This window comes from Bidens hawaiensis, unplaced genomic scaffold (assembly GCF_021521415.1).
Source record: "Bidens hawaiensis isolate Kalapana, Puna unplaced genomic scaffold, B.hawaiensis_p1.1 tig00013985_1, whole genome shotgun sequence".
In the NCBI taxonomy this organism is placed as follows: domain Eukaryota; kingdom Viridiplantae; phylum Streptophyta; class Magnoliopsida; order Asterales; family Asteraceae; genus Bidens; species Bidens hawaiensis.
This window is the reverse complement of record NW_027492198.1, coordinates 550,276-622,364: the sequence shown is the minus strand read 5'-3', so window position 1 is coordinate 622,364 and position 72,089 is coordinate 550,276. Positions and strand designations below refer to the sequence as shown.

Below are 72,089 nucleotides of genomic sequence, written 5' to 3'. Positions count from 1 at the left end.
GTCATTTACGTATTACTCGTGTAAACACTCGTATCGTATACGTAGGGGATTCCTCACCCTCGTGTTACGAGATACTCTTGTGTAGATCCGGATGGGAACCTACAAATAATAATAAATAAATAAATACAATTACAAACTAAATACAATTACTAAAATACCCGTTGCACACTTACAAGAGATGAGGGTTTCTAGGGCGTCTTTCGTTTCCCATGTCAGTTTGATCGGTAAGCTTGGCTAGAAAAGCACAAGCAATTCGGTATCGAAACTCTCTGTTAGGTATCAAATAATATTATGAGCTTATTGTAATTCTATCATAGTATACATTGTCTTTTGTTGGTTGCAAAAATCGTTAGGCGGACCCTAGACGGCTGACTAGGAGTTAGGAGTACTCGGTCTAAGTCCGTGAGTACTTGGCCTTAGTCGAAGATTACTTGGGGATGGCTCACCGAGAACTTGTCCTAGGCGGGAATTACTCCGGGATTACTCGTTAAGTACTCGGCGCCTAGGCGCGAATATTACAACCATGCGGCGAATTGGATTGTAGTTAACTCCTTCTCTTATGTGATTCTTCTTCTACAACTCTTTAGCTTGATTACCATTTTGTACCGTAACATTTCCCGAAGGATTTAGATTTCACGAAGCCGAATTAGTTACTTTGCCAAATGTTTGTGTGAGTGATGGAAACAATGAACGATTAGGTTTGTTGAAGAAAAGTGACTTGGGTATACCGCCACCATTGAATCGAATCAAATCGGTACCAACCAATAAGATGGATTTTCTTGATTGGCATATCCAATTCATGTAAATCGGGTTAGCAAGTTATGTCCTAAGCGCCTGACAGTTCACAACTGTGTGTGTGTGCATGCATATGGGTGGGTTAAAGTAAAAAATTTATAGTTTTCTAAGAATAATAAGAATAGATCTAGGTCCTTAAATCTAGGATTCGGTAATTGACATTAATATTTTCCAAAATACTAAATAGTTTCTTAACTAACCCACCTATACATAGTTTTGAGCCCACATAGTTTACTAACTTCAAAAATCATGCCCTTTTTGCCATTCTTAATAAACTATTTATTTTTAGAATAAAGTATCAAAATCGTCTATGAGGTTTCTTCAATTCTTCGATTTTCGTCCAGTATTTTTTTGTACTGCAATTCGACTATCGAGGTTTTCAATATCTTGCAGGATTCATCCAAATAACTAACCCCATCAAATAATTTTGTTAAGTATTTTTAAAAAGACCTAGATGCCCTTTTTAATCAAATCACTTTTTTAACATATCATTGTTTAAAAAAAATTAAATTCTTACAAAACCTAAAAAGAAAAACAAATATAATTTATCACCCCACCCACATAACCTACCCTTTCTCAGTCTCAGACCACAGTCACACGCATTCTCCGGCCACCGGAAAACCACCACCCACCCTGCCCTTTCCTCTCGCCCTGTCACCGGAAGTAGTCATCAGTCTTAATACATTGCTCATCCGTGGTCGGGGCTTACCAGAATCACTATTTGAAACAATTTTTTTTGACAAAATTAGGAACCCTAAGGTCCGATAGCATAGGGCTATACCGCAAAACACTTTTAGACTTACGGACACTTTGATTTTGAAGCCTTCATGGCCTTTACGGCACCAAACGTGGCTCCATTCCTGGTATTAGGGTGTTATGCCTAAAATGAGGCGGCCAGAACTCATATCCGGTTGACCAGAAGTGTTAGAAATCTTGTATAATAAAATCAGAAAGAAGAACAAAATTAAGAACGAAACAGTGAACCGGGCTTGTGTTTAACACAATTCCCTTAAACAGACTCGCGGTCTGTTCCCAGGGTATTACGGTTCGAAGCAGAAGCGTAGCACTGCCGGACTCGATCACTTGCCTGAAACGAAACCGTAAATAATATTGCTGCAGCAAAGAGGAAGAAGATGAAGTGTGTATGTTGGTGTGTCTAAATCTGAAGACTGGTCATGCTTTTTATAACCAAAGAATCATAATCAAACCTGATAATGACTATTAAATTGAAATAATATTAATTTAATGGTCATTAGTGCAGATTATAAAACAGAATATAATAATCATTATCATAATGATTATTAATAACATGGACCAATCAGTTTCAATCCTTTTTGAATTTCAAATTTCAAAGCGAATTCAAAAAATTGTCTCACGCGAGCCAGGGTTTTTAGAGTTTCATTCGTGTCGGCGGGACGTGCGGACAAGCATGAGTTCGATGAATTTCTAGTCCGGAAACCCAAATTTGCGCCCACCCCCCACCCCGCGCGCGCGTAGTACTTGTGGTAAAACATGTCATAAAGATTCAAATGAGTGGTAAAGGCTCTACCTTATATACCACTCCTTATTTTGTTCCTAATCCCATGTGAGACAACCTTTTACCACTTCCTTATTAAGACTTCATTCGCACACTTTTACTTAAAACTTCCAACAATCCCCCACATGAATGTAGGTCGAAACAACATTATTCCGATTAGATTTCAGCAGTTGAATCTTGCATACAATAGGTAGGTCTTATCCTTTGAACCTTTGCTTATGAAGCATACTTAGCCCACTGGCTCTGAGTAGACAGTGATGTCTTTGAACTCGTCTGTCATTTGTGTAGACGACAATACACTTTATACAAGACACTCCCTGACAAAGTCAAGTCCTCATAGTTATGTTCGTTATAGTCATGAACATGCGCCTGGTTGTGCAAAAGCTATTAATTATTGTGCCCAACAACACCCTTCGAAGCGACCCCACTTCTCTCTCACATAGGTGATTCACCATGTATGACTACCTTGGTCGAATCATTAAAAGCCATATGGTTAGCCTCACACTTGTCACTTTAGGAATGGACTACGAAGGTTACCTAGCTATGTAGTAAACTTGCTTATTAATTGTAGAGTTATCCCCCCTCCCCCCAGTGACCGCACGAATTAATACAATTAGGTTTTCCTATTAAACTTAATTCTTGGGTTCTCCATTATGTTGAGTTAGGTTTCCTTCATATGAACTTTAATTTTTCAAGGGCTTCAATCCCATTCCCATGGACAACTTCTGAACTAACTCTCTACTTAGGCCTTTTGTTAGTAGATCCACAATATTATCCTTTGACTTCAAGTAGTCAACAGTGATAATTCTAGTAGATATTAGTTGTCATACCATATTATGTCTACGTCTAATTTGTCTATTCTTAACATTATACATTGTGCTATGAGCTTCGCCAATTGCCGATTGGCTATCACAATGTATACAGATGGCCGATGCCGGCTTAGGCCATCTTGGTATATCCTTAACAAATAGACGTAACCATTCTTCCTCTTCGCCCACTTTATCTTGGGCGATGAATTCTGATTCCATTGTGGATCTAGCTATAACCGTTTGTTTTGACGATTTCCATGATATAGCAGCACCACCAAGTGTGAATACATACCTACTTGTTGCTCTGGAATCATTCGTGTCAGATATCCAATTTGCATCACAGTGTCCTTCGACAACTGCGGGATATCTATTATAATGTAACACGTATTCCCTAGTGTATCTTAGGTACCGAAGCAACCGAATCACACAATTACAATGACTTGAACTTGGGTTGCTTGTGTATCTACTTAGCTTGCTCACAGCATATGCTAAGTCGGGTCTAGTGCAACTCATAAGATACATCAAGCTGCCAATAATTCTTGAGTATTCCAACTTGTTAACGGGTTCACCTCTATTCTTAGCTAGATGTTAACTTGTGTCAATGAGAGTTCTAGCTACATTAGAGTAATTCACATTAAAATTTTCAAGAATTTTTCTCACGTAGTGGGATTGACTTAAACCAAGTCCATTTTGGGTTCGTGTGATTTTAACTCCCAGAATCACATCCGCAAAACCCATGTCCTTCATGTCAAATCTTGCCTTTAGCATGTTCTTTGTGGACTTTATGATTTTTTCATCACTTCCAGCAATGAGCTATCATCTACGCATAGACATAAAATGACATATCCATCGGATGTGCCCTTAACGTATACACATTTGTCACATTCGTTGATTTTGAACCCAGCATCAAGCATGACATGATCAAAATGTTGGTGCCATTGTTTAGGAGCTTGTTTCAATCCATTCAAGGATTTCACAAGTTTACACACTTTCGTTTCTTGCCCAACGGCTATGAAGCCTTCAGGTTGTTCCATGTAAATCTCTTCCTCCAGATTTCCATTATAGAAAGCTGTTTTTACATCAATTTGGTGAACTTCCAAGTTTCTAATGGCGGCAATGGCAAGCACCAAACTGATAGAGGTTATTCGCGTAACTGGCGAATACGTATGAAAGTAATCTAAGCCTTCTCGTTGTTTATATCCTTTGATCACCAACCTTGCCTTATACTTATCGATGGTGCCACAGGTTTCATCTTCTTCTTGAAGATCCATCGATATCCTAGTGGTTTACACCCTTGAGGAAGATCCACTAGTTCCCATGTATGATTTTGTAAGATAGAGTCTATCTCACATTTGATGGCCTCCCTCCACTGAGGTCCTTCTGCGGAATTCACCGCTTGTTGGTACGTTTGAGGTTCCTCTTCTACCATGTAGGTAAGGAAATCAGGGCCGAAGGATTATTCAGTCCTTTACCGTTTACTATTTCTGATTTCAACCTCCTCTGTCTCAGATTGTTCCCGAGGTTCATCTCTAGTACCCTCATTGAATACTTTCCTCAGCCGGTCTAGAATAGCTCGGTTTTCCTTTATCCAAACATGGGAACATATGTTCAATCCATGATGCATCCTTTGATTCTATTATGGTGCCATTGTTTATTCCAGGGTTCTTGGAATCATGCACAAGAAATCGAAATGCACCACCAAGAGGGGTATATCCTCTAAATACACAATCCATGGTTTTGGGTCCTATTAGTAGGCGTTTTGGTGGAGTCACCACTACCTTGGCTAGGCACCCACACTCGCAAATAATTATATGATGGTTTATTTCCCATCCATAATTCATATGGTGTTAGATCTTTATTCTTATTGGGTATCATGTTCAAGACATAATTCGCCGATAAGATTGCTTCCCCTCACATGTCCGGGCTTACCCCAGAACTTATCATCATGGCATTCATCATTTCTTTTAAGGTTTGGTTTTTACGTTCCGCTATGCCTTTTGATTGAGGGTTGTAAGGAGGCGTGAGTTCATGTATGATTCCATATCTTTCACACAAATCAACAAAAGGTGAAACGTATTCACCTCCTCGGTCAATCCTTACTCTTTTGATTTTCCGATTTAGTTGATTCTCAACTTTGGCTTAAAATAAATAAACTTATCAATAGGCTCGTCCTTACTCTTAAGTAAGTAAACATAGAAATACCTTGTACTATCATCAATGAACGTGATGAAGTACTTGTTTTCACCATGAGTAGGAATTGCTTTTAGATTACACACATCAGTGTGAATCATCTCGAGGGGTTCGGTGAATCGTTCAATCTTTTTGAATGACAATCTTGTTTGTTTTGCTTCGACACAAGTTTCACATTTATTATTTGAGTCGATATCGAATGTTGGTATATAATTAAGTTTAATCAAACGTCGAATGGAATTAAAATTAAGATGACCTAGTCTACTATGCCAAACATTAGAAGACTCAAGCGTATAAGCAGAACTAGTAGCGTTTTCATTCATTTCATTAAACACGGTTACATTCAACTTGAACATACCATTGAGGGCATAGCCCTAGCAACATACAAACCATTTTTGGTCAACACAACCTTATCAGACTCAATCACCATTTTGAAGCCAAACTTGTTCAACTGCCACCCTGACACAATATTCTTACGAATTTTGGGAACATAAAACACATTTGACAAAGTGAGTTCCTTTTCCGAAGTCATCTTCAAAAACACATTCCCCTCACCCTTAACTTCGGCTGTAGCGGAGTTTCCCAATAAAAACCTTTTCTCCGTTAGTCACCTCCTTGAAGGTGCTAAAGAGACTTTTGTCAAAGCACACATGACGGGTAGCCCCCGTATCGACCCACCAATCTTTGTTATTTTTGCCCAACCAAGTTAACTTCGGTGACCAAAATCGAGAGGTCCGTGACCACAGCAACAAGGTTCTCAACCTCACGAACCAAGTTCACTTGTCGAACATTTTCTTTCTTTGGAAGCTTGCATTCATTGGCCATATGGCCTTGCTTTCCACAATTATAACAAGTTCCTTTGAACTTCTTTTTCTTCCCAACTCCCCTCTTAGGACCAAGGTTGAAGCTTTTCCCATGATTTTTCTTTCCACCGTTTTTATTACCCTTTGAAGATTGGCCATGTTCAACAACATTGGACTTTGTTGTTCCGGACTGTCAATTCTTTTTAGTGAAAATTTTTTATCTTCTTCAATATAAAAACGAACAACAAGATCTTCAATGGGCATCTCCTTTCGCTTATGCTTGAGATAATTTTTGAAATCGACCCAACTTGGTGGTAGCTTTTCAATAACACAAGCAACTTGGAATGTCTCGCTAAGTGACATTCCTTCCGCATGAATATCATGAAGAATAACTTGCTAATCTTGGACTTTACTCATAACTATTTATGAGTCTATCATTTTAAAGTCCAAGAACTTAGCCACCAAGAATTTTTTAGTACCGGCATCTTCCGTTTCGTATTTTCGGTCCAAAGACTCCCATAATTCTTTGGCAGTCTTGGCCTTACAATACATGTTATAGAGTGCATCCACCATGCCATTCAAGACATAATTCCGGCACAAGATATCCGAATGATTCCAAGCCTGAACCGCGCTCAATAATTGTGCATCAACTTGGGGAACGGTTTCAGTCAAGAACCTTGTGAGGTTCAAAGTGGTCAAATAAAAGAACATCTATTGTTGCCACTGTTTGAAATTCACACAGTTAAATTTTTCCGGTTTCTCAGCATGAGACGTGATAGCATTCGGCAACCGAGCAACCAAAATACAAGCAACCGGTTTCTCAGAAGAAGATGAAGAAGATGAAGTGTATATGTTGGTGTGTCTAGGGTTTTTATAACCATAGAATCATAATCAAACCTGATAATGACTATTAAATTGAAATAATATTAATTTAAAGGTCATTAGTGCCGATTACTAACCTTTTTGAATTTCAATTTTCAAAACGAATTCAGAAAATTGTCTCACGCAAGCCTAGGTTTTGGGAGTTGCATTCGTGTCCTCGGGGCGTGTGGGCACGCACGAGTTCGATTAATTTCTAGTCCAGAAACCCAAATTTGCACCCCCCCCTTCGCGCACGTAAGACTTGTGGTAAAACATGTCATAAAGATTCAAATGAGTGGTAAAGGCTCTACCTCATATACCACTCCTTATTTTGTTCCCAATTCGATGTGGGACAACCTTTTACCACTTCCTTTTTAAGACTTCATTCACACACTTTTACTTAAAACTTCCAATAAGAAGTCCAAATAACCTTTGGATCAGGAGGGATGTGAGGAGTTGATGGGATTAAAAGTAGGTGGGATGTCACCACCAATTTTTGGATTCATAGCAAGAAGATAGAGTGGCTTTAGAGTTGTGTGTCGCCATGTGTGATCGGTACCAGATTTGATGGAAGTAGAGGACGGTGGCTGTTGGTGGCGATTGTTGTGATCGGTGAACGACAAGGGGTTGGGGGAAAAGAGTTAAAAAGTTATTTAAATAATAAATAAAGTGAAAAAGATAATTTTACTCGTGATTTAACTATTAAAATTAACAGAGTTAACAATTCGGACATAATTTGCAAGAAAGGGTAAACTTCGATGACCAAGATGCGAAAAAAAACTTTCTGGACGATAGTTGCATTATTAAACAAACTTCAAGGACAATTTTAACAGTTTACTTTTATTTATTTTTATTTGAACCCTCCCCGATATATAAAATGTCAGTTTGGCAATTATTGCCCATTTGTACTATAAAACATCATGTACATGTTATGTGTCAATTTTAACATCCAGGACCCCTAATCTGGACGAAATACAGGATAGTATCCTGAATACTAATAACATCTAACCAATAATTTTTCTTTTATTTTGACTTGCCTTCATTGGCGACCATATGGACTAATTCTATACTAAAGACTCGGTAAACAACTACGGAAAAACACATGAAGTATAGCTCTAATTGCTATGTGTGACACTAGATAATTTCAGGTTACCACCGTTAACGCAAACTCCAATATTCCATACATACATTCATTCATGCATTTCAATTAACGCAAACTCTTTTTTTTCTTTGTTAACGAGCCATATTCATCCTAGCCTTCGTGAATAATACTCCATAAATCTTGTGATTGAAGTTGTACCTTCATCTTTACGCTCCAATAATATTCTTACCATTTAGTATCGGTAATTGAAATTGCAATACATTGTTATATGATGCCATTATTATTATTTCCTTTTTTGTTGAACTCTTATCACTCTTTCTGATTAAAATTCTAAAGCATAAATAGAGCAGATCAAACACAGTTTCCTTATTGGATTTGAGCCTACACAGGTTGTTGTTGAATCCACAAAGGTTTCGTGTTCTTTCTTGATTGCAGTAAGATCCACAAAGATTTCTTACTCAAACCCACAAATGTATTATTTTTGTTTTAATCAAACCAACACAGGTCCGTATCAAATCCACACGGGTTTCGCCCGCTATTATTTACACAACTGTTTGAAAAGGTCATATGTGTGTGTGTGACACACACACACATATATATATATATATGTTGAATTGATGATCTTTCTAGCAATTTCTCCTCAAGACATTTCATTGATCCTAATTACTGTTGGGAATCTATCTACTATAATAAAAGAATACACATTTTTGCCACTTGTCAATTTCACATCACTTACTCCTCACCTTTTTAGACCAATTTTCAAATGTGATTCATGTTTTGGATCCCGTCTAGGTCCTTACCAGCTTCAAGTACTCAACAATGGACTTTCGTATCTATATAGTGTTAAAACCGGTTTGCTTTCATTCAACACAATCTAACCCCTCCCCAACTACAAACCCTAGGACGCCTCTTCTATCAAATTGTAGATGATGATAATGGATAATGAACAGATGAACATGGACAACTGATAGACCTCACGACCGTTGATTTTGTTTCCAGGATTCACGAATTAAAGGTAATAATTGATATAATTTATTGTTTTATGAATAGACGAGATCATAAGGTTTAACCGAAAGTGATAATCATATCATTTTTTTTGGTTCCATATTAATACCTATATGGTTTAAAAGTGGAATATCGAAATACTAATTTTTTTCCTTTGATTAATGTTTACGAATATTACTAAGATTTAATAGAATTGTATTTTTAGTGTTTCTTGTTACCACAATATTGTACATACATGATAGGGTGGGTCTCTTTATTACTTAAATATGTATATGAATTATCATCTCTAGCAGCAATACCAACATCCTTTTTGGATGATGTCAAAGAAGTGTTTTTTGCTTAGGATAAATGTAAATGAAGAACAAATTCAACATAAAGCTAAAGCTGATTAGAAGGGGGCTGGCTCCTTGACTTCTAGAATAATTCACTGGCTATGCTCCTTTATATATGCTATAAAGGTTGGATTTTTGATTGTTTTGTTTCTTATGTATGATAAACATATTGTTTTTAGTACATGAGATTGTTGATTATAATCACTTAATAATATAATTCAACTTAATTGTTTCTTTTAGTTTGTTTATAACGTGGCGATATGCAATTTGTTGACATACGTTTTCAAAAGTAGGGTTATTTTAATTGTTCAATGATTTGCTTTGTAACATGGATTTCGGTGTTAATTTAGTAAATTCAAGTATTCAACTATAAAAAATGAACACGAATAAGTATTTTATTTATGTATAACTATATGTTTTTAATTTGTTTTTTGTTGAATTAGTTACATTAGATAACCTTCACCTAAGTCCATTGGTTCAAAATGAAACTGAATTAGTGTTCAACCCACTATGCATTTGTATGTTAGCAAAATGGACAAAATGATAAGGTCCTGCTTGATTTGTGGTACATGGAATTACTGATTTACAGAAAAATGTACTTGCATCGGAAAAATTTGTATATATCTCATATTGAAGAAATGAAAAATGTTGTACATTTGCGTAAAGAAAGTGCTAATGGAAGTTTAGAGGATATGTCAGCAAATGCTTCTAATGCTTACTGTGCTAAAAAAAAGTAAGTTCAAATTAATAATTATTAGCTATTTGCTGAATAAGCTGCAAAGAGGATATTATAAATTTGATGAACCACTCTACAAACTCAACAAAGGGAGGAAATTGATGGGTTGTTATGTGAGCTCATGGCTACATTAAAGAAGAATTATGGAGAAAAAGTCCTCATTCAGGTCCTTTAACTTGTTTATTGAAAATTTTGGATTAATTTAATTGTTAAGTTTGTCTAAAACTTGTAGGTCTGATGGGCTAAAAACAGTCAATTAAATATTAACTAAATTAAACAAGTAATAAAAACTAGACATAAGACTCAACTAAACAAAACACCGGCAAGTGAACCGATTAATTGTACTAAAGCTAAGTAAGTCCGGAATATCGAATCCACAGGACTCTATAAATTACGTAAATTAACTAATTAGACTCGACTTACGACATGACTATTTATTATTAATGTTTTAAGGGGGCTTTTAAACTAATATTAAACTAAGAAAATAAATAAACAAGTAAACTAAGAAACAAGCAATTAAACACAAGATCGAAACCAATAAGAGAAGGAATCTACCTAGGTAGGAATCCCATGCATCAACAATCATCAAGCAATAGACAATTAACATGATATGGAAACTGATTTCTAAACATATTCATCTAACAAACCCTAAAGGACCCTTGACCGAATCAAACGAAATCCCAAAGAATAATTATTAGGTTATTAAGCAATCAGTTATATTGATTTCCTTAAAGTTATCAAATAGGGTTAATTAATAGTATCTAAAGCAAGCAATCTCACGAAAAACTAAACCCTAGATAACTTGATAAGCTAAACACGACATCATGAACAAGGATCAACACAATAAGCAAGAATATTTTCACTAATCTATCCTAGCATGCGATTGACCAAGACACATGAACAACTCCTCACCTTACAGCTATTGGATTTTAGCAAAACATTTAAAATCATAATCAACGATTAACAAGCTTCAATGATCTAATAGGCCTACTCAACTATAATAATCAAAACACCAAGTAATTGATTAAACATGAACCCTAATATCTAAAGAACACAATCAATAGAAAACAAGATCCATGTGAAGCAATAATTAATAATCAACCAAGATAATAAACATTCATATGCATCATGAAAACAAAATCAAGTCTTTTACTATTAATAAAACGAAACCATAATCAAAACAATAGGCCAAAGCAAGAATCAAATCAACACATGTTCATCAAACCTAGGTAGACATGAAGTCTAGCCTAGAATCATTATTAAAAACAACTAGAACAAAAAGCAAAGAGTAAAATCATGGAAGATGATGAACAAGAACAATGAAAAAGAACGAAAGAACCCGTCTTAATCGACCCTTGAACACCCGTATGAAAGCTTGATGATCCTCTTTGATTCCTAGCTTCAAAACTCCTCCAAACCCTTGGTTTTTGTTGGTGCATAGATGTCAGTAGTTCATATGTCTAATGTCTGTAATCGAGTCTGTAATATTGTTTATGTATTTGTTTGTTGGTGCATAGATGTCAGTAGTTCATATGTCTAATGTCTGTAATCGAGTCTGTAATATTGTTTATGTATTTGTTTGTTTAAAGCGAAGTTGTTGACAAGTTCACTTAGGCGAACTTGTTAACCAAGCGAAGTTGTTGACAAGTTCGCTTAGGCGAACTTGTTGAACAAGCGAAGTTATGGACAACTTCGCCTGTGGCGAAGTTGTCGTGTATTTATATAGATTACGGATTACTGTTTACGTAGAGTTAGAAGTTCAAGTTACGTGTAATTCAGTGAGTCAAGTGACGTGAGGTCGAGAGTCTGTAAGTATCACGTGTTGAGTTATTAATATAACGTGTGTTTGTTCGTATCGTATTCGTGTGTTCGTGTGATTGTGTTCTACGTCCGTAACGATCTACACAGGGATTCCGCACCTGTGTATATCGGGATATCTCGTGTGATCCGTCCAGGGAACCTACAATTGGTATCAGAGCTTTTGCTCGATTGTGTGGTTCGGGATATTCACGTGGGTGTAGAATTCGTTCCATTTCGACTATTTTCGGGACGAGTTTTTGGTGTTTTTGCTCATTCTAGCCTCCTACCAGTGTGTTCAAGCCTTTAAACCGTCAAAAACGTCGTTAAAATCCGATTTTCAGATCTGCAGAAAGTTTAAGTTCGTCAGGCGAAGTTGCTGTTCATCAGGCGAAGTTGCCGTCAGGATACATAGGGTTTCGGCGAAGATATAAGGAGAAGCGAAGTTATTTACAACTTCGCCTACCTCCTCAACTTCGCCTAGCTCAGCGAAGTTCTCATCAAGTTTGCCTACTTTCTAAGTTCGCTTACCCTAAGCGAAGTTATTCTCAACTTCGCCCAGTCACGCGAATTTAAGAAAGATACAGCGAAGTTATTACTTAAGCGAAGTTATCCTTAACTTCGCCTACAGTACTGTTCAGAGGAAATTTTTTAACTTCGCCTTTTCAGAATTTTTCGGGTTTCTTAGTCTTCAAGAAAGATGTCGTCGATCAACATTTCGGAACTTGTAAAGATGGAAGTTGAAGCTGGGTCAGCTACAAAGGCCCCAAGGTTGCTGAAGGGAACCGACTTTGTCGCGTGGAAGGATCGGTTCATACAATACGTTAAGTACCAGGATGTGAAAATGTGGGTATGCATCCAAGATGGATATATTCCACCAGTCATGGAGTATGAGGGTCGAGACCAAATCAAGAAATACAGTAAAATGGAAGAGGAGGAGAAAAAGATGTATGAAGCCGAAAGCAAGGCTCATGCTGCAATCACAATGGCTCTTCCACAGGAGATCCTCCATACGTTCAGAAAGTATACATCAGCTAGAGAGCTTTGGGAAGCTCTTGAGAACAGATTTGAAGGGAATGTAGGTATTCGGGCTTCAAAGATAAAGTTGCTCAAAACTCAATTTTCAGTCTTTAAGTACTTGAAGAACGAATCTCTTGATGATATTATCACTCGATATTATCATCTAATGACTGAATTGAGTAACTACTCCATTTCCTACCGAGAAGAAGAGATTGTGGAAAAGCTTCTCGATGCCCTCCCACCAAAATGGGAGATGTATACTGTACTGATGAGGGAAGACAAAGACTTCCCTACTTATGATCTTGAAACCACTGTCAACAAGCTCAGAACTTTTGAGCTTAATATGGTAAGAAAAGAAACATCTATGGATCAGGTTCAAGATCCAGGCATGTACGGTGCTAAAGTAAACTCCAATTCAAGTTCAAAGACTGATTCTGCCGCCTACTACTCGAAGAGCGAGTCGGGTGCCAAGTCTTCACAGGAGGGGCATGTGTCAGTAAACTCAAATGGGGATGTTTGCTTTGTTGCGGGTGGATCAAGTGGTACTCAACAGACAACAAGCAAGAGTAGTGGATCTTCAAGTTCCTCAAGCAATAATTACTCTAAGATGCCAATGAGCGTCAAATCTGCTGAAGAGCAGTTTGGCCTCTATGCTTCGTTTATTGCTTCAAATGAAAACTATATTCAAGGAAAAGTTGTTGATCCAGCGATGCTGGATGAAGACTATGACCAGATCGATGCTGATGACCTGGAGGAAATGGATTTACAATGGCAGATGGCCATGATAGTGAGGAGAGTGAAGAAGTTTATGAGAAAGACGGGGAGAAAGTTTGTTGGTGGCAGGCCAGGGTTCGACAAGTCTAAGGTGAGGTGCTATAACTGTCAACAAAACGGGCACTTTGCCAAAGAGTGCAGAAACGAGCGAGTTGAACGTGGTCATGGCCGGCCTGCACAGCACACTGGGAATAATAAGGAAATCAATGCCATGATGTCCAGAGAAGCAGGTGAATACAACTGGAACCTGCATTCGAATGAAACTAATGAGCAGGCAAATATGGCTAAGGTTGAGAATGAAGAACGTGAGAAGATTACCGGAGAAGAGAAAGCTACTGGTAAGGAAAAAGCTTTCATGACAGATAACAAGGATCAACTCTCCGAGGTAAGTTCTAAATCTATTTGTACTAAATGTGAGAATTTGTCTGAGCAACTTGCTACCATAACTGATCAGTATGTTCGTTTAGATGCTGAATTTAAAACTCTTAAAGAAGATCATCACTTTATGAAAGCAAGAGAAAACAGTTATAAAGTTAAAATAAAAGCGTGTGAAAAAGATGTTAAAAGCTTAAAAACAAAACTTGCTGAAAAAATTGAAGTAATTGATCTAAGTTATGAGGTTTTAGAAGAAAAGACTAAACTGATTGCTGAACGAGAAAAGCAGATTGTTGACCACCAGGTGAAAGTGGTGGAACTGAACCGAAAACTTGAGCAGTTCCGAAATTCCTCAGCTATTCTTGATCACCTTGTTAGTGATCAAGGTACCTCTACAAAGAGGGGAGGAATTGGTTATCACGAGGTTCCACCACCTTATAACCACAATTACACTTTCAACCCTAGTGTTCAGAAATCTGTTGATTTTGAAGTTCCTCAGACAGTTCCAATCAAGGTTACGAGTAAAGAACCAAGTGTTAGTAGTGGCGAAACGAGTTCGCCTGTTTCAAGTGTGAAAATTTCTGTTACGAGTCCAGTCTCATCAGATTCGGATAAGTTGTCCGAATAGGGTAAGACAAAAGAGAAGATAGTGTTACCCACTGGTGGAGAAAAAGATAAAACTTATAAAAAGAGTACTCCACTCAACCCGTACGTCCCACCTTATGTGAGACGAACGGCCGGTAACACAGCCTCGACATCCAATACAACCTTTGAAAAGAAAAAGGAACATAGGTGTTGTTTTAGATGTAATAAGGTAGGACATCTTGTTGCAGATTGTCCTCTGACGCCGAAATTCAGAGGTGTGAGGCCTATTAAAACTGAGCATAAGCCTAATGGTAATTTTAATACTGCTAAAAATGAAAACCCTTCAAAGTTTTGAAATGTAACTAATTCAGGTTTTCACAGAAACAAACCTCAGTTTAACAATGCTAATAACCAAACCTCAAGATATAATACTTTCAATATACATAGGTTTTGAAGGCCTCACACTCAATTTCCAAGGAGATTTCCTAATAGGACTGACAGGAATTATCCAAATGCTAACTTTGGAAAGCAGAAGTACGGGATGTATAGATCCAAGACCAATTGGTCTTGGGTCCCTAGATTCTAATCCTTTGCTTTATTGTGCAGGAACAGTTGAACAGGGCTGCCCACAGTCTTTGGATTGTAGATAGCGGCTGTTCCCGGCACATGACGGGTAACAAATACTTGTTGCACGACTTAAAACCTGTTCAAGGAGCGAGAGTTAGTTTTGCAGGTGAAAGTGGAGGTAGAATTACTGGAAAAGGAACGGTGTCCAATGGGAAAATGACTCTTGAGAATGTGAACTTTGTAGAAGAGTTGAAGCACAATCTGCTGAGTGTGTCGCAGATTTGTGATAAGGAGTACACTGTTCATTTCACGAAGAATGAGGCGATCGTGTTGAAGCCTGGTTTTCAGATACCAGACGAGTGGATAGTGATGAAAGCTCCACGTGATACAAATACTTATGTGATGGATATGAGGTCTACTGAAATGGCCACGGATGAATCATGTTTAATGACGAAAGCAAGCGAATCGGAATCTGAACTGTGGCACAGGAGAATGGGGCACATTCATCTTCGGAAGATGAACCACATTGTCAGGAATGGACTTGTGATGGGTGTTCCCTTGAAAAGTTTTAACTTTGAAGACAAATGTATAGCATGCAAGAAGGGAAAGCAACACAAGAAATCCCATCTCACCAAGAAGGTCAACTCTATTGCCAGTACTCTAGAACTGCTTCACATGGACCTCTTCGGTCCCGTGAATACAAAAAGTCTAGGAGGTACTTCTTACTGCTTGGTGATCACTGATGACTACTCGCGATATTCGTGGGTATATTTTCTGAAATCGAAAGATGAGACGGCTCAAATGGTGAAGAATTTGATTACCAAAGTTGAGAACGTCATGGGTAAAACAGTTAAGTTCATCAGGAGTGACAATGGAACGGAGTTTAAGAATTTTGAGATGGAGATCTTCTGTCTTCAGAAAGGAATTGAACACCAATACAGCGCTCCGTATACTCCACAACAGAATGGAGTGGCTGAAAGGAAGAACCGAACTTTAATTGAAGGAGCCAGAACTATGCTGGCAGATTCGAAGCTTCCTGTGATGTTCTGGGCTGAAGCAGTTGCTACAGCCTGCTATGTTCTGAATAGAGTGTTAACTGTTAAGAGACTTGGTAAAACATGTTACGAGCTTATGCATGGAAGGAAGCCCAACTTGAGTGGTCTTGAACCATTCGGGTCCCCTTGTTCGATCTTGATGACAAACTCTAAATTTGGAGAAGTAGCCGATGAAGGAATCTTAGTCGGTTATGTTGTTGGTACTCCCAACAGACGTGTCTTCAATACTTCAACCTGCAAGGTGGAGGTGGTGTGTAACACCGACATCACAAGTTACCAACCGCCAAAACCTAGCAATGGACCTGCTGAGCTTTTCGACTATGTTAAGCTTTTTAAGTCGTTTAACATACCGGATTTGGAAATTTCTGAAGAAGAAGAAAGAGCTGCGACGAAGATGATACTTGATGAGGAAGAAAATCTATTGCAAAGACAGCTGATTGATAAATGTCAACCTTCCTCATCAAACACTATCGGTACCCCTGCTGCCTCTGCTGAAGAAGAATTTATCAATCCTTTTCACTCTCAGCATGGAACAACCATTGATGAGATCTCTTCTAATTTGGAAGATAATTTGCATGTTGGTTCTGTTCCGACCACCAGAATTCATAAAGATCACCCTTTGGAGAATGTGATTGGTGATGTGTCCTCAGGTGTACAAACGAGAAGTAGCTTGAATGAACACACCTGTGTTTATACAAGCATTAAGGAGACAGGAATAATCAATGAATGCCTGTATACCTGCTTTATAAGCCAGATTGAACCGAAGAATTATAAAATGGCTTTAAAGGACAGCTCGTGGGTCGAAGCCATGCAAGAAGAGTTGGCTCAGTTCAAGAAAATGGAAGTTAGGGTTTAGGCGAAGTTATCCGTAACTTCGCCTGGAGCTTAAGTTCGCTTGAGGCGAAGTTATCCGTAACTTCGCCTGAAGCTTAAGTTCGCCTGAGGCGATGTTGTGATGAGGCGAAGTTAACATTAACTTCGCCTAGATCATTTTTAATTAATATTAATTAGACGAACTTAAAGCTGAAGCGAAGTTGTTCTCAACTTCGCCTCAACTTTAACTTCGCCTATACAGAGTTTATCACAACTTCGCTCATGGTAACCAGCGAACTTGTGTTATTCATTAACATTTATCTAACTTGGTTAGTTTGTTGCAGATATGGCTGCGGTAGCTGGTGCTGGAGGTGCAGGAGGAGACGATGGTGATAACCAACGTCAATTTTTCCCGGGTCACAATATGTACATCACCCTTGACCCGGAGGCGAGTGGTGTGGACGATTACCGAGAGATAATAACTTTCCTCCTACGCTCGAGGATTTTTCATGCCATCACAAACACTCTGCCGATATCATTACCAAATATCGAAGACTTTTGGCAGACGGTCGAATACGACTGTCGTGTTGAGCCCCCGGTCATGCGAGCGACTATGAACAATCAACAAGTTCAGTTCAATTCTGAACAGATACGGGTGGCATTACGATTTGGAGAAGAGACGAGGGACGACCCAACTGAGTTCGTGGCTCCGTTTCGTGATGGAGCGTTTCTCCGAATGGGCTATTCTGGTCCATTAGGCGATACACAGAGACGGAAGGGTTTTCTGCTTGATCAGTGGCGCTTCCTTATGCACGTCATGATAGTTTGCATGTCAGGAAGGAAGGCGGGCACGGACGGTATGGGTGCGACCATGCAGTCTGCAATGACTGCACTGACTTACAATAAACGCTACAGTTTCAGTCAGATGGTCTTTTACGAGATAGACAGACAGAGGAGGGCGATGTCTCGGGAGCGGTTCATTATGTATCCACGTTTTATCCAGATGATATTGAACCATGTGGCTCCGAATCTACGTCAGAGACGCCCGATAAGATACGTGGAATCTGTGAGCAAACGTATCTTTGCTCAATGCCGCACTTCGACTGCGAGGAGCAACCCTGAACGTCGTCCCAGGCATACTCCACTGTTTGGGTTTTTAATCAACCCAGAGTATGTTCCTGCTGGTGGGGACGTGTTCAGAGATCCTCAACCGCAACAGGCAAGAGCAACTCAAGCTGCACCTGCTGTGCCTGTTGTGTCGGCTGCAGAGGATATAGATCTTGAAGCTGTTTTTGGAGGTCAAGGTTATTTTGATATGGATCAAGTTGAAGAGGTGCAGGTCTCTGCTGCACAGGGTTCAGCTGTAAGTGTTACTAGAGCAGCTACGTCGATGGCTGACTCATATTTGGATGAGATCATGGATGAGGGGAGACGGTTGATGGTGTCTCGAGAGAGAACGTTTGGAAAGAGAAAGAGAACGGAGGATGATGATGAGTCAGAAGAGGAAGAAGATATACATAAGCTGATAAGAAGATCAAGACGGGAAAGGACAGGTGCTGGCATGGGAGCTGGAGAGACTTCAAGGATGGTACGTTTTGCTCCGGCCGCACTGTCTGGTATGTCTATCGTTCCTACTTCTGTACAGGTTACAGGTATAAGCGCTGCGGACGTTCCCGTGGTGGCTACATCATCTGCTGGCATTCCATCCATCACTGCTATCCAGACGTCGACTCCGGAGATCGTGTCTCTACCACCTCCAACGCTTACTCAGTCGGTGGTAGCTGCACGATTTGTAGAGTCAACGGTCGTTACTGCTGCAGGGTTATCAAGTATGGTACCACCTGCGGTTACGCCTGCTTCTGATGTCTCGCCTTCGCCTATGTCAGACTCAGAGAGAATAGCTTCACTAGAGCGGATCGTGGCAGAGCAATCGAAGACTATTCAACGCCTAGTGGAAGCAAATCAACTACAGTCATCCCTCCTGGTTGAGCATGGGAAAATTATAGATGCCTTGAAGGAGTTCTTGGCATCTCAGGGGGAGATGAGCTGTAAGGGCGACGAGCTCAGGACGAAAAGAAGAAATGACCGGGACGATGATCCCAATGCATCGAAAGATGCAGGTGGTGAGCTGCCAAGAACTTCTCAAGCTCTTGGTACTTCCACAGCTGAGGGGGAGTCTGTCGACGCGGCTGGTGGTGATGATGTGGTGTTGGTTGAGGATGACGTGATTGATGCGTTGAAGGAACTTGACGATGATATGTTCAACGATGATGTGTTGTTTGATGAAGATGTGCTGCCGAGTGATGTGATTGAGAAGATCGGTGAGCAGATTGAGATTGAGAGTGAGATTGAGGAAGGAGAGATAGTAGTAGAAGACGTTGAACACGAGATCCCTGATGTTGAGAAAGCCGACATGGGTACTGAGATGGATGAGACTGAGTGGGAGGAGCAGCCTAGGTGGAAGGAAGGCTGTGCTCATTGGTTTATTAAGACCAAGAAGCCTGCTGTTCCAGCCATGTTCAAGAAGAGTTATAACATCAAAGGCTATGCTGAGTCGAAGAAGGGAATTATCTGTTGGATATATGATGAACAGATAAAGTTGTTTGTGGTGAAGCGTTATGATGGTATTCAATACTTCAAAAGAACCCTGAGATCTCTCAATACGTTGCCGGAATGTGAGGTGAAGGATTTGGCCAGGTTGGGTCTGATAAATAGAAGTGACGACAACATGGCAAGAGTGATTGGGAAGATCGTGTGGAAAGAAAGCATAAAAGAGAAGAAGTTTGAATTATTAAAGCCACAGAAGGGAAAGCTCGTGGAGGATACAGAAAGGGGAATGAGAGCAGATGGCAAGCCATGGATGGTGATGAAGTACAAACCGATCCGATGCATCAAGGAGGTCCCAATGAAGACTATGCCTCAAGATGTGTTGAAGAATCTAAAATGGTGGTACGTTGATTGCCAGACTGCTGAAGCCGTGATGGAAGACGAAGATGAACAAGAAGTGATGAGGGTATATGATCCGATGCATCTTGTTAACTTATCGAAAGCTGATCTGCAAGTGTTGAATGAAAAGAAGATATTCTATATTCCTGCTTGGAAGGATGAAGCAAGGAAATATCAGCGAGTAGTCACGGTATGTGTTAGAGAAGGAGTGCACGCGTAAAGATACAGGATTACGAGACAAGAGCTGAAAGATCAAGATATGAAGCTACTGCCAAGGGGGAGTCTGTTGGTGCATAGATGTCAGTAGTTCATATGTCTAATGTCTGTAATCGAGTCTGTAATATTGTTTATGTGTTTGTTTGTTTAAAGGGAAGTTGTTGACAAGTTCGCTTAGGCGAACTTGTTAACCAAGCGAAGTTGTTGACAAGTTCGCTTAGGCGAACTTGTTGAACAAGCGAAGTTATGGACAACTTCGCCTGAGGCGAAGTTGTCGTGTATTTATATAGATTACGGATTACTGTTTACGTAGAGTTAGAAGTTCAAGTTACGTGTAATTCAGTGAGTCAAGTGACGTGAGGTTGAGAGTCTGTAAGTATCACGTGTTGAGTTATTAATATAACGTGTGTTTGTTCGTATCGTATTCGTGAGTTCGTGTGATTGTGTTCTACGTCCGTAACGATCTACACAGGGATTCCGCACCTGTTTATATCGGGATATCTCGTGTGATCCGTCCAGGGAACCTACAGTTTTCTTCTCAAAATCGGCTGCCCAAAGTTGTTATGTTCGGCTAGGTCTATAACAAGGTATATATAATGTGAGCTGGGCCTTGTTTGCAAAATATGGCTGATCAGTGGCCCTAGGCGCCGCGCGACCGGGCCTGGCCACCCCCGTCGCGCGGCGCGGCGCGCTTTAGGAGTGGATTCCGAATTTTTGTTGTTAATTGTTACTTAATCTGGTTAAATATCTTTCTTGAACTCCAAGTAACGTTTAGAACCTTCTAGGCCTTCTTTTCCTTGACTTTCAAACCACCATCAACATGCAAACAAATCAAAACACTGAGTGGAATAATCTTGTAATCAATATGGAGCAAAAACGAACTTAACCTTCACATGAAATGATAGAAAGAATTAGATTTAACATTCAAGAAACCGAACGATATAAAACACGATAAACATATAATACTTAACTCAAAAACTTAAATTAATAAAAGATAAACGAAACACGAATCAAACCAAACTCAAAACATTAAAGAAACACAACTTTACACGGGATTTGAGATGTATAAATACATGTATATCAAATATCCCCAGACTTACTCTTTTTTCGTCCCTGAAAAGGTCTGATGCAGCTGGATCAGAATCAGAAAATTACAGTCTAACAAACATATAGGTTAATTTTTTAAAGCTCAGAAAACGCAAAAACCGCGATCACTGATATTGTTGTCTATTTAAACCCATGCCTTAATCTTTACCGGGACAAATAAGATCTGACAATAATAGTACTCAGTGGTTTACAAAATTAAGACCCGCTTATTTTCAGCTTTTACCGGACCAGACCACCCCAACTTAACTTAAACCTCAAAATTAGCAGATTTAAAACTTTTGTTGCTCTATTTTTTCATGAATAGTTAAGACGATCAAGGGTATTGTTTATCTACCTAAGCTTAAGCATCAAAGTCTACCAAGCATCCATTAGATATGATTAAGGTTCAATTATATTATAGCTAGAGTTCCCCACAACATGACTACCCCCGTTATCAAGCAATACACCGAACCATTGCCATAAGTGAGTATGCAAAATTTCATATGTAGGGCTTACATGTGGCGTGTCCCTTGTGGTCCGTTTCTTAATGGTAATGAGACGCGAGCAAGGGGACCCCACATGGCTAACAACGTGGATGATCAAGTCTGTAATGCATTTGTACTTTTGTACTTTTTGTGATCATGTTTAAAGACTTATGAGGCAGAAAACTACGGGTTTGCTCTTTTTTTAGCTTTATTTTAAATATTCACAACCCCATTTGGAATTGTGAATACCTAGATGAATAGTCGGCATACAGACCCATGGTCTCCGGACCCGGGGCATCCCATCAATACAAGATTTAAGGTTACAAAACCATACGTCAATGATGTGTAAAACACTAAAACTAAGTAGTTTAAGATTTATATCACATGCTACACGGCATACTCTAACGTTAAACCTACCCAAGCATCATATGATAACGTATTAAAAATTCTTATACTTTATAATATTTCCACTTTTCATGCCAAGAATTGAGGCATGAGTATGGCTGACCTTTCATTACTTATTTTCTACGGACAAAACACTTTACCCACAAGAGATTTCCGACCCATTTTAAAAAATTGCCCTTTCATTTTCAAGGCTGAGCCTACCGACACATCCTGAGTTAAGTGCGCTTTCTTTTATTTATCTCATATTATTAGTAGTTTGAAAAACCAATTTCCGATAAGCATCATCATCTCCCACTTTAATGCAAAAAACTAACTTCAAGGGACATTTTTAAACATTTTTCAATTTTTTTAAATTTTTTTTTATTTTTCTTAATTTAAAGCAAAATTAAACTTCGAGTCAAATATCCTAAACTACGACTCAAATATCCTATCCCCACACTTAAATTATGCATTGTCCTCAATGCAAAGATAAGGACGACTTAAAATAAAAATAAAATTAAAAATAAAGTCGGACTACAAAAAACTAAAAACCTAAAAATAAAAAAACAAAAGCAGAATAAAAAGTTAATAAGCTAGATAAAGGAAAAGACTTAGCTGGTAATATGCGAATGAAACATGATGCTAAAGTCTTCTTTCCATGAATGCCCTCCCACTACGAACGTGCTCAGCAAATGGTAACTCCTTCTCTCATGAACGTAAGTGGCCAAACAAAACAAACATATCTAAAAATGTATCTTATTATAATGATAGATATTATGCATTCAAAGTGTTTCAATCAACCGACATATATATAAAACATGAATAATCAGCAGAAAATAATAATAAAACATAAAGTATACGGCTCAGCTGCTCCATCCCCACACTTGTCTTTTTCATTAAATTATTCCTTGGGAATCGTCTCTCTAGCTCATACAATCTTCAAACTCGCAAAACTCAAAAACATAAAACAAAGTGGAACTAAAAAAAAACTACGTTAGTGACTCAAAGGAAAAGAAAATAAAAATAAAAATAAAATAAAATATACAAACTCTACACTTGAGTTTTCACTCAAGAACCCATGTTATGCGAATCATGTGGCGGACCGAGTGGAGCTTCCTCCACCTCGGTAGAAATCCAATGCCCTCAAAGATTTCGAATCACGAACCGACCATTCGTCAACCTTTGTCTTCTTCTTTCTAACTCCACGAACCTTGTCTATTTTCCGCTTTCGACCACCAATATCTCTGACACACCTTACCATTTCTCGAGAACTAGAAATCTCTCGCCCCATTTTGACACTAAAACTCACTGAACGGGAATCGTCAAGACTAGCATCCATGCCTGAAATAAAAGATTATATCGAGTAAACTGGATGACATGGATCGATAAGATCGTCTTGACCACTCGGATGTCTCATGGACTTAACCAAATAAGTGGCACTATCATCACCGGCTCTAAGAGTTATCTTGCCTTCAAACACATCGATGATTGCCCTAGCAGTACGTAAAAATGGACGACCCAAAATGATAGGAACTCTTTCGTGGGCCTCCATATCCAAAACAACAAAATCAGCGGGAAAAACCAAATTATCTACCTTAACGAGTAAATTCTCCACGACACCCCTCGGATACTTAACGGAACGATCGGCTAAAGACAAAGTCATACGAGTAGGGGTAGGCTCTCCTAGGCCCAACTTTTCATACAAAGAATATGGCATGAGGTTTATACTAGCTCCAAGATCGGCCAATGCTTGACACGTCGTATCACTTCCGAAAAGGCATGGAATGGTAAAAACACCAGGGTCGGGTAATTTTTCCGGTACTTTATTAAGAACCACCGCCGAACACTCTCCATTCAGCGGAACAGTCGACAACTCCTCCAACTTATCCTTTCATTTAAGAAGGTCTTTCAAAAGTTTGGCGTACTTAGGCATATGCTGGAGGACTTCGACGAACGGGAGGTTGACATTTAATTGGCTAAATATATTGAGAAAATGCCCGAAAGCTTTCGTATACTGTTGACGTTTTAGACGGGCGGGATACGGGACATGGGCAGGGTTAATGATGTGTGGTGTTGGTCGGGCTCCAACCGGCTTCTTCTCAACCTGTGGCTTATTAATTGGTGTTTTACTTTGTGACTTACCCGGAGCCTCTATCTTTTCCTCCTCATTTACCAATTCATCGTTCTCATTTTTCCCAATTTCTCTACTAACTACCTCCGGACCAAAAACCCTACCACTACGAGTGGAGATGGCTTTCAATTGAGCAGCCGGATTAGTTTGAGGAATACCCGAAAACTGACCTGGGGGCCTTTCTTCTAAACGACGAGCAATATCACCAACAGTTCTTTGAATATCGAGAATAGACGATTGTTGATTCTTGAAAAGCAAATCGTGTTCGGCAAACTTTTTCTGTGTAACTTGATCTCTCTCCAGGATTTGCTTCATCATCTCTTCCAAACGACCAATTCCACCGTTCGAATCCTGCACATTATTTTGAACAATAGTACAATCGGCATTATTATTATTAAAATACTGACCTTGTCCTGGAGCATAAGAATTTTGAAAGTCGGGTGGTGCGCCTGACGGACACCAATTAGCATAATTCTGATTCGGGTTCTTGTAGGTGTTCCAACTCTGATTATTGTTGTTGTAATTGTTGGGAAACCTATTCTGACCAGCAACAAAATCGACCTGTTGATACATCACCGGGCACTCCAACGTACCATGTCCACCTCTACAAAACTCACACCTATCCACCTTGGCCTTCAGCTCCTTCACCTCTCGGGTTAACGATTCCAAAGCAGCAGCCACACTAGTACCCAGATTAACCTGGTGTACACCTCGAGCGGATGAGGATGTACTGCTAACGGGAGTGGAATTCCCACGATATTGTATTGAGAAAAGCTCTCAAACATCTCGTTACATTTGGTGACATTCTTCCTTGACAGTAAACTTCCTCCCGCGGCACGTCGAACCGAACTTGGGTTTCGTAGTTCAACCCATTATAAAATTTTTCCACGAGAGCCCATGGTGTGAGACCATTCTGTGAGCAACGAGCTAGCATGTTCTGAAAACTCTCCCAAGCATGACAATATTGCTCCCCCGGTTCCATGTGAAAGGAGTGAATTTGATCACGAAGAATAGCCGCTTTAGCCGGTGGGAAGTATCTTTTGATAAAAGCTGAACGCAATGCTTCCCAAGTCGTGAACGTGCCAGGGGCTGAGTATCAAGCCAAGTAGCTGCTTTACCTGCAAGTGAAAACGGAAACATATGTAAGAAAATAGCATCTTCGGTAGCACCTTGTAAATTAAAAGTTTTGAGAATGCGGTAAAGTCGGTTAATGTGAGCCGGTTCATCCTCGTCATCCCGCCCTGTGAACTGATTAGTTTGAACAATATTGTTCATGACGTATGACGGAATCTGCCATGAGTTGGGATTGTCGATCTGGGGAACAACGATGCATGACTGGTTTCCGGTTAAGCCATCGAAGGCTTGAGCAGCAATTGTTCTATCGTAGGCCATTTGAACTTCTGGTTGGCTCCTCGGACTTTCTGGTGGTGAACTGGGTGGTGATGATTTCGATGTAGAAGTAGCTTCTGATGGTGGTTTCTCTGCTGACGAACTAGCCTCGGACTTCAACGGAGAAAATTGAAGATCCGCCAGTGGTGGTCCTTGCGAACGAAGATGTGGCATAAACCTGAAAAAAACGCAAAAGACCAAGTGAGTAGACTAGAATACTTGAAAAAAATAAATAAAATTAAACTAAAACTAAATTAGACTTCTACGACTCAAACAAAAATAAAACAAATAGCACGTATGTAGTAATTAAGTCCAATTAAAGCTAATAACGCAATCGCCAAAAGTCCCCGTCAACGGCGCAAAAAACTTGATGTGCTGAAAACAGTCAATTAAATATTAATTGAATTAATCTAGTAATAAAAACTAGACATAAGACTCAACTAAACAAAACACCGGCAAGTGAACCGATCAAATGCACTAAAGTTAAGTAAGTCCGGAATATCGAACCCACATGACTATAGATTACGTAAATTAACTAATTAGACTCGACTTACGACACGACTATTTATTATTAATGTTTTATGGGGGTTTTTAAACTAATATTAAACTAAGAAAATAAATAAACAAGTAAACTAAGAAACAAGCAATCAAACACAAGATCGAAACCAATAAGAGAAGGAATCTACCTAGGTAAGAATCCCATGCATCAAAAATCATCAAGCAATGGACAATTAACATGATATGGAAACTGATTTCTAAACATATTCATCTAACAAACCCTAAAGGACCCTTGACCGAATCAAACGAAATCCCAAAGAATAATTATTAGGTTATTAAGCAATCAGTTATATTGATTTCCTTACAGTTATCAAATAGGGTTAATTAATAGTATCTAAAGCAAGCAATCTCACAAAAAACTAAACCCTAGATAACTTGATAAGCTAAACACGACATCATGAACAAGGATCAACACAATAAGCAAGAATATTGTCACTAATCTATCCTAGCATGCGATTGACCAAGACACATGAACAACTCCTCACCTTACAGCTATTGGAATTTAGCAAAACATTAAAAATAATAATCAACGATTAACAAGCTTCAATGATCTAATAGGCCTATTCAACCATAATAATCAAAACACCAAGTAATTGATTAAACATGAACCCTAATATCTAAAGAACACAATCAATAGATAACAAGATCCATGTGAAGCAATAATTAATAATCAACCAAGATAATAAACATTCATATGCATCATGAAAACAAAATCAAGTCTTTTACTATTAATAAAACGAAACCATAATCAAAACAATAGTCCAAAGCAAGAATCAAATCAACACATGTTCATCAAACTTAGGTAGACATGAAGTCTAGCCTAGAATCATTATTAAAAACAACTAGAACAAAAAGCAAAGAGTAAAATCATGGAAGATGATGAACAAGAACAATGAAAAAGAACGAAAGAACCCGTCTTATTCGACCCTTGAACACCCGTATGAAATCTTGATGATCCTCTTTGATTCCTAGCTTCAAAACTCCTCCAAACCCTTGGTTTTCTTCTCAAAATCGGCTGCCCAAAGTTGTTATATTCGGCTAGGTCTATAACAATGTATATATAATGTGAGTTGGGCCTTGTTTGCAAAATATGGCTGATCAGTGGCCCAAGGCGCCGCGCGACCGGGCTTGGCCACCCCTGTCGCGCGGCGCGACGCGCTTCTGGAGTGGATTCCGGATTTTTGTTGTTAATTCTTACTTAATCTGGTTAAATATCTTACTTGAACTCCAAGTAACATTTAGAACCTTCTAGACCTTCTTTTCCTTGACTTTCAAACCACCATCAACATGCAAACAAATCAAAACACTAAGTGGAATAATCATGTAATCAATAACGAGCAAAACAAACTTAAACTTCACATGAAATGATAGAAATAATTAGATTTAACATTCAAGACACCGAACGATATAAAACACGATAAACATATAATACTTAACTCAAAAACCTAAATTAATAAAAGATAAACGAAACACGAATCAAACCGAACTCAAAACATTAAGAAACACAACTTTACACGGGATTCGAGATGTATAAATACATGTATATCAAGGTCTGACCAATGAACTATATCTTGCTAGCAGGTAGCTGACTGTTTATGGTGTTATTTTTATTGGTTTTCACTTTCAATTGTTTCAAGGCTGCAATTAGATGCAAACCAGAACGACTTATCGACCCTAGAATTCATATATGGGTTCAGTCACGAATTCAAATTAGCAGTTAAAGAATGAATCTAAATTGAATCTTTGTCATAGATGGTAACTAGGCCTATCAGTTTTGTCATATACAAAGTAGCCACTTGTACGGCAGTCCAATGCCAAAGCTTTTAGTAAATGATCTACCAATGAGTGTGGGAAGAATCAAGAGTAGTTAAAGGTACACTGAGGAAGGATTTACAGGCAAGGGAGAAACATACATTTTAAATTATCAAACCAAACAAATAATCACAGATTTAGTGAAGGTAGAGCATTGTCCCTATTTTGAACAAAACCTGAACCTTAATGACCATGATCATGGCACTGATGCAGCTTCAAGTAACAAAATTTTTAATTTGAATGGACTTAGTTGGTGATTAATCATTAAAGATGTTGTAATGCATTTTCAGAACATTTTATATTGTGAGTGTGAAAATAGTTGGAGATACATGTGATATTTCAATTGATGAATCATGAAGATTTGGTTTTAAAGAAACAATAGTTGTTGTCATATCTAATCATAGCTCCTTCGTTTCTGCGATTTATGAGCTACAATTCAAACAAAAAAAGTCGATGCATTTCATATGCAATAAAAAAAGTCGATGCATTGCATATGTGCACTACCATGAGTTTTTTTAATTATTTTTATATTTTTTTCTGGTGAAGGATAACAAAATATAAGAAGGATGAAAGAAAAAAGAATTTAATAATAGTGTTTTTTAATAAAATTAAAAATATTTTCTTTATCAGTTCGTGCTCTCTCTAAGAAGAAGCTCTATCTTGATCCCCCCCCCCCCCCTCTCTCTCTATATATACACACACACACACACAAAATGCAAAGATTGCTTATCATACATTAGTATGAGACAACTTATGTCCTTGATTTAAAAAAAAGCGGTAACACAATTGTAATTTACCTAAAAAAGTACAGGCGTACATATATCGTCACTCCATCACATACAATCGACTGAAATATACAGCAAAGAACACGGTTTGGAAGCTTCTTCATAGCATGTACTCGTCTCTTCAGTTTTCCACATCAATTTGCATGTCAGACATCTGAGATTGTTAATTCTAAAGGAGACCTAATTGATTGATTGGACTAATTGAAGCTTGTAAATTGGACTAATCGATTAATTGAAGATAACGAATATTAATTGAAGATAACGAATATTACTGAAGATTCAGTTTTGATTCAGAATTCAAATTATATCATCTATAAATTTGAAAGTTGTAAATTGGACTAATCGATTAATTGAAGATAACGAATATTAATTGAAGATAACGAATATTACTGAAGATTCAATTTTGATTCAGAATTCAAATTATATCATCTATAAATTTGAAAGTAATATTTGATATGTAACCAAAACTGAATTGTTACAGATTGAGCATCTAAGCGTATTTCAGTTGAAAATTAATTGTGAGCATAATTCAAAACATCAAGCCAGAAAATTCATATGCTCTGTTTTTACACTTTAGTAAATTCTAAACCAACTACAAGAAGTTTGAATGATTTAATTTAACGAACTATAAATAAAGTTCGATGCAAAATTTGGGCATTATCAACTAACACAAATTTAGTCATGATATGAATAATACATTTGTGATCGTGATTCGAAAGCAGGGTCTCCGATTCCATTTGTTACTCTATTAATTGGTTAATTCAATATTAATCTAGAACCCCCATATGCCATATGTCATTTGAGTGTAACGGGTTTCATATTTAGAACATATTTTAATTCAAAGCCATATCCCATGCGCCATTTTTTTAGTGTAATTGGTTTTACATTCAATATGCCATATTAGCACAGAGCGTAATCTCATTTGCAGGTTTAAAAGAATAGTAGTCATTTAATTGAATACACTCGATTTATATTACGCTCAAAACTAATGAGTTGAGCGTAATGGGATTAGATACTTTGGTTATGAAACATATACTTGGATATGATGGCAGCAATAGCTTTTGAAAAGTAAATTACAATCAGTTAAATTTGCAGATTATCAAAACATGAAGCTAATTAAAATGCGCTCAAACTGAATTCCGATTACGCTCAAAAGATAAAGCATGATTATTGGATCTAGTTACGCTTAAATCAAAAACTCAAATCCAATTGTAGGTTAACGCATAAAATCGGTTACTTTGATATGAAAATGGAATACAGAGCATACTTTAGCAGTTTTAAAGAGCGCCTAAATTAATAAACGTATTTTTTTTATTAAATCATGTGCTGAGTTTGGATCAATCTAATTTCTCCCAAGTTTCTTTCGATCACGCTAATACATACGTATAGCTTCTTGTCTTGCAACTAGAGCATATACTTCGTTGTAGTCAATGCCTTCACGTTGATTAAAAGCCCTGGACTACCAGTCTTGCCTTGTTATGAACGATAACCCCACGATACCTTTTTGCACTTAAATACCCATTTTGCTTGTCAATCAGATCCCAAACACCAAGACGAACAAATTGTTGCAGTTCATCTTGCACTTCTTCTACCCAAAATGGTTCTTGAAGTGCCATAGACACACTTGGTGTGTGACACTCGTCATTTTCGATTTAACTAGTATTTGTTTTTGCATTGGAAACCCGATCTGTTTTGATCTTTCGGATTCGTCGTTATTAATAAGATATTGGGTTTTATGTTCATTTATGTTATACAAATGTCGGATCAAGAAAACATATTTTTTGGTACGTTAAAACACCTTTTTTTTCTAAAAACGAGTTAAAACAAACTTAAGGGACTAAGATTGTCAAATAACAAAAGCATGTAACTCTTAAAAGAAACATTATGGCCAACTCTTCTACCAATGCATCCCATTTGGGTTTGCTCATTCACCACAAAATCTCCCCAATCTAGATCTAAGTATTCTTTCTTCAAACTCTTGATATTTTGACTTCTCAAAGTCAAACAAATACTAATCTTGGTTTCTAACTAACTCTTGTTAATTAAAGCTTGTTATTATAGCTTGTTTAAAACATACTCCCCTTGTTTCCTTGGCTTTCCCTTCTCCGACCATGTCGGTTTAGGTGTATTGCTAGGCAAGGCTTCATGGAGGACTATTATAGTCCTTGTTAAGACTTTAATTTATGCTTTAAATTATGCAAGCTTATTAATGTTGTTTAGTTTCTAATACTTTAGTTTCCAAATCATTATAACGAGTTCTATGGTATTGGGTATGTGGCAACCATCCTCGGTTTCATTCCAAGTCAAGGACCGAACCAAAACCGAACTCTTGTTTAACATGTTGTATGTAAGACTTGAATATTATTATTTCTAAGTTTATTTTAATAAGTTCTATGTTATTGGGTATGTGGTAACCAACCTCAGTCTTACTCCGAGTCAATGACCGAACCAAAACCGAACTCTTGTTTAAATACTTTAATTTTAACATGTTATATGTAAGACTTGAGTATTATCATTTATAAGTTACTTTAATAAAGTTCTATGGTATTTGGTATGTGGTAACCATCCTCGGACTTATTCCGAGTCAAGGACTGAACCAAGACCGAACTAAACTGAGTTCACCCGCTTAAGACACACTAGTGTGTTTTGGGCCACCGAATCTAATATTTTTCTTCTAAACTATACTATAAACTAATTTTAATTTGTTTTCTCAAAATATGTGGTATGTTGGATCCAACTTGATCTTACAAAAAGTTTGGACCGACAAAACCAAACACCCGCTTCACGGGCGTTAAGGTTCTTCTTAATAGAACTACACACTTGGTTAAGCCTCTTTTGATTTCTTTGAGTTATCTCATAACATTTATTACTTTAGAATCTCGGCTTTCGGCTTGACCAATTATCAAGACTCGAACCGACAAATCCGAAAACTCGTAAAATCTCGTCTTAGTATCTATTTAACAAAGGGTTTTGCAATAGCATAATTATACCCAAATATTTACTAAATAAAGGTTAAGTAAAACTAATGAATAGAATATCGAGACCCAATTTCGAGTAAACTTACTTTGCAAAAACCATTAGTTTAATTTCTTATGTATTTACACTTTAACTCTCAAACTTTAATTATTTATCTTACTTGTTATGTTATTTTGCTTTAAGCTTTAAGATCCATCAACTAACTCAAGACCCACTTTTTAATCTAGGTCTTGCCCGTTGAACTTACCTTACCGTTTTATCGCAAACTAATCCTTTAAGTTATTTATTTCACGTGAGTACATTTCATCCCCCTTTTTCACTTTTATACTTTGGGGGCAACATGCATACTTATTCAAAACAATAATTGTTTAATATAGTCGATCCTCAAACCACAAACTCTAGGGTGTATGATACTTAGAATACTTGCTTTATTGTGTGTTATATGTTTCATATGCTTTACGTGAACGAGTATTTATTTTGATGTTGTTGTTGAGTCTCAATAAGTATGATCATACGCACCCCTAACTACTTTAGCTTTGTGCTAGTAGAATAGGGACTTATTATCCGAGTATGTCGGTTGTTACTGATTAGAAAGGGTCTTCATTTATTTATGATTTATATACTGCAATTGAAGCTTTTATTTATAGTCTCATATTCGTTTGTGGATTTTGCCTTATATTATATATACTCAAAACTATAAAATTACTCACCAACATACGTGTTGGCAAATATTATTTTATGAATTGTTATAGGCTTGATTGTTGGTTGATTGGAGTTTGAAGATGCTATCTTATTTGAGACCTTTTAGGTTATTAAAATTATGAACAATTAATTTCTTATATTTGGTGTTATTTTGTTTGAATACGATGTGTTACTTTTAGTGATTGAATGAAATTAATGAGTTGTTTTAATATTATTACTTTAATAGTGTCTTGTGTTCTTGGGCAATCCGTTGCACCCTGACATGTTCCGCCACCTTTGGTCAGGGTGTGACAGATTGGTATCAGAGTCAAGACTATAGGATAGGCGTTAGACATAATGGCCTAGTATAGTTTTGCTTTAGGGTCCTTATACGTGTTACCCTACTTGATTGTTCATTACACTTATATATTTATTTACCTATTTATTTCATTTAATCCCAAAAATATACACATGCACACACTCTCATAGTATCCAAGGTATCCTTACCTTACCACAAAAAGTAGATTTTTTTGATGTTTTTATGGATCACAAACTTAATTTGGATCCCGTTATTTATAATATCCTAAAAGATTGACTCTATAATGGGTTTGTAGCCGTATTAGAGGGTGAAACACTATGAAACGATCATTTGACAAAAATATTCCAAGAATCAAAGGTGATTTACTTACCTGGGATGGTTGAATTATAGTGTTCGTCTTCTAGGCCAACGAACCGTATTATATATGTGAACAACTTTAAGTTGTCGAATGCAAGCGTTCCGGTTGCCTCCTTATATTTTTGATGGAAGCATAAGAGCCACGGTGATACGTGGACTAATGTTTTCAACATCTCGATTACCTCGTTGTTTGCTTGTTAATGTTATTATTACGATATTTGGGACAAAACGTGTAAAACACGTGATTTCGTGCACATGTTCAACTCCCCACTTTACCGTAATTTTTTTAAAGATTTAATGTTGGGACAAGTCAAGTGGTTCATGCAATTTTTCCCGCTTTTAAATCCAAACACATCATTTCAAATTTCAAAGATTTAATTATTTAACATTTTATTTGTTTACTCGATTTACTAACAAAAGAAAATTTATTTTAACACCCACATCCTCATAACACTATGACTCACAATCACTTAACACCCCATGTTTACATATAACCCTCATACTTAAATCAACTTCCCCAAACTTATATCATTTCTCTTGATTATTTTAGAATGCCTTCACTACGTCGCCAAACTCGCAAGCTTAACTCCGGTCGTCGGATGGCCGCTATGGTAGCTAGAGAAATTGTTGCTGTGATTCCCAGACTAATAACTCAAATTCAAGCCACCCAACCCACCGTTACCCAAGCCACACCTAACCCCGCACCTTTCGCCTTGAAACAATTCACTGGTGCCAACCCATCTAAGTTTTTTGGCAAGAACTGCGCCACTATCTTGTTGCAATGGTTCGAAAAGATGGAAAGTGTTTTCGAGTAAACCGCCCGAATGCCCCGAATCCAAGAAACCACGTACGCTTCAAGCATCTTCGAGTAAACCGCCCGCACTTGGTGGAATGGCGAAATGTTCACCAATGGGACGGAAGTGGCTATCGCCTACTCATGGACCAAGCTCAAGGAAGTCATGATGAAGAAATTTTGCCCAAAACATGAACTTCAAAAACTCGAATCCGAATTTTGGGAATTTAAGAAAGAGAGTGGTGACAACTCCGCCTACTCCAACTGCTTTCATGAACTTACTCTTGGTTCCTCACTTGGTCACTCCCCTTGAATGAGCGATTGACAAGTATATCGGTGGTTTGCCTATGCAAATCAGTGACTCGGTAATGAGTAGTAAACCGCAAACCCTTCACGATGCAATTACCTAAGCCGGTACCCTCACCATCAAAAGCTCTAAGAAACCCAATGAGAAGAGTACACCCGAACCATCAACCCTCACCAAAGTTGACCCTCAACCACAATCCATAAACTACTCCAACTCATCCCACCATTCCAAGAAGAAAATCAAACCCAACTACCAAAACTATGTTGTCACTCACCCATCCCAACCTCAATCTCAAGCCCAAGCACTCCAAACCCGAAAACCATATTCCGGCTCGCACCCCTTGTGTAATACTTGCCAACTCCATCATCCCTCCTACTCCATTTGCCACCATTGCACGAAGTGTAACCGCTATGGTCACCTTAGCAACGTGTGTCGGGAATCCTTACGTGGGCAACCCGCTCCACCAAGGTATGCCCCATCTAGCCAAAATCGTTCCGTGCATTTTGCTCAAAATCCTCCTCCTCAACCTAGAGCTTGTTTCAATTGTGGAGATCCAAATCACTTCCGCAATGCTTTTCCTCGACTTGCGTTCATTAACCAAGCCCAAATCTTGCCCACACCATACTACTAACCCCAAGCCTACCAAGTTCAAACCTATCAACCTCCCGCAACTTTTGGCACCTTCGACTCAACCGCTCCAAGCGATGCTAGCCCTTCCTCCTCCGCCAATCCCACAAGCAATGCAAGCTCTTCCTCCTCCTCCTCCTCCTCCTCCTCCTCCTCCTCCTCCTCCTCCTCCTCCTCCAGCTCAACAAGTCAACCACGAAAACCAAGGGCGTGCTTTTATGATGAACGTCAACCAATCTCAAGTTGCCAACAACGTGGTGAACGATACGTTTTTAGTAAATGAGCAATTAAGCTTCATTTATTTGATACCGGGGTTGATAGGAGTTTTGTTTCTTTTTGAGTTTATCCTTTCCGTACCTTGAACCAAACTTTCTCGTCATTTTTCTGTCTAAGTCGCCAATGGTAGTTCCATGACCATCGATTCGGTCATTCGCGATTGTATCCTCACTCTTTTCAAGAACAAATTCTCGATCGACCTCATCCCGATGCAAATGGGAAGTCTCGACATCATAGTAGGTATGGATTGGTTAGCTTTTCACCGTGCCGAAGTCGTTTGTTATGAAAAATTCATTCGAATCCCGCTCGTCAATGGCAAATTCCTCAAATTCTTTGGCAAAACGATCCCCAAGAAACTTAACCTCATGTCTTGCTCTCGATCTCGTAAGTACTTGCGCCAAAAGTACGTTCCTTTTCTAGCCTAAGTGGTAGCGAAAGACCCCAAAGAAAAGAAAACTCAATACATTCACATTGTTTGTGAATTTCCCGGCGTTTTTCTCGAAGACGTCTCTGGTCTCCCGCCCATTCGTCCGGTTGAATTTCGAATCGACCTTGTGCCTGGCGCGACTCCTGTAGCCAAGGCTCGTTATCGTTTAGCTCCTTCAGAATTGCAAGAGTTATCGAACCAACTTCAAGAACTCTCCTATAAGGGCTTTATCCACCCAAGTTCTTCCCCTTAGGAGGCTCATGTCCTCTTCATGAAAAAGAAAGATGGATCGTTTCGCATGTGTATCGATTACCGTGAACTCCATAAACTCACCATCAAGAATCGTTACCATTTGCCCCGAATCGACGACCTCTTTGATCAACTCCAAGGCGCAACTTGTTTTTCCAAAATCGATCTTCGATCCGGTTATCATCAATTGCGTGTTCATGAAGACGACATTCATAAAACCATTTTTCGTACTCGGTATGGACATTACGAATTCTTGGTTATGCCTTTTGGATTAACCAATGCACCCGCGATATTCATGAACCTCATGAACCGCGTTTGCAAACCATTCTTGGATAAATTCTTAATTGTTTTTATCGATGACATCCTCATCTTCTCCAAGACCAAAGCCAAACATGAGCATCATTTACGTTTCATTCTCGATCTCCTTAGAAAAGAACAACTTTATGCCAAGTTCTCAAAATGCGAATTTTGGTTAAAAGAAGTTCAATTTTTGGGACACATCGTCAACGATAAAGGTATTCATATTGATCCCGCCAAAATCAAGGCCATAAAAGATTCGAAAACTCCATCCACACCCACAGAAGTTCGATCTTTCCTTGGTTTGGCCAGGTATTATCGGCGATTAATTCTAAACTTCTCCAAAATCGCGTTAACCCTCACCGCACTAACTCATAAAGGAAAACCTTATGAATGGGGACCGAAACAAGAAGAAGCTTTCCAAACTCTAAAGCATATGCTTTGCAATGCTCCCGTTTTAACCCTTCCCGGTGGAAACCACGATTTTGTGGTATTTTGCGAACCATCCAACTAGGGTCTCGGTTGCGTTATCATGCAACGAGGTCAACTTATCGCATATGCCTCGAGACAACTTAAGTTTCATGAAAATAATTACACGACTCATGATCTCGAAATTGGTGTTGTCGTTTCGCTCTCAAAATCTGGAGACATTATCTTTATGACATGAAATATGTTGTATTCACCGATCATAAAAGTCTTTAACACATCTTTGACCAAAAAGATCTCAACATGAGACAACATCGATGGGCCGAATTACTTAGTGATTACAATTGCGAAATTCGCTACCACCCCGGTAAAGCGAATGTCGTAGCCGATGCCCTTTATCATAAAGTTAATGGCAAATCTGTTCTGCTTCATAGCATTTTCATCCAAAACGATCTCCAAGACCGCATCTATCGAGCCCAATGCACCTCTATTTATAAAGGCAATATGTACGACGAAATGTCATGTGGAGCCGAACTTCAACTCGAAATCAAACCCGATGGCTTGCTTTATTTCCTTAACCATTTGTGGGTTACCGATCATGATGAACTTCGTACTTTCATTCTTGACGAAGCTCATATGTCGCGATATTTCGTGCATCTTGGTGCGGATAAGATGTATTTCGATCTTCGATCTATTTATTGGTGGTTGGGTATGAAAAAAGACGTAGCACTTTACGTCTCAAAATGTCTTACATGCTCAAAGGTTAAAGCCGAACATCAAAAACCATTTGGTTTACTCGAACAACCTCCTATACCCGTTTGAAAATGGGAAGACATTGCTATGGACTTTATCACCAAATGAACTATTACTCAAAAGCAAAATGATAGCATTTGGGTAATCATTGATCGATTAACCAAATCAGCTCACTTCATCACGATCCACGAGAAGTACTCTGTCGAACAAATCGCTCATATCTATGTTCGTGAAATTGTATGCCTCCATGGTATTCCGTTAAACCATTATTTCCGATCGTGATGCTTGTTTCACCTCCCGTTTTTGGAAATCGTTTCAAGAAGCTTTGGGCACTCTCCTTGACCTTAGTACCGCTTATCACCCTCAAACCGATGGTCAATCCGAGCGTACAATTCAAACCCTCGAAGATATGCTTCGATCTTGTGCTCTTGATTTTGGTGGAAATTGGGATTCTTATCTCCCGCTTATCGAATTCTCATACAACAATAGCTATCATTCTAGCATTAGTATGGCTCATTTCCAAGCTATTTATGGTAGCAAGTGTCGTTCCCTAATTTGTTGGAACGAGATTGGTGAAGCCCAAATCACCAGTCCCGAAATGGTCCAATACACTACAGATCGTATCGATCAAATCCGAAAAAATCTTCTAGCTGCTAGAAATCATCAAAAGAGCTAAGCCGACAAACGGCGAAAACCCCTCGAGTTCAATGTTGGCGACCTTGTCCTTCTCAAAGTATCCCCTTGGAAGAGGGTACTCCATTTTGGAAAGAAAGGAAAACTAGCACCCCGTTTCGTAGGCCCATTCAAAATCGTTGAAAGGATTGGAAAACTGGCTTATAAACTCGAATTACCGCAAGAACTTACTGGTGTTCATCCGACCTTTTATGTCTTGAACCTCAAAAAGTGTTTAGCCGAGGGTAACCTTCATTGTAACAACTCGTACTTTTCAAAAACTATATTTTTATTAAACCCGACCCATTTCGATGTTCGGGAACTTTTACCGCAATTATCGAGTTATTTAAGTTTTATAATATTATTGTTTAACTATTTATTTATAGTTTATAAAATAACTTTCAAGTTGTAGAAAATTTAACCATAAACAATTACCCAATTTCGTTCCCCTCTTCATACTCTAGGGGTTAAAGTGAAACTACACACTTGGTTAAGCCTCTTTTGATTCAATTGAGTTATCTCATAACATTTATCACATAGGAATCTCGGCTTCGGGCTTAACCAACTATCAAGACTCGAACCGAAAAATCCGAACACTCGTAAAATCTCATCTTAGTATCTATTTAACAAAGGGTCTTGCAATAACATAATTATACGCAAATATTTACTTAACAAAGGTTAAGTAAAACTAATGAATAGAATACCGAGACCCGATTTCGAGTAAACTTACTTTGCAAAAACCATAAATTTAATTTCTTATGTATTTACACTTTAACTCTCAAACTTTAATTATTTATGTTACTTGTTATGTTATTTTACTTTTGCTTTTACGATCCATCAACTAACTCAATACCGTTTTTAATCTAGGTCTTGCCCGTTGAACTTACCTTCCCCCTTCAAGTTATTTATTTCACATGAGTACATTTCATCCCCCTTTTTCACTTTTATACATTGGGGGTAAGATGCACACTTACTCAAAACAAGAATGATTTAAGATACTCGATCCTCAAACCACAAACTTCAGGGTGTATGATACTTAGAATACTTGCTCTATTGTGTGTTATGTTTCATATGCTTTACGTGCAAGAGTGTTTATTTTGATGTTGTTGTTGAGGCTCAATAAGTATGATCATTCGCACCCCTAACAACTTTAGCTTTGTGCTAGTAGAATAGGGCCTCATTATTTGAGTATGTCGGTTGTTACCGATTAGAAAGGATCCTCATTTACTTATGATTTATATACCACAATTGAAGCTTTTATTTATAGTCTCATATTCGTTTGTGGATTTTGCCTCATATTATATATACTCAAAACTATGAAATTTCTCACCAACATACGTGTTGACAAATATTATTTTATGCATTATTATAGGTTTGATTATTGGTTAATTGAAGTTTGAAGATGCTATCTTATTTGAGACCATTTAGGTTATTAGAATAATGAACAATTAAATTTTTATAGTTGGTTTTATTTTGTATGAACAAGATGTGTTACTTTTGTTGATTAAATGAAATTAATGAGTTGTTTAAATATTGTCACTTTAATAGTGTCTTGTGTTTTTGGGCAATCCATTGCACCCCGGCATGTTCTGACGCCTTTGGTCGGGGTGTGACACGTTGGTTCGATTTGGGATAGAAAGAAAGTGTATTAGGCAATGTTCTGGATTCCCGAGGCAGTGATATCGGCATACAAACATAGCAACAGATCTTCAGCCACATTTGTTACTTGATGAGCTACTATAACCTTATAAGGACCTATGACTCATCCCTGTCAGGACATGCTACTTGTTCACTAGGAACATGTTGTCACTCGTCCTCGTCAGTGTGACACCCGACTATTTTAAGCGTAATCTATTACTAATATAATCAAAGATTATGAATAATAAAATATTATTTTTACAAAAAAATAATTTTATGTTAGTCTAAAAACTCCAAGAATATATGAGTTATGTTTTATTATGTTAAAAAAAAGGTTAAACTTTGCCGCGTAGCACACACTGCGCGTAACGAACGCTGGTGACGAACGGATAAAACTGAAAGTCCAAAATTAATTAAATCAGTAGGAATGACCCAAAAAAATATATTGCTAATAAAAATATTAATAATAGGTCATAACTTGTTATTTTTATTATTTTAAAGGCTTTGGTTCATGAAACTTAAAAAGTAAACGCATAGGAGCAGGTATAGCACACCATAATAGCACCAAATTCAACGTTCACCAAATCTTGATAATATTATCTAGTATTGTAAGGAATTTAATATCTGATTCAACTAGTAAGTTATTAGAATTTATGATGACCATTTTCTTAGTTAAAATTTATAATATGTAGAATATGCAGCGCCAAGTGTCGGTAGTGGTGAGTCAGTGCGCCATGTGTCAACACCTGAACCTACGACCCTTTCATGCATGAAACCTCATTAGACACATGTCATGTGTGTAACATGTGCTGCCATGTGTCGCAATAATCATGACAAGTGTCATGATTTTTGACATGTGTCGACGTATGATCATGCCTCACTTCTACATACGAAAAGTGTCCCGATGACTCATCACTTGATTTACTATATACAGAAGGTTCGGGTGGCAGTTCTGACACACCAAGAAACCCGACCAGTCATGACACGTACACCAGAAACAACTCAACTTCCTATCTTTATCATTTTTCATCATCCTAAAAAATATTATTCTAGAAACCATCCAAGTTAATCTAGAGCCACTTTTGGAGCTACGTTAAGGAGTTATAAAAGATAAATCTAGTAACACACTAAGGAACCATCATATTCAACCCTAATTCTAAGGTAAAAACCCACAATTATTTAAGTTATGATTTCTTCAAAGCCTTGATAATAAGTTGTTCATACAATTAGATAAATCACACAAACAAAGACCCACATCAAATAAAATGTAAAAATGGAAATTTTGAAGTTGTGTGTGCATGTGTGTATAGTTGCAAGTGTGTATGTGTGTATATACATATTTGTGATTTGTTAAGTAGTTACATAGAAATGCAAGTTTGTTAAGTTTAAATGATGATCCATGTTAATGATTGTTATAAAAGTTAGTCCATATATAGTTTTATATATTAAAATATTCATAAAATATATAATAGGTTATTCATGAATTATATATATATATATATATATATATATATATATACACACATGATTGTGTAATGTAATTTTAAATATAAAATAATAATTGGCATATTTTAAAAATGTAAAAAAAAAAAAAAAAACTTAATGTTATGATAAGAATTCTGGATTTTTATGACATGTTTAAGTGTTATTATAATTCAAAAATGATTAGATATTTTATACTTAATGGTTGCGATAAATAATACACGTGATTTACAAAAATGCACACTTTAAATGGTGCAAATGCGTTTTTGAAAGTCACTCCATATAATATGAAAATATATAAGTTAAAACACATTTAAAATATTCATATTTTATGTGTTATGTGTTCAACGTGCTTTGCTTGGCTTAAATGGTAAACTATTTGCTTAAATGGTCGAAAATACGACTTTTTGACGTAAAACCGAAAGAGTTTCAAAAACTTTTTTTTAAACAGCAAGAAAAACCAAATTTTAAATGTTTAACACATATTATAATGTATATAATAAAGTCAAGTTGGTAAAACTTGATTTTAGGTGGTTCGCGTCACGCAACACGAAGCGAAAACGTTAAAATGACTACTTTTATGTAAATGTTAACAAAACCGAAACAAAAGTATTTTTATAAACTAAAATTTAAAACCTATATATTTTAAATATAAAAGTGTTTTCATACTTAAAACCATAAAATATTTATACAAAACGTTATCCGGTTCGCCGTTTGACGTGAAACCGGCAAAACCGTAGAAATAGTTTAAAAACATAAAGTTTATAAAACTTGGAGTAAAATGGTATATTCTCAGTAAGAAAACTATACTAAAAATTAAGTTTGTTAAACATAAATAATGTTCATTTATTATTAAATTGTTACTAATAGTATTTATGTGCCTAGAAATGAGTAAGTTAGACTTACAATACTAGATGACTATAATTAATGTGTTAGGATTTGTGTGTTTTTGTGAGATTTAACAATTTCAAATTAACCGAATCAAGGTCTCCAGTGGGTCATTTGAACACAATAATAATGAAACAATGAAAATAAACGTTTTTAAAGAATAAAACGTTTGTGTGAACGCATTAAGTTGAATGAACAACTTTTATAAACATGAATAGATTATTAAAACGTGCGTTATATTAATAGGAAACAAGTGTTTGGACGTTATTGGCGTACTACACGCTAAAGATGAGTTTCTCTTAAAGCCACTTGGTTGTAAATATTTTAAATACTGTTTTGGGAGAAAGAAATATTATATTTAAATGCATGTTATTTTACAAATTGTATTATAGTGGAATGAGTTAAATTGGTTAAATAACTGTTAGCGGAAATAAATAAAGGAACAGGAATATTGATAGATCTATTGGGGTGACGCCCCCCACTTCCATTCGCGTTGGATTAAAAGTGAGAGTATTTTGAGGTTGGTATGTTTCGAGTTATCAGTTTGATAGTCATACACGCATTGTAAGCTTAGCTAGTTTACAACTAATATGATTTGTTTAAGAAATAATATGTAAATTTTAAAGGTTTTTAATTACCATTGTTAAAAAATGGTGAGGAATAAATACTATCGTTGCTTATGGTAACAAATTGGTGTATAATGGCCGCTAAACCATTATACCGTGAAATTATATAAATAAATGTTTATTTGAGAACTCACCAACCTTTGTGTTGACAAAATTTTAAACATGTTTTTCAGGTAATTGAGATGGAAGCTTCGTGAATGAATGTGGGAAAATTGGGTGTCGTGTTCGAACCCAAAAAGTTGGACAAAAATATTATTTAAATAAATGTGTAATAAACTCATGTACAATGATTTTATATTATAAATAAATGTCCAACTTGTGTAAATATTCGTGTTTGAATATTTTTGGCTAAACAATGTCTGTCACCGCCCAAATTAGCCTAATTAAGTCTTCTGCTGTTAAATTAACGATTTTGGGGTGTGACAGTCAGGACATGCTACTCTTTCATAAGGAATGTTGGGGAATTTATGCGAACGATTATCTTTGGATATCTGAGAGTCGTGTAAACACTATCGGATCAAAATTATTTGTGGTTCCCAATATTTTGATCAGATGAAACTCAGAATTATGAGCAAGAATCAAGTATGGATTTGTGTATGTTATGATGAACCAGAAAAAAAAAAAAAACTTCGTATGATCAAGATAACGTTATATTAGGGTTTACGGGGACAATGATAACTGATTTGCAGTTATCATAACTACTTTGCAGTTATAATAACTGAAAATACGCTCATGTTATTTTATTAAACTTTGTAATAATTTATTAATTAATTAATTTTCTAATATGTTTTTAATAAAGAAACATATGTCTGAAAGAAAAAATTTCCAAGCTGACCTGGGCGCTGCCCCTTGGACCCTTCAAGAGGCTGCCGCCCCTTGGACCCTGCTACCAGGGGTGCTGCCCTCGGATCCCCGCCAAGGGGCATTCCCCTTGGAACCCCCATGACTTAGGGGTTTCGCCTCTAAGTTCCAATTATAATAAGATCAAATAAGTGTGCACCCCGCACTCCACTTATTAGATTCACTATTACAATTAACTTGATCAACAAGTTAATTCCCAATTACACTAAAATCACTAACAAGGAACATGCTATCACTCGTCCCCGTCGGTACATGCTACTTGTCAACACTAAACATGTTACTCGTGCACAAACGACGTGCTACTCGTGCTGAAGGACATCAAACCTTACTTACATAGCATAACATATAACTATACAGCTTGAATATATATATACATATATATATCATACATAAATATATAAAAATTCACATATATTGCCACATGTACTACGGTATGAATGTAACACTAAAACGTTTAAAGGAGAAGGGGACTAGAAATTCACCTGATCCGTTTAACATTGTTGGCTTTAATGTTTGAATCCTTCTATGAATACTGAACCTTCCAACTATTGTTAAATAATTAATTGTTAACATTAACCAAGCTAACTGGAACTAACCGAGCCTTATCTCGTATCTATGCTAGCGTCGTAAACAATGTAGCCGGCACCGTCTCTTTGACTATTGTCGGGAGAAATGTCTCCTAACTTATGTTAGGTCTTATTGTAGCATTAAATCTAACCGGTACATTAGTTAATGTCTTTATTACCCTAATTGTGATATTAGTTAATGTTGTAGCAAGCCTAACTCTGATACTAGTAAATATCACTCTTAGTTCCGCTCAAACTTTCATTTGGGACTTTGTAATGTCACAATTCATGCCTTAATGTTGTTGTATGAAGATCTAATTCCGCGATATGAAACTCTGGTGCCGCGGAATGAACATGGGCTTAAAAACAGTCCATTTTTAACCAAAATTCTAACTTTTCACTTCCAATCATGTTTGTTTTTAATCAAAATTACCAGATCTATGATTTACATCTATAAAGACTTGCAAAATATCTGATTTTTAGATGAACCCCTTGACTTTTCATAAAACCCCAAAACCCGAACCTTAAACGAAGGGTTTAGGATCAATACAAACCTGGATCTTGTCACGAAAGGAATCCGGAAACGTCCCTTTCAACCTTTAACTCCATCCAACTCGAGGGTTGAACGAAGATGATGATTCTTGCATATTATTCTCTCTGCGGTTCCCTCTCTAGAATGGAGAAGATGATTCAATAATGGCTAGATATTTTTCATGAGGGTTTATATACATAATTTACTTTGATCAATGACATAATGACCCATGTATTTCAAGTATAAACACTAGCTCAAACTATAAAATGCCCACTTTTATTTTATAAGCTCAAACCTTTCTGAATTTTCGGGGTGTTACAAATAGGAAACATTAATATGTATCACATGTGAAATTAAAATTGAAACACTGAATGTGCAAGGATCAATCCAACGACAATAGAATATTTAGCTACAAGTAAAAATTATAGATATAAACTTTGACTTCACTTTTTTAACAAGATGTCGGTAACTAATTTGTTAAAGTTGCAATAAGACGATCCACCGATAGTGACTGCTTCTTCAGCTTTCTTCTTCAAGTCCAAAGCATTGGCTTTCATTTGTTTCCCTTTCACCCCATCTATCATCTCTCTCACTTGAGCCTCCACGCCCTCTCTCTTTACATTTGTATCAATTTCCATCCCGACCCCCCATTCCACACAACTATGTCGACAATTAGTTTGTTGCTCAGCAAAAAATGGCCAACAAAGGACTGGAACACCACGACTAATACTCTCAAGTGTTGAGTTCCATCCACTGTGTGTTAAGAATACTCCGATTGCAGGGTGCTTCAAAACCTTCAATTATTTATAGATTAAGCGGTACACCTTCCAATATTAAATATATATGTTATGTGTGTCATAAATCTTTATTCTTTTCTTGAAAATAAACTTATTGTTTATACTAAAAAGAAAAATTGTATTTTAATAATCCAAAGTCTCAACTCAATGACGGATTTACTTGAAGCTCAGCGGCGGTGCAGGCCCCCACTTAACTACTCAAATGTTTTGTAAGTTTGTTCTAAAACTAGCCTCAAATTTACTAGACACTCATCCAATATTTTCACAGCCCCCAATACTATAACATTTACTTCCAAGCCTAATTCAAAGCTCCAGTTGACTTATGTTTTTCAAAGTACGATCATGGCTTATGTTTTTCCAAGTCCAATCATGGCAACACAAAAGCGCATTTTAGTGGCTATTTAATTTGATTGAGGGGTTGTGCTAATTTTCAACTCGGTGCATCCGGGTAATTTGAACTTTTAAGGATTGTAGTATCGATGTATGAGCCTGAATGTTTTTGCTACATCCTATATGGTAATTTTTTTACCCGTTTTAACCCGACTAGTTCTAAGATATCCTATTTTTTGTCTCCACAGACGAATGATTCTGTATCTACCACTGTATAACTTATTGATAAATAATAATACATTCATACACTTTGACCAATGATAATCCTAACTTTCATTTTTGTTGTAAAGAGCAACACTATTAACCTAATCATCATAAATTTTACATTTGATTTATACTTGATTTCGTTAGTATGTTTCTTTATTTCGTTTATAACCATTATTGTGAGATAAAATCAAGTATAAATGTATGACGATTATGCTACTTCAATTGCTCTTGGCCATGACAACAAAAATGAAAGTTATGATTATCATTGGTTAGAGTGTAAGTATGATTTATTGGTTCATTAAATGACTTATTTGTCCTTTGTAAATTTTTTTTGGAACGACCGACTAAGTAACGTCGGGCACTCAGTACGTGGCCCCCGTTGGCTAAAGGTAGCCCGATCCGGCCACGAATCGGGACGACAGAGCCCATAGCGGTCCACCTAATGAGAAATTCCCAGGGTAAAACCTGACCCCCACGCCCACCAAACGGCACGACAGCGAGGAGCTGGTAAACCCGGGTTAGATCAGGACTCGAACCCTGGCAAACCATGGTCATCCCTCATATCTCCCATATAAATTGATGATAATAAGGCTTAAACCCCCTACATCTCACTAGTAAAATGAGTGCTCTACCATTTAGTCACATCCAATTTATATTTGTCCTTTGTAATTGACGTTTTTAACATTTATTGCTCGTGTATTATTGTATAAACAATTGTATTTTTGTATTAGTACTTGAGTGATTGCAAGTAAAATCAATAATCTTAAAAAATTGATGCTAGAGACCATCCTTTATGGTGGGGGCTTCGAAGCTCCTTCCAATAATGTCCTGCTATGGTTTAATGCCCCAAGTGTGCCCAATTGTGTGTATGTGTATATATATACACACACACACATATGTATGTATGTTTGTGTGAGGGGGGCGGCCCACCTCCACACCCTTACCGCGCCGGCCATTCCAACGATGAGCATCAACGGCGCCCCACCACCAAGGACGCCCCTTGGTGGTGTTCCGTGCCCAAGGGCGCCCGCCAACCACCTCCACCGTACCCCAATAGCGTGTAGGAAAAAATAATGAAAAACAATAAGTTGCTATCATGCCATCTAATTTTCTTGAGCTGCCCTTTTCTTTTTTTTTGGTTGCATGCTAGCATGAATAAATATAGAGGAAAGACGGTACGTTGTCATTGTTTGTTGTATTATTCATCCTCATTTGACTAAAATGAGTGGCAATTATTCAAACACCGGTGAACTTTTGTCTATTTAATTTCTATATTGATTCGTAGATATTATGAGTTTACCTGTTCTTGAGGACACCAACTAATGATCATGCCTCTCCCTTTAGTCTCAACTAGGAACTCCGGTGGCATCACCCCCTCATCACCGCCAACAATGTCAGGTCACGTTATCCATAAGAAATCCTTATTGCTATTTGCGAGTCCCCATCCAAACTCAATTAGCTGTTCCTTTGTCAGGACTGTGATACTCCCAAAGTTAACAAAAACAACTGAGCCAGGGTCTTTTGTATCAAGCCAATGGAAGCAACTCACATCTTCTTTCCAAAGATTTGACCCAACCTGTTTGACCCGTTCATCTTGTAAATGTTGTTCCATCATATGAAGCGGCCCCACAGTGAAAATTCGTGGGATCGATGAAATTAAACTGTTAATGCTGTCTTGTTCCAATGCATCGAATGTGTTCAGCACGACAGCCAAGCCTCTAGGTAGAGCCTCACACTCGTTGATGAAATAATTGAGCATGATGTCGTTTATGTCTGTGGTTCGAATGAAGCTCGGGAAATCTCTTAATCGGATGTTGTTCATCCCAGGAATCCAATCTATGGTTGTTTCTAAATACCCATTGGTTACATAACTCATATCTGAAACATCTTTAGTTGATTAGTAAAAGTAATTGAATGAAGAAATTTAGTTTCAAACTGAAAGGGAAATATGCAAAATAAATATCAAGTGTAACAAAATTGACTGAAATTATTAGTTTTTGAAGACACAATCATGTAGTTAGATAACTATCTAAACAATATCACGTTGACTAATGGAATTTTTTTATTACTTTAATACTAACCGTTAAAAAGCCCTTAGATATATACTGATATATGGTGGTTATTTATTTGAACAGATAACATGTTTTCCTTTCAAGCAAACAACTACAATAATAATCTATTATCAATAGTAGTAGACATAATAGTCTAGTAGCTATAGTGAAGAGATCAAGGATATGGGATAAATATAAAATTAGGCATGTTTAACAAACATTTGTTCAAAGTAGGCATGAAATTGAAAACGAACCAAAATAGACTAAGCCTATAAAAAAGACACATAACCCCTTTGGCCACCACTAAGTACCTTAACCGGGCTCTATGGTTCTTAAACATAAATGAAAAGGGCTGAACATGCTTCTTGTCTACCAAAGCTTCAGAAGTGTCCGAAAGGTCTCGCCACGACACCCCCATAGCTTTGTCTACCTTGGCATGGAAGGTGTTGTTGCAGGCTTATCGGGTATCTCTGCAGCTTTACCATACATGGCACCATTATTGCCCGTGTATTCACGTTTAGGCGCCTCTAGCTGATCATGTGAGTCACATGGCATGATAAGGTGTTGCCGAATGATTTTTGCTTGTAATATCATCCGGGCTAAATTTTACCTTGTGGTGCCCAAATGGCTAAGGTGTCATTAATCTTTTGTTGGTTTACATATTTAGATTGGTTTATAATACCATGCCTACTTTGGATAAACATAGGTGAAGCATACCTATATTGTAATTTCCATCAATTTCTTTTCAAAAGAAAATTTTATTTTGATGTGTGAATTTTCTTACTTTATGGGTTCAAAAAAGTTATTTCGATATTTCTACTTCAAAATTACAGTAAAAAAACTAATTAAAAACTGGTAGTAACTAATTAAAAACATTATAGTAATCATTTGTCTGCCACTTTATTGCAATCGTTTTGGTTTTGCAGTAACTAATTAAAAACAATTTTATATTTATATGTAAAGTTATTCATTGTTTAAAAAAAAGGAAAATATTATATTATTAACCTTTTAAAAACTAGTAATTAAAGAAAACATATTGAAATTCCCCTTTTGAAAGTAATAACACTGCTAGGATATACTTTCACCTTTGAGAGGTGTATACCCCTTTAGAACAAGATCATGATAGTGACTGTAAGCCAAAAGCCCACAACCACTAGCAGTCCACAACAGCACTTCCGGCAACCCAAACTTCTCGGCAGCTTTCATAGTAAAACACATGACCCCATCAGAAACAATACAGCTCACCGGCGGCACGTCAGCGTTCTCCGCGCCATTAAGCCTTGTAATCAGCTCACAGAAAGGTTCCAAGGAGTGCTTCTGAATGGATTCACAAAGATCTGGGATTGACTGCGTGGAGTCTGCATCAGAAGGCGGAAGACCATCGGTTATGGAGTAGAAACGGAAGTCGGGAAGGCCGTCGAGGGAGGACGAGCCTCGGGATCGAAGCAGGCGCTTATGGTTGAAGTGGTTATTGACAAAAGAGATGTGGAAGCCTTTAAAGTGAAGGAGTTTGGCTAGTTTCATCATGGGGTTGATATGGCCCTGGGCTGGGTAGGGGATGCATATTGCATGTGGTTTTTCCATTTCTGCTATGGAACCTATTTGATGCAGTATTACACAATTACGTCTTTAAATAAGTGTGTTTATGGTGATATATGATATTTACAAGCAACGGCTGCTTTGGAATTCTGGTCGGATGAGAACATGCGGTGTCACTTGTTTTATGATGTTGCTTGATATTTGATATTTACACGCATGCATTTGACATGTTTGATTTATGGGTTGGGCTAAACGTACTTCCTTACTAACTTACATACCGTCTTTGCTGAATTTTCGCTTCCGTTAACAATTTTATTTCACATAATACCCCTTCCAACAATTTATTTTTCATTATATGGTGTATTTTTTAAAATATTAAATAAAAAACTATAAAGTTTTTTTCTCTCTTTTTATGTTTATCGTCATTGATCATAATTGTAATATTTATCATTATCAGTGTCAATGCATTATTATATTTATCGCCATTGATCATAATGCTAATACTTATTATTATCAGTGTGGATACTATTAAAAAAATAACAATATGTACAATAATAATAATAATAATAATAATAATTAATAAATAAATTTATAATAACAAAATAGTTAATAATTTGATATATTTAGTGAAGACTATTAAGTGAAAAAAGTGTTGAATGGACTAATGTGTATATAAATAATGTTAGGAGAGAAATGGTAATTAATTTAATAATTTCAAGGGGTATATATTTAGTAAAAGTCGTATAGAGGGGGGTACTTGACTTATCCATGGGGTTATTATATCGAATATACTAGAAATTAATCAAATAATCACACGAAGAACAAATAGCAATCGTTATTAAATCAATCACAATATGTACAACTGATTTAGGGTTTACACCCGTATTATGAAACTAAAGCGAATTGCAAGAGGTTGATGGTAGTCGTTGTGATGAGTGCGTATGCTTTATAACCACCATTGGATATGCAATTCATGTTTGACAAAGTAGCTATGGGGAGTTTGGATGTTAAATGATTATTGTGGGCTAAAGTCTCATTGTTTGTGTTTGGGTTAAGATTATATACACTTGATGAAAAATAAAGAATGGAACACCACTGTTAATACTCTCAAGTGTCGTGTTCCATCCACTTTGTGTTAAGAATACTTCGATTGTAGGTTTCTTCAAAACCTTCAATTATTTAACCGGTAGACCCTCCAATATTAAATATATATGTCACGTGTGTCAAAACTTTTATTCTTTTATAAAAAATAAACTTGTCGTATGTATTAAAAGGAAACTTGTATTTTAATAATTCAAAGTATTATCTTAGTGACGGAATTTAAAGCTTAGCGAGGGTGTAGACCCCACTCAACTTCTCAATGTTCTCTAAATCTACTCATTATTATGCTTATATAATATTAAAACAAGCTTTTCTCTTCCCACTCGTCCCCTTTTTTCAATAAATATCATGATTTCTTAAAATTTCTTTGCAATTTTATAATTCAAAAAGAAAATCAATATTTACATCTATTTGACATGATTTTATGGTGGTTTTAACTAGTTCATTATTCCACTAAGCAAGGAAACTTTTGCATCTGAAACGGGTTCAATCATCTCCATCCTCCTTGTAATGCGAGTCAAGAAGGACGGATCATCTGCATGAAATTGTTTTCAGGATTCAATCCCTATAATCGATATACTTTTAATAGATAAATGTTAAAAAGATGTGATTTTCCATCCATTTAGGTTTTATTTAGAATCAAATATGGGTTTATATAGTTCATGTTTGATTCCCCTTACTCTATTTACGGTTTATTTGCCAACTAATCGATATAATGTTCATCAATTAGGGTTATATCTTGCGATTCAACAAGGACAGACTAAATAAGGTTTTGTAGGTCCCGAAACTGGATTAATCAACAAACAAACTATTACTAGTTGTCTTAGATCAACCTCTCAACTAGTCGGATCTTGTGGTGAAGCTTATTATGGCCGAAGGTTAGGAGAGAAAGGGAGGGAGAGTTTGTAGGAACAAGAAAGTATTATGGCAAAAGGTTGTGTTGAGTATGTGATACACACACAATATATAGTGTGTGTATTCCCATACTCATATTTCATATAAACCGGCCCAATGGGCTCCAAATACAAAGGCCTCGGGCCCAAACATTACAAATACAAAGTTTAACCAACAACTAACAACGTAAACTACCGAAATGCAAATACGAAAGACTACTTACATAAAAGGGACCCTACAATCTCCCTCTAGTCTTTGGTATTTGCTTTATTCTCTTCCATCACCACTCGCACTTGTAGTTGAAGACATCGTCTGGATCTTCAAATGGTTTCTTCTTAACAAGCAGATTGACAAACTTGTTGAACTTTCCGACGATAGTGGTCGTGTTGTCACAACGGACGTCTTCAATGGTACATAGAGGCAACCCCACAAGTTTCTTTAGATCGCTAAGTCCAAAACCTGCAAATTCATGTTCGTCAAAGAACCTTAAGTCATGAGTGCGTTCGCAGTGAACGATGACCTCGCCGTGCACATTGTCAAACTCCCAAACAATGAAGTCGTAGAGAAAGTCGTCCTAGAAAGGCATCCCATGGCAGATAAGATCACCATGATCTTCAGGTACCCTATATAGTCTTTCCTTGGACGGCTTGTTGGAGAAGGAGATGATCTTTTTTATCTTGAATGACCCACCCGGATTGACTGCGAACGGCGGTAGTCAGCTCTCCATTCTCTTTTCAAAAACTTGTTTTTGAACCATGATTCCAGGGTGTCTTTGCTATGTCTTGAGATATCGTCTTTCGAAAGTAGTTCATGTCAAGTTTTGATAGCGAGTGCATATCTCTGTAAGTGAGATATGTAAGATCCCCATTGGCACGTCGGACAGCCCAACTTTTGCTATCCTTGTGGTATTTTGCATAAAGGATGGGATCCGAATCATGGTAAGGTTTCGACCTCCATCGCAAGCTTCCCATCCTGCTCACGCTATAGTATTTGATCCCCTTTCTTGACTTTCTTCGAGCAGGAGCAGCAACAGGAGTAACAACGGTTTCTTCAACGGCTGGCTCAACAGTTTCTCTGACCGGAGTGTCAGGGTCAGGCGAGTAGTTGATGCCATCATCACTATCATCATTATTGTCTTCCACAGCTTCTTGAACTGAGGGGTTGGTACCTGCAAAAGAACTCACGTTAAGTAAAGAGGCGATTTCCGCCTCCTCCGTAGCATCTGTTTCCCTCGTTTTCTCAGCCTCCTTTGGCGGTTCGTCATTTCCCGCCTTATTTCCGGTAGCATCACCGCTACCATTACCACTACCATTACCATCACCACTACTTCCATCATCACCGTTTCCACCACGAGGCTCATCATAACTGTCATTCTCATGGTCATCGTCCTCATAATCCTTCTTCTCATCACCTTCATCATCATCATCCTCATCATCAGATTCGTCATCTTCATCATCGTCACCATCATCACCATCTTCACCACCGTGTTATTGGTTGTGCACTAGGATGAACAATTAATGTAGTGGTATACACAACACTTACTTGTGCACCGGTGGTGGGTGCAACAAGTGGTGAGCTAGTAGAACTGACCTGCCTTGACGCAATGGCAGTAGTAGCTACAGGCTCAGTAGAAGCAACAATTCCAACAACTTCAGGCTCATCATCAGCAGCCTTGGAACCTGAACCTCCTTCACCTCCTTATTTACTTGGTTATCCAGTGTAGAGGAAACCATGTACGCTTCCCAGAGCACTGAACCTTTTGGCATCAGTGGCTAAACAAGCAAGAATAGTTTGTTGTCGGTTAAAGTGCTCAGCCCTAGGCTCGGCTACACAAAGAAACCCTCGAAAAGTTTCCATCAAATGAACCCTCAGGTTCTCTACATCCTCGTCATTCAATTGCATAACCTCCATCATGGTGAGGTATAGATCGACCAGTGACTCATTCACACGCCCATGTTCAACGCGTTCTTCCTCAATCTGTTCTTGTAACTACTCAACCAACTCCCATAGCCTCTCATTTTCACCCATCAACCTACTAACCTCCTGATTCTCAGAACCTTCCAGCCCACCAACTCTTGACTCAAGACATTCAAAATCTGTCCATACGCTGACAAGAGTGGAATTGAGTTCCTTTCTAAAATCACTTGCAATTTTAGAAGTGGAAGGAAGATCAGTTTCCAGCTGTGTGACTCCAGATCCCAGCTTTTCCATATCAACATGTTGTTCAGCATTCTGTAAAGTATTTATGTCCACCAACTTCTGCTGGTTGTTGATTCTCTTTTGAAATGCGTTGATCCAGTCCCTTTGACTTGTCATTTGAGCTTTATCCAAATCACGTTGTTCTTGCAAGATAGCCAACTTGTTAGCTAGAGCATCACGTTGTTTGGTAACCTCTTGCTTGATGGCCTGTTGATCTTTGAGAATTTTGATCAACATTAGTTCCTTTGGACATGATTCTCATTAGCCTCCTCCAATGCTTGAATCCTATCTAGGATAGGATCTCGATACACTGGTGACTTCTTTGATTTCCCACTTGAAATGGGAGTGGCAGCAATGACTGGGCTTCTAGGGGTTGAGGGAGGTGTGGTTGATAGGGTTGAGTCCGGTGTGTTTGGTATGGGTAAGGTTAATGTTAAGGTTGGGAAGGATGTGGTTACAATTAAGGGTAGGCTTATTGGTGTAGTTGTGGTTTCTATGGTGCATGAGGTGGTTTGAGTTTCGGTGGATGTTGTAAATGTGGAAGACCAAAATGAGGTACTCTAATAGGTTAGGCAAATTTAGGTGGGTGAGGTGATGGGTACGGTGGTCCTATGTGAGGTAACGGTTTCGGTATGGGTGGTTATTGGTATGTCCTCAAAAATTGAGGGCATTGGTTCATTTAGGCGAGTTGGGGTGGTTTCAGGTGAGGTAATGGGTTCATCTACGAGGGATGGTTTTTGGGTCTTGGGCCTCTTTCTAAGGATGATTCTAGGTCTAGATTTGGTTGGGGCTTTGGGTGAGACCATTTTGGTTTTGGGTTTATATTTAGGTGAGAGTGGGGTTTGGGTTATGGTAACTTTGATTTGTTTGGCTTGGAGGGCTTTTAAGGTCTTGGCTAGGGTTTTGGGTGATCCTATGTGTGGGTCTTGAATGGTAGTTGTTTGTGTGGATTGCTCACTCAACATTTCAGAAACCAAAGGAAAAGATACCTTAGATTTAGGTACCTTATAAGGAGTAGACTTCTTGGGGTCTTTGACCTTCTTCAACTGTTTGAGAGGACGCTTTGGCTCCTCTTCTTCTTCCTCTTCCTCAGCAGCTGATCTTTTGGAGGATTCACCAACTCTTCTTTTCCTTGTCCCGTCATGCTTCTCCTTGGATCTGTGCTCACCTTCTACTTCAATTTGTGGATCAGACTCTTGCTTGTCACCTTCAGGATCATCAACAGGCTCATCAACCTGTTCTTCCTCCATATCGTCACCTTCATCCTGACCTTCATCATCATCATCATCATCCCCTTCCACCTCCTCAACTATAGTTTCCGCACTGTCTGACTCAGTTTCCTTGATTTGACCAAATTTTACACCCGGCTGCTCACCTTCATACTTGTAAGAACTTCTAGCAGTGGGCTTAAGAATGGTACTCATTGCATACTGTTTAATTTCTTTGACATGAAATGTCTTAATGAACTTAACTGCATTACCCTCTTCATCAACTTCATCAATGTGCATGGGCTTGGGAGTTTTGGGAAGCAGATGATCTAAAATCAGTTGAATAAAACGAGGATACATCATTCTATGGTTCTTGGCAAGTACATTTAGTTGGATGTACTTGAAGAACAGCTGAGAATAGTGGTACCTCCTCCTTCTTGTCAAACTCAACATAACTCCAACCCAATCCGCATTTAACTTGTCAAACCCGTCGTTCTGAGAGGACAAACAGGTTGCAACTATGTGAAACAAAAGCTTCCAGTAACTGGGTAGATACTTCTTTTCACAAGTTGACCACTGAACTTCATAGCCAATTTCATCCAAATAATCATCTATTTGTTCCTTTGTAAATATGGTGCATGGATCACATGCATTATCTTGAATCTGAAGTGTCTTTCTAACTAGTTCTTCAGTAACTGTCACCCTCACATTGTCAATCTTTGAAGTGATCCTTGAACTGTCTTTCTATGTCTTTGCATTTTTTCAAAATTGTTTTATCCAAGAGTAGTGAACTTCTGGATCAACAGATATTGCGTAGGACAAAGGACAAGTTTGTAATCCCTTGAACATAAAAATGAATGCTTTAAATTTTCTCTTTCTTGGGATCTCCAAAGAACAAAAGTTGTTATGACCCTATAATATTCAAAAGAGACTTTAGTGTTGTTAGTTGAGTTGTAAGAAAACAGATATATACAAAGAATTAATCCTAAAGAAAATAAGATTAAAAATGAACTATTCAAAAGTTAAATACATAATAGACTCAAAATAGAAATGTGTTATGTGAGATGTATTCGAATGGAGTGACAATGCTATTGTATTCGAATCAATCTAAATTTATGTGACCCCTTTAATGATTGAGTACAAGACATTCGAATAGAATGATTCTCATTCGAATTGAATATCATTCAATTCAAATATGATTCATTAGATTAGATTGTTCTGTACTTGGCAGATTGTGAATTATGTTCATCCGAATAGAATCCCAATTCAACTACGTCATCCTTAAATACATCATTTCATTCGAATACAATCACCTTCGAATTTTCATATATCTATCATTTGAATACAATGCCATTCGAATACAATTTCTCTAGCCAAATATGAACAAGAGTTTTCCATTAGAATGAAGATTCGTTCGAATACTAAACACATCAAATTCACAAACATAAATACAAGTCCATTCGAATGAGTATTCATTCGATCATACTCTCATTCAAATACAATGACATTGGTGTATCAAGATCTTTAGCCAGTCCCCATTCGAATGTAATCCCATTCAATTCGAAGCCATTCGAATACACATAACTTGACAATCTTTCACATACACATTTATTCATTCAAGGGAGATTACATTCGAATACACAAATACATTGGAATACAATATTCTTGTTCAGATTTGAATACAATGCCATTTGATAACACTGTCATTCGAATACAATGTTTCTAATTCGAATGATGTCTCATTCGAATACAATTTCTCTTCGAAGTATTTTTAAGACCAAAACATATATCCCATTCGAATGATATCCCATTCGAATATAACAAGTGACGTGAGGTCGAAGACTCACTTAAAAATAAACCGATTACAACTAATTAGATAACGGTAAGCGGGTATCGAACACAGGGAGTTTGTGGAAAGTGCGTTACTGAGTAGCTATAAAATTTAACTATATTAAACTAAGTGCAAAAAGTAAATTCAAAGATTTGGTTGTTTGGTTTTGATTAACAAAAAGAGCAGACACCAATTTAACGAGTTTTACTGAATTAATAAAAAGATTGCTCTCTCCCGATTTCAGGTTCCCAAGGTTGAAAATGTTAACGTTTACTTTTGGGATGAACTACGTAGACATAGTTCGTGAGTATGCGTTTGATTGTGATAAAAGAGGACTAAGGACTTGGGTTGTAAAACGCAAGGTTGTCACTCGATAATCAGTTTTATATAGCCAACCCTAATTCCCTTCCAATAGATCCCGATTGCCTATGGCACCAAGAACTGATAGTCAAGAACACGAATTACACTATACTAACAATTACTAATCAAACTCACAATCACCATAGCAATATAATAAAAAGATCAAGTTACTATCCCAAAAATAACATAAACAATTAACAAACATTCAATGGAAAACCTTACAATTCGGGAGAGAACATAAAAGAAATTAGCCGAGCATGATTTAGTTCATCATCCCTTCAATTAAATCATGAATAAAAATCAAAATCAAGTCTCTAATGATTACTACACTCACAATAATGTTCTTGGACCCAAAAATTGCCTCTCGGTCGTCTCCAAGTGATAGATATGTGAAAAGACACCCAAAAACGGAATAAAAACAAGTATTTTCGGCATTTACTGCTCCGCACCGTGGCCCACGGTGGTCTCCATGGTCTCCAGAACGCCACGGTACGGTGTAAACTGTCGTTTTTGATCAGTTGGACCGTGGCCCACGGTGGAGCTCTTTCTCATTTTCTTGTTTTCTTCATATCTTTCTCGTTTAAACTCCGTTTTCTTCACCGTTTTCGCCCACGTTTTCGTAATTACATCCTTTATCTTCTCCTACCTACAATTATATGAGTAACCATAGTCAACTAATTCCACAAAATAAACCGATTGTATGCCTGGTTATTAACGGTCTTATATCACTTAAGGGTTTTCCAATGGACCACCCGTCACATTCCCACACTTACCCGTTGCTTGCCCTCAAGCAACATCTCAACACAAACTATCTATTATTTTTCAACTTATAGCCACCAATCTTACCACACTTCCGGTTCAGTTATGTCCCAAGTCATACCCTATTCCCTTATTTTTTTATCGGTTGCACTAGTTCACTTGACTTACCATTTAAACCATAGATTTCTAAACAAACCTAACATGCTTTCGGTTTTTCTATACAAAAAACACATTTACACATCAACCTTTTCTTGGTGATCATCCATATATTTCACATTTAGTCAATTCTCCTCGCATATGCTTGTACAATCATCAAATCTCCACCTATGTAAATGCTTTTGACATGAATACAAATCAAGAGGTCTTAAAACGGGTTGTAATGGGGCCAAGTGTAAGGGTATGGAAGGGAATATTGAAAGTAGCTCAAGCGATCCGATCCGACTTATTACAAACAAACTAAGTAAAAAAAATAATAAAAATAAACAACTATAAATATCACTAACTTCTCTTTTTCTTTTTTTTTTCTTTTTTTTCTTTTATTTCACATCAATACATAATACTTTGAACATTGCATACATAAACATTGTAATTCTAATACAAACCTTTTTTTTTACTAATATAATACTTGAACATTACATACTAGTTTGATAAACATAATGCTTTACATCTCTAACTGATAAATACTAAAACAATTACATAGAAACCTATTAAGTCGGATCGTTTCGCAAAATAACACCAGGGTTGATTAAATAAAAGAATAGGCCCAATAAAGTTTTCTAAAGGAACCAACCCCCCGCCCCTCATATAACCATCCTCATATGTATAATGTATGAGGCCCCAACCCCCCAGTACCCACACTCTCGCTCATCCAGACGAGGCTTAACCTAAGTGCCTCTATCACTTTTGCACTTACGCCACGCTAAGATCTCGAAATGCACTAATTGTACAAGTTCAATAGGAGAATATCAACTTTTCCACCAACCAATACTTCCTCAATTCTCAAGTGTAAACGAATATCTTATGCAAGTTATTACACCGAAAGCATGCTAACCTTGGTTAGAAAACTACATTATCTCCTTTTAAAAACAACTAGGCACATGTTATTTAGGGAATTGTGACCATGAAAAGGGACCAAAACTTTACCCAGCCATCTTACCACTTTCCGATTCTTTTAAACACATTTTTTTTTATTTTTTTCTTTAAACTTTTTTTAAAACGAAGTTTTTCAAAACAAACAGAATCTTCCTCATCCCCACACTTGGGATACATTGTCCCCAATGTATGGTGCAATTTATAATCTAAACTCGAGAAATACCACCCGCAAACCATGAACGGCTAACAACCTAATTGACTCGACAAATAACACCATTTCCAACACAAAAATTTCACACCACCAAGTACACGAAAACAAATAAGACACATGATAGATAAACACATGCACCTGATCATGTGTTTGTAATGATGTGGCTGTTGTGCTTTAACCGGAATGAACACATTTCATAGACTCTTTGATATCTCACAGGGAATATTGCAAACATCCCCACACTTGAATTATTGCATCCATGATGATTGATTGCAGAACCTGTCTGTGACAATCGTCAATTTCAGGTTAACTCCGTTAACTCAACTCCGTCAATTCAAACTTATGATCATTGAATCTGTAACGCACACCTCTTACATTTAAACTAGGGTTTAAATGACGCTTGAAACTTACTACATGTGTAGTCTTTCGGGAATTTGCACCGAAACGCAAACGAGTTGACGCAAACAATTGGTGAATAAACAAAAAACGTCAAAACAATAATTATGTGATAATTATGTGTTAGACTTATGTGTTATGTGATAACATGTTATTTAACGTTAACTCAATGTGCAAACTAAGTTAATTAAGCTAGAAAAGTAGCATTTGAAAGTTGAAGGACTTAAGTGTAATATATTATTATTATTAATATTAACCTAAACCCTAAACTCTTTTCTCTCTTTCTCTCCCAAACCGACGGCAGCCCCCCCCCCCTGTCTCCCTTGCGATCGGCCATCATACACACACATACAATCAAGATTGTTCAAGTTTGATTGAAGATTAAGGTGCTAGGAAGGTATAAACAACTATCCTATGCATCCTCTATGCTTAATTTCGGTTTTTTAATGGGTTAATTATAAACCCTAGGTCCGATTTTTATATGTGGTTTGTGTTCATGAGTCTTGTTTTGATTGAAAGATGTATTGATGATGATTTGATAACTAGAATTGATATTGTTACATGTTAATTGTTGTGTTTTGATTTTGAGATCAAATAAAACCCTAACCATGTATGTATGGTGTAATTGATGTGCATGGATGGTGATTATGGTGTCTAGAGTGTTATAAGAATGGATTATAGTCTATAGATGGTTAATATGTTGAGTTTTGTTGCAAACAGTTTCTGGACAGATTGTGTTGTTGATGTTCAATTGACTGTATCAGGGTGTAAATGTGAAAATTGGATGAGATTATTGGTACTACAGTAAACTAGGTTGAGTCTAGTTTCTAAATATATAAATTTACAATTTTTGGACGTGTAAAAGTTAACCTTTATGATTTTACAAAAACGTTTTGCAAAGCTGAGTTGTTAGACCTACTGTTAGGTTGTTTTGTAAATGTTATATCTCATGAACTACGAGACCAATTGGGTTGGTTCCACTTCTGGAAGTTGACTTATTGAGTTAGGAACCTAACCCAAGTGGTCTTGCATTTTTTGGATTTTTCATTTAACCGGAAATTCAAATAACATTCTGTTGCGCATGAATTTGACTGTTATGAGCTTGCTGTAGTGTTTTGATCATTATAAGAAATCTATGTGGAATAAAAATAAAATAAAATATGTTCTGGAAACCTAACACATGCATGCTTTAGTGATGATTTTTGGTAAATTAATTGAGATGCTATGATCGTGGAATAGTACAATCTTTCAAGTAGAATTTCTGTCTCGGTGAAACTAGCTGCTGAATTTTGTGAAAATGCATGAAACATGATAATTGCTAGTTAATTTTATGTTTTGACCAAATTGCCCCTGTGGGGAATGCTTGCTATATAATTGTTATGTTTTGACCAAATTGCCCCTGCGGGGAATACTTGCTAAATAGTTGTCGTGTTTTGACCAAATTGCCCTTGCGGGGAATAATTGCTAGTTAATTGTTATGTGTGACCAAATTGCCCTTACGGGGAGTAATTGCTAGTGATGTACATTATTAATACATGACACATAAATAATTGCTCACACATGTATCGTATCACAAATATACTTGTTAAGTCACACACGATTCACAACCAAACACGAAACGTATCTTGTGATTAGGAATTATGTGCCGGGTCTAGAGACTCGATATTAGTTCCGATACTTAGAAAATCTCCTTGTTGTTTTAGAACGCTAGAGAGAGTTTTCTGTGACGCGCATCACTTGGTGATTTATTTTGGGAATTCTTCGCAAACAGTGAGTGTCACTTACCCCTTTAAACTGTTTTTAAACGCTTTTCACTTGGGGGAGATAACATACTCCGAAAACGCTTTTAAGATTTTGTTAGTAAATTATATATCACTTGTAAAGGCTAAATGGCAAACGAAACATTTGAAGTCCTACACATCGAACCGGTTAATATTTGGAATAGCGAGTCACTGTTGAGTAGTACTACTGGGTTTGACAAACCCCACCCAACGCTAAACTCGACTGGAGGTCGAGCGGGTGTAATTTTGGCTAACACGTACCATGGTCTGGATGACCTGGTGACAAGGCACTTGATAAACAGTCAGCTTCGGTGTCGAACACTTAGTAATACTTGTTGTATAGGCTAGCTACCTATTGATATATAATTGATTTAACACTATCTGGTAACGCTAAACGCAAAACGCTAAACGCAAAACGCTGAACGCAAACGCTAAACACTTTATTTTATTTAAACTTGTGAACTCACCAACCTTGTGTTGACACTTTTTGTATGTTATTCTCAGGTAGCCGAGGCGGGCGAGCGGTATAGGATCATGCATGGTTTTTGAACATTCTGACATGCAAACATGTTTTAACTATTATTACTTGGGTTTTTAAGTCGTCCTGCGTGACGCAACTTTTGTCTTTTGGTTTTTACGCTTCCGCACTTAATTTCATTTAAACGTTTTTATGGTTTGATTATAACTAATGATTCCGATCCTGTTAGTTCACACCCTCTGACGGTAAAACTCCGTTAGTGGAAAACACACCCAAAACAAAAACCAAACAAAATACACTACTCTACATCCTCAGGCTGCCTCCCGAGAGCGCTAAGTGTAAAGGTCATCAGCCAGACCGTATATACGCTATGGTGGTCTCAATGCACACTTACCCAATGTACTTCCAATGAATGCCCGGAAAATTACATGCCATATCCATAAGTTTGTCGGTATAACTGGCATGTTTAGAAAGCACCTGTGGTTTTCACTGATCCACTTCACGAGATATACACCGATGTCTTGTAGCTTTGCCCTTTTCATCTTCTTCCCCGAACCTTCTTCCCCACACTTGTTAATTGGAATGATGGATATGGGAAGAGGTTCGGTATACACATTCATCTCATCAGACTGCTCTGGCTCATCATCTTCACACACCATCTGATCCACCCATGACTCTTCATTAGATAAGGATTTGTTGTTGTGGTATTATCCTCCACAACCTTCTCCTCCATGTGAGAATAATCTCTAATATCATCAGTTAATGGTGAGAGTCGCTCTTCTATTTCTATCTTCATTTTTAACTTCTGACACTTGGAAACTAGACAGCTGATTCGATCTTCATCGAAAAGGTTGGGTGCTGATAAATACTGCTCGAGTTTGGACAAAATCACTTCCAACATAGCAAGCATTTTCTCCTCCTTGTTCTGATAAGTATAGACACCTTCGAGCACAGAATATTCCTCGGGATGATACTGTTGGTATCCCCGATACGGTCTTGAGAAGTACGCATCCATCATTTTTTTAATTCCAATACTTTGAATTTTCCAAATACACCGAGCACACATCATAATTAAAAGTATGATCACGACCGCAACAGAAACATCGCCCATCCATTCTTGGCTCATAATAAGCATCCTCGTCCCGATCCCATCTGTTAGAGTAATAACCATCCTCCACCGTTGTATCAGAATCATAGAAGTATGAAGGAAGGGAAGGATTCTCATAGCAAGGCATTAGTGGATCTTCAAATTTTGCTTTTTCCCGTCTAAATCGGGCCTCGTGGCAACCAATACAAGGGTGAAGTGGCTCCCTATACAATATGCATGGAATAGAGCCGCAAAATATAGTAAGATCTATCATCTAAGCGGTTGTGGGAGCTGGTGAATCCATGTTGTTGTTTGATGCAGTTGAAGAACCAAGAAGATTGTTAGAGCCTCTAGTATACATACACCTGTAGGTACCTGCACACTAACACAACAAGCGTAAACTCGAAAATACCAAACAAAAATTACTAAAGCTAACACACGTTGCACACAACTCCCCGGCAACGGCGCCAAAATTTGACGTGAGGTTGAAGACTCACTCAAAAATAAACCGATTACAACTAATTAGATAGCGGTAAGCAGGTATCAAACACGAGGAGTTTGTGGAAAGTGCGTTACTGAGTAGCTATAAAATTTAACTATATTAAACTAAGTGCAAAAAGTAAATTCAAAGATTTGGTTGTTTGGTTTTGATTAACAAAAAGAGTAGACACCAATTTAACGAGTTTTACTGAATTAATAAAAAGATTGCTCTCTCCCGATTTCAGGTTCCCAAGGTTGATAATGTTAACGTTTACTTTTGGGATGAACTACGTAGACATAGTTCGTGAGTATACGTTTGATTGTCATAAAAGAGGACTAAGGACTTGGGTTGTAAAAACGCAAGGTTGTCACTCGATAATCAGTTTTATATAGCCAACCCTAATTCCCTTCCAATAAATCCCGATTGCCTATGGTACCAAGAACTGATAGTCAAGAAACTGAATTACACTATACTAACAATTACTAATCAAACTCACAATCACCATAGAAATATAATCAAAAGATCAAGTTACTATCCCCTAAATAACATAAACAATTAACAAACATTCAATGGAAAACCTTACAATTCGGGAGAGAACATAAAAGAAATTAGCCGAGCATGATTTAGTTCATCATCCCTTAAATTAAATCATGAATAAGAATCAAAATCAAGTCTCTAATGATTACTACACTCACAATAATGTTCTTAGGCCCAAAAATCGCCTCTTGGTCATCTCCAAGTGATAGATATGTAAAAAGACACCCAAAAACGGAATAAAAACAAGTATTTTCGGCATTTACTGCTCCGCACCGTGGCCCACGGTGGTCTCCATGGTCTCCAGAACGCCACGGTACGGTGTAAACTGCTGTTTTTGATCAGTTGGACCGTGGCCCATGGTCCAGACCGTGGCCCACGGTGGAGCTCTTTATCATTTTCTTCATATCTTTCTCGTTTAAACTCCGTTTTCTTCACCGTTTTCGTCCATGTTCTCGTAATTACATCCTTTATCTTCTCCTACCTGCAAGTATATGAGTAACCATAGTCTACTAATTCCATAAAATAAACCAAATGTATGCATGGTTATTAACGGTCTTATATCACTTAAGGGTTGTCCAATGGACCACCCGTCAACAAGCTTTAAAAAACATTCAAATCCAAAAGTTATGTTCGAATGCATTTGTATTCGAATATAGTTTCATTTGAATAGAGGCATTCATACTCAATATCATCATAAACTCAACACTCAAGTACATTTCTGGGTTCGTCTTCATACAAAATGAAGATCTGGGTAGTCTTAAGAACATAGTCAACCAACACATTTGGGTTCATCAACCCCAAGAACAACCGTAACCCTAGAAGTTGAAAAACTATACAAACGCCAATCAAAACTCAATTAAAGCAACATAAAGACTCATAAAGATATCGACATGCGTAATCCGTCATCAATTTGGAGAAAGAACATCAACAATATAACTAATCGATCATAAACAGTTCCGCGTGAACTGTTCATTAGTCAAGAACAAGAAAATCATGGATAAGAGGTAAAATGGTTACCACTGGGAACTAATCCATGGTTGATAGATGATTAAGTGTGATTTTGAGACAAATCTGTGAATTTTGAAGAACAAATCTTGAAGTTCGATGAGGTTTTGGAGGGGCGGTGGGTTTGAGAGGAAAGTTAGAGAGAGAAAGAGAGCGGATAAGATTTGAATGGATAAAATGAAAGATATTTTGAGAAGACCTATTTATAGGGTCAGCCTGTATCACTATAGGGTCAAAACATCTCGAATGTTAAACGATTTTACACTCTCGACCCCCGAACTTTGAAAACATTTTCAATTTTAAACCCGTAAAATATTTACCCACCGAATCCAAGAACTTTAAATATATACAAGATATATTTTGTCGGGTCAATACTTAACAAACGTTGCATTAAGGACCATGTTGTGATTAACCCGATTTAACTAGACACAAAAATAAAAATAAAATTTAAATTTTAAAATAAAGTTAAAATAAAATAAAAATAAAAACTTTAACAAAAATAAGATTTATACAAAAAATTTAAAAGAAGTTCAAAATAACAACAAAATTTATAACAAAAATAAAATAACATTTTAAACAAGACTAAATAAAATAAAGGATAAAAATAAAAATAAAATAAAATAAAAGTAAAAATATAAGATAAAAATAAAATTAAAGAAAATACAAGTTAAACTAGTTTTAACATGTATATAAAAATAAAAGAAAAACTTTGAGATTATGAAAAGAAATTTTAAGTAAAGATAAAGTTAATATTATATTAATTATACTAATTAATTAATTTACATAATTTGATAAAAACATTTTTGGTGAGAAAGATCACGACATGGAATCGCATTCCTTATAGCATCCTGGATCACACTTCTATTTGGATATTATTATGCCAAGAACCCAAAGTCGATTGTAGATATGTCGGTCCACTTTAAACTTAACAAGTATTTTGGTTCCACTATGATACGTTAAGGTACGAGTTAGGCACAATGCTTATGTGGCCTCCTGTTAACCTGACATGTTATAGACTCCATCATACTTCGGGCATACTTTGTGTTTGTCAGTATCACCCCGAATTGACTCCGACCCCCTAATGATTGATCAAAACATTTTAAGCTTATTTAGACTTTTTGCAAATTTTCTTTCAAACATTTGTAAAGGTTGAACCATAGACTTACACGACATCCGGACTTACATGCCTTCATATAAAGTGTTTAGGACTTACTTGTTTGCCCCACATTACGTAGTTCTAATATACCCCTTTTTGTTTGATAATTTATCAACATTTTTTGTGTTGATTTTGAATACATTTTGAGCATTTTGTAGTTTTTCTGCTTTAAAAATTTTTGATATTTCAATATTTAAATATAAACCAAGAATAATTTTATTGTGACCAATCACTAATAGGCTCGTGTATGGCTGACTATTAGCATTTTTCCCTTCATAGATAAACTTATTTGGATTCGGCAACCGCTTCATAAGAGTGTAACCACTAGCATAGGCGAGTACTTAAGTTTATATCACTGTGATACTTACTCATTTGTCAAGCCTATTTACACTTCAAGCGATGATCTTGTTGGCTTTTGATCTACTCTTTTCATGTGCTAGTATGACTAAAGACAATTTCTTATCATTTTCCAAAGGTCGGATCAATTTCTCAAAATTTTATAATTTTTATATTATCCGACTCCCTCTAAGCAGGAGCTCCCTCTAAACAAGATAATATATTTTTGATTCTTTTTCGATTTTCTTAACACGATTATAACATAAAGTATAAAATATTTTTGGTAAGTCAAGTGACTCAATTTTTGTTTTTCTTAAATAAACTGAAAATCTTTTTGGTGAGTTAAACTTATCTCATTTTCTCCCTCTAAAATTATGATATATTTGAAAAATATTTACAATTTTAATTACAAAAAGATAAAATAATAAAGAAAAATTTAAAATAAATAAATTTTGAGAAAACTAAGATAAAAGTAAAATCAGAAATGATACACTAGAAGAAAAAGAGAGAAAAAAAATAAAGATTGAAAATTAAAAAAAATAAAGAGTAAATTAAAAAATAAAACTATAAACTAAAATAAATTAGAAAATAAATCTAAAATTTAAAATTTCAAATAAAAGTAAAAATAAAAATAAAAATAAAAGTTTTAAACTAAAATAAAATTAAAGTTTATAAAATACTAGTAAAAGATAAAAATTAAAAAGTTTAATTTTGAGAAAAAGATCATGCCCAATGACCCAACAAGATACAAAAATCGAGCAGAATAGAAGGCTTTTGTAAACAGGTCTGCAAAGTTGTAATCAGAATGAACCCGTTCTATTGTGACAAGCATTCGGTCATAACAGTCACGAATGAAATGCATTCGGATGTCAATGTGATTTGTCTTAGAGCACTGGACCGGGTTTTTAACAATACACACAACTGCCTCATTGTCACACTTAATGGGGGTGGCAAAGAAATTCAAATCGTAATCCAGCAGCTGATGCTGGATCCATATGACTTGAGAACAGCAAGCGGATGCAACAATGCATTCTGCTTCAGCAGTGGAGGTGGACACAGTGAATTGTTTCTTGCATTGCCAGGAGATTAATCTGTCACCAACGAACTGACATCCACCCGATGTTGACTTTCGATCAAGATTACATCCCCCAATAATCACTGTCGGTGTAAGCGTGTAGTACCATGGAGGAGTCTTTTGGATACCAAACACCTAAGCTAGGCTTTCCCTTAAGATACAGAAAGATACGCTTGACATCAGTTAAGTGGGACTCTTTCGGATTACATTGATATCTGGCACACTAATAGACAGGGAACATGATGTCCGGCTTGCTGGTAGTGAGATACACCAGGGAGCCGATCATGGATCTGTAAAGATGTTGATCAACTGGAGTCCCTGATGGATCTGGAGCAAGCACAGGTCGGGTAGCGATCAGAGTGAGAAATGGAGTAGAGTCTTTGAATCCGAACTTCTGGACGATGTCTTTAACATATTTTTCTTGATGAATCAGTATTCCATCCTCCTTTTGTTCAACTTGTAGACCCAAGAAGAAACTCATCTCTCCCAAGGAACACATCTCAAACCGATTCTGCATGACCTCGGCAAACTCTCTACACAACTTATCAGATGTAGATCCAAAGATAATGTCGTCAACATACACTTGGACAAGGATCTGATCACCCTTCATCTTCTTGATAAAGAGCGTTTGGTCCATAACTCCTCTTCTATAGCCATTCTTTAGCAAATGATCGGCCAAGGTAGCATACCAAGCACGAGGTGCTTGGTGAAGACCATAAAGAACTTTATCAAGACGGTAAACATGGTTTGGACGATCAGGATCCTCAAAACCTGGTGGTTGCTTCACATAGATTTCCTCCTTTACTTTCCCATACAAGAAGGCATTCTTCACGTCCATTTGATACACTTTGAAATTCCTGTACAAAGCAAAGGCTAGAAAAAGACAAATTGCTTCAAGCCTAGCCACAGGTGCATAAGTTTCATCATAATCAAGGCCTTCACGCTGAGAGAAACCTTGTACCACCAATCTTGCCTTATTCATTGTAATAATCCCTTTGTCATCCTTCTTGTTTTTGAACACCCATTTGATCCCAATCGGTTTCTTGTTCGGCGACATCTTGACCAATCTCCAAACTTGAAGTTTCTTGAATTGTAACAACTCCTCTCGCATTGCCTCAACCCACGAGTTTTCCCTTAGGGCCATTTTGTAGTCCTTTGGATCAACCTGTGAAATGAAACAAGCAAACAGATATTTGTTAATGGTACCAGATTTACTTCTTGTTTGGATGCCGGCAGATGGAGAACCGATTATGTTCTCTGTTGGATGACGTTGATGAATAGGCAACTGAGGAATGTCCTCAACAATGGTCACTAGTTCGTCTTAAAGATTTACAGTGAGATTCTCAATGGGATGGAAGATGCGAGGAGCGCCTTCAAGAACATCAGCAGTTGATAGAACAGAGTAAGGTTGATCAACTCTTTTTTCTTGATTGATTTGTTCTTCCCAAAGATCTTCTCCATATGGAACAACAATGGTATTGATAGGAGTTGTAGCGGTGTGATCAGAATCATCGGAAGCAGGTTCTTCCATGGGAGTAGCTACTTGAATCGTTTCTTCAGCGGAGGGAGGTGTGGCAACAGATTCTACCACACTAGGAGCTACTTGAAGATCTGCTACAGGCTCAGTCTGATGTTGTTCCACATTGTCGGCAGAATGGAAGGAATCATCTTAATCAAAATCAGACCCATCTTTAACTTCAACCAACTCAGTTGAAACGGCAGCTTGAGGAGCGGCTTGAGGAGCATGATTGTTAACATCTTGATTATTGGCATGAGGAGGAGGTGGAGGTGGAATTACGGGTGGTGCAAGCATTGCAGGCATAACAGAGATATCCACCTCAGACAAACTGTTGATCAGTGTTTGCATCAACAAAGGTTCTTGTGATGAAGATGGAACTTGAGTACTTGCAGGTTGTGAAAAAGACATGCCTCGAAACTGATTGAATAAGTAATCATAGTCAAACAACCACTCTGGTCCCGTGCGTGCATCAATAGCATTTAGCTCTTGCCAGTCAACATTAAAGGATTCCAAAATCATCTTGGTTTTCTTGATATAGACTCTATAAGCGGTTTTGTTAGAAGCATACTCAACAGAATAACACTCATTAGCCTTTTGGGAAAATTTGGGATCATGATGAGCACCAGTATGAAGTAAGGTGCAAGGACATCCAAAGATTTTGAAGTAGTTGACTTGTGGCTTTGTTTTGTAGTAGACTTCATAGGAGTCTTCTTCAAACGCTTGTTGATGAGCACATGGTTTTGAATTAAGCAAGCCGCATTGATGGCTTCACCCAAAAGAACAGAGGAAGTTTGGAGTCTGGTAGCATTGTTCCCGCAGCTTCAATCAGTGTTCTGTTTCGTCGTCCAACAACTCCATTTTGTTGAGGAGTATAAGGTGCACTAAAATGACGTTCTATACCATTTGAATTGCAGAAGTCATCTACGGTTCTGTTGCAGAACTCAGTTCCGTTGTCGCTTCAAATGCACTTGACCTTCTTATCTGTCTGTCTCTCCACCAGAGTAATGAACTTGATCAAAAACTATGCAGTTTCATCCTTGTGCCCTAAAAGGAATGTCCAGCTGAAACGTGAAAAATCATCAGTAATCACAAGAAAATGGGTTTTTCAACCGATTTCCATAGGATGAATGGGCCAAACAAATCCATATGTAACAACTGAAGAATGGAATCTATGGAGTTGATCGTCTTGGGTTTGTGAGGGAGCTTGTGTTGCTTGCATTTAGAGCATGAAAGACATTTTTTGATGCAAGAGAAAGATTTAACAGGCAATCCCCTCACATGTTCCCCTTTAACCAACTTGTTTAGATTTTTAAAATTAACATGACCGAGACGTTTATGCCATAGAGATGAGTCGTTCTCCGAGGCCTTAGATAATAAACAGAAAGCGGTCTTAAAAGAATAAGAACTATTCATATCTATTATGTAAGCATCATTATGCCTCGGAGTATGCATCAAGATCCATTCTTCTGGGACTTTGAAACCTGTTTTAAGTATCAAGCATTCATTATTAGTTAAAAGTGTGGAATACTGTCTATCGCATATTTGAGAAACGCTGAGTAGATTATGATTAAGTTGTTCCACCAAATTGACGTCGTCAAACGTCAGGAATCCATTTGACACTCTTCCTTGTTTAGTAATATTCCCACCCATATCTCCAGCAAAAGAAACGTATCCACCCTCGAACGGTTTAATGTCAAACACTAGGGATTCGTCTCCAATCATGTGTCGGGTACAACCACTATCCAAGTACCAAATACTACTTACAGACGTCTTGGATGACCCTACACACTTAACAGTTTAGTTAGATACGGGTTCCCGAGACTTAGTTGTCTCGGGAAGGTCAACCATAAGGTTGTCAAATGTCCTTTTCTCATCTTTATTTATGAAGTTTTGGGACGTGTCAGAATCAGAAGAACAATCTCTAGGACACCATGCACGTGCAGGTTTCCTGTTTTTAAAAGATTTTCGAGACTGTCTTTTCCTCGGTTTTAAAACAAAATCCTCAGATTTTTCAATCTTTGGATCCCTTTTTAGATTTCTTTTTGTTGAATTCTTAGACTTTTCATTCTTTGAATTTCTTTTTGCTCTCTCCTTTTTGGTTGTCCAGAAAGGAGTTTTACTATTTTTCTTATTTCTGGATCTCACGTCCATTTCACTGGCAGAACTATCATATTGATCATTTTTTGTTCTTGAGCTTGGTTTAGCTCTGGAACAGAATTGATTAAACTGTTTGTTTGTTTCTTTTTGCATCTTATGCCAATTCTTGCAATGTCTTGCAAGGTAAGACGGGTTACCACACACGCAACAAAGTTTTCTTTTGTCTAACCTATAGAAACTGTCAGAATTATAATACATGGGTTGTGGTGAATAACGTGATGGTTGTACGGGAACAAACAAGTTGTCAGATCTAAAACCCCGATCATCAAAAACATTTGAATAGAAAGAGTTGATATAATCTTGTGGATAATAACCATAGTAACTATTATCAAATTGATTGTATAGTTGAGGTTGATAAGTTTGATTAGTGGATTGATAAAAATTGTTTCTATGAGGTGGGATATATTTACCAGATGTACTTGCCTTTTCCTTTTCAAATCAGTTTTCATGTACTTTGGTTTCCTCAACTTTACAATCACTTGACGAACAACTAAATATGTTTGTATTCACAGATACCTTTTCTTGCACGTTTCTATTAAAAACAATCTCATCAAAAATAGTTTCACATTCACTATCAGAAGTGGAAACATCATTTTCATTCTTAAGAGAGGTGCCAACATGAACACTCTCATCAATTACATCATAGTTCAAAATGTTTTTGGAATCAATATTACTACAGATAGGGTTGACAATAGATGAATCAAAAAGTAAATGTTTATCTCCTCAACCCTTGTTTGTTTC

The 72,089-nt window shown here is 37.2% G+C and overlaps 1 pseudogene across 1 annotated transcript; it reads right to left on the bottom strand.

Annotated features, from left to right (window-relative positions):
* Positions 1-45,144: 45,144 nt before the first annotated feature.
* On the bottom strand, positions 45,145-49,787 carry LOC143545595 (UDP-glycosyltransferase 85A8-like; annotated as a pseudogene). Its single transcript, XR_013137459.1, has 3 exons — positions 49,232-49,787; positions 47,396-47,973; positions 45,145-45,495 (listed from the first exon to the last, which is right to left on the bottom strand). The product of XR_013137459.1 is annotated as a UDP-glycosyltransferase 85A8-like (transcript).
* Between the last annotated feature and the right edge of the window lie 22,302 nt (positions 49,788-72,089).